The sequence below is a fragment of the Leiobunum rupestre genome, chromosome 10 (genome assembly GCF_980474605.1).
Source record: "Leiobunum rupestre chromosome 10, qqLeiRupe1.1.hap1, whole genome shotgun sequence".
NCBI classification, from domain to species: Eukaryota; Metazoa; Arthropoda; class Arachnida; order Opiliones; family Sclerosomatidae; genus Leiobunum; species Leiobunum rupestre.
The window spans coordinates 48,327,008-48,399,096 of NC_143393.1; the positions used below are offsets into that span (position 1 = coordinate 48,327,008).

General features: G+C 37.8%; 1 protein-coding gene across 2 annotated transcripts; it reads left to right on the plus strand.

The window, feature by feature from the left end:
* The first annotated feature begins 11,717 nt into the window (after nucleotides 1-11,717).
* Nucleotides 11,718-50,576, plus strand: LOC149926093 (solute carrier family 52, riboflavin transporter, member 3-A-like). Of its 2 annotated transcripts, XM_090160254.1 has the most exons (5): nucleotides 11,721-12,122; nucleotides 17,849-18,394; nucleotides 23,703-23,867; nucleotides 28,865-29,095; nucleotides 50,320-50,576. In XM_090160254.1, the coding sequence occupies exons 1-5, from the start codon at nucleotides 11,958-11,960 to the stop codon at nucleotides 50,524-50,526; spliced, it is 1,314 nt and encodes a 437-aa protein (XP_090016380.1). In that variant the 5' UTR covers nucleotides 11,721-11,957; the 3' UTR covers nucleotides 50,527-50,576. The 2 variants fall into 2 exon arrangements, with proteins under 2 accessions (XP_090016381.1, XP_090016380.1); XM_090160255.1 differs by lacking the exon at nucleotides 28,865-29,095 and having other exon boundaries at nucleotides 11,718-12,122.
* The last annotated feature ends 21,513 nt before the right edge of the window (nucleotides 50,577-72,089 follow it).

Below are 72,089 nucleotides of genomic sequence, written 5' to 3' on the forward strand. Positions count from 1 at the left end.
ATGCCATTTTTTGAGTTAATTATTGTCATTGTTTAATTGTAGAATCTTTAATTGTAGTGTTTATTGAGCCTAAGATGCCTGAGTATAAAAGTATTGGCACCGATCCCATGGAAAACCGTAAGATAATTAATAAATTGAAGGTCAAAGAGTGTCTATTTTCGTGTTTTAATTCCCCCTCTTATGTTGAAAAACCTAAAAGAACCATAGTGGAGATGGCCTAACCATCACTATTGTCAAGTCAAAATTATCCCCTCAATCCCCCCGAATTTTGTTAACCATTGTATTTTAGTGTAACCCCCTCTCTCAGATTTAATTAACGCTACGAAAGGCCACTACTCGCATTTGGTCACCATCTTCCCCTGCCTTGGTGAATTAATATCTTTGAGCAAGGGCTAGGAATATTTCTGTCCATCATACGACGATTTTCCTGAAAAGGTTGCACGTTCCGAACATTGCAAAACGTGGTTCAATACCTTGCAAAATCGCCCGCGAAATAGAACTTTTTAAAGTTTAAACTATCAAGGCTGAGTATGAATTGATTCGGAGCGCGCCAAGTGGTGAAACCTTGCGAACTAAAATGTCGTAAAAATAATCGCGGAAAAATAGGCCGCACGGGCCTTGATAATAACGTAGGCAACGAAATATCTTTGGTAGACGTAAATCACGATCCCTCATGGAGCACGTGGCGCCATCTAAGTACGATGACTGTTACATATCGGACATAAAAGCTTGAAAAAAGATCTTTTAACCATGGATTAAAAAAATAAAGGATGTTCCACGGGCTAGCTTCCTAAGGCAAAGTCCTCGTTATCTAGGTGTTATTTTTGGTTTTTCTTCTATCCAGGGGCACCGGATATGAGTTTGTAGTGCCATCTGTTATTTTTTGGAACTTTTATACCGTGATTTTTAAAATTTGTGTGCTATTTTTTCGATACCATTATTTATTTAAAAGCACGTGGTTTTTCGGACTTGCGCCGCTAGGTGGCGACGTGACAGGGCATTTGTGTTTTTTTTTCACCCGTGGAACATCCTTTAGTGTTTAATCCATGTTTTAACTTTAAATTCAGCTTAAAACACTGAACTCGTTAAATTAAAACGTATATTATTAATTTTTCAATTATTATTGATTATTATTATTAATTGAAGACGTAAGAGATGGTAGAAATGACATCGGCGAATATTGAAGTCGGATAGGGTCGAAGCAACCAAGTCACAAATTGATCACCCTTTTTCCCATCACCAACTTAAAAAAGTCGGATTCTGATAAGCCGTTGCCATTTATTTTACCGTCTATTGAATAATATCTACAAAAAAAATCGTAAAATTATTAAAGCAAGTCTCGGCGCTTTCAGAAAAAGAGAAAAAGAAAAAATACGATAAAAAATACGCTCCTAGCATGTGCTTCCATCTATTAGTATACCCAAGGTTGTTAACTAACAAGATACAGGGCCAATAAGTCAAAATATGTTTTAGCATGGTTTTAGCTAAGACCATTTACCCCTGGACTGCAATGAAGATAGGCGTTGTTGTTAGGCTAGTGTCGCCGCTACCCCAACGCCACCATCGTTATTTAGAGGCAACTCTCGTCCACAAGGGAATTCGGACTGTAAAAACGCGTTCACTTCGCGCTCCTTTCGTTCATAGCGTCGCCCTCCGCTCCCGACATTTAACTCGGTCGCACCGCGAGTCAGGACCAATTTTTGCCCGTTATTTACGGCGTCAAGGCTTAAAACACATGGTAAAGTTTATTGAAATTCCACCTAAAACGTTTTGGGAACTTATTGAAGGTATGTTTAATTATGAATTTTCGAATTTTTTAAGGAAATGTTTTTTAATCATTTTTATTATGGTGTTAGATTAGAGCTCGGCGAAACAGATAAATTAACCGCTAAAGTTTTGATTAACCATAAAAATTACGGTTAACTGTTTATCCATGGATATTATCCACGGCTATATAGCAATTTAATAATTAACGATAATTTTCGTTTGTGGATAAAAATAAATAAAGTGATTATTTCTTATCCAAACGCCGAGCTCTGTGTTAGATACTCGACCACCCGCTAGAAATGAAGAGGAGCCCCGTCCCGAGTTCGAGAAAAACAGCGGAAGAGAGCGCGAATCGTGCGCCTCCTAAAGAAGGGGGATAAAAATAAGGGGGGTTGCTGCATGTTTGTGGATTACTTTCGCGGATTTTCTCCACTTGGTGGTGTTTTGTAGCGGACACTCTGAAATCGGAGTTATATCGTTGGCATTGTAGTCCAGGGGTAAATGGTCTTAGGTTTTAGCAAGGTTTTAGCAAGGTTTTAGCTAAGAATTGGAAATTTTCAGGACACAGAACGTATACGGGTCACTTGACAACGAAATTTTCATAACCTTGAACCCTGTCTTCAAGGTCATTGAAATTTAAGTCGAGAAGCAATAGAGATTCAAAGTGGGTTTCAATTAGAAACGTGTTTCCCCCTCACATTTTAGGACTAAATAGCTTTTAGTCGTAAAATTTCTATAAAATGTACTTATACATCCCACGTTAATAGGCCCTTCAATAAAACATCTTTAAGGAAATGGCCAAGAAGTAATATTTCCGAAAGTCAGGACCGTTGCCTACGTTATTATCCGCCAGGACCTAACAGTTACTGTTTATTTGGTACTTGTTACGGTACGGGGGTATATAAATCCTAAGTGCGTGTTGCAATAATTGAAACTTTTCACCTGTAAAGTGTAAACAGAATGTTGTGTTTTTGCTAAGCTTTAATATGTCAAAAAAAGTTACAGGTATAAACACCTGTTGCATACCGTACAGGTGAAACGTTTTCATTATATTAACAAGCAAGCACCAAATAAACAGTAACTTGTAGGTCCTGGCTCCTAGCGATTTCCTTGAAGATGTTTTATTGAAGGGCCTTTTGACGTACAAATTTTGTATTCTCACATTGTGGTAAGTTCTCATGTATATAAATAAATTTAAAATTTGGGCTACGTTACGATGCAGTACGTCGGTAGATCTAGTTAATTGAATTCCAAACGGTTCACTTTTACCGTGTCTACGAGGAGAGAAGCCAGTAAAAATTTCCTGGGCCCGTGCACGCGTGCAGCCTGGGGGCCAGGCCGCCAGGGTTTGAACATACGAGGTATACTTCACCCGGGTTCTCTCCGAAAAAGAGTTGTTGTACTCACGGCTTTCTTGGGGCCCGGAATTTATATTTTACCAAGGCCCGGGCCCGCTCTAGGCGGCCCTGTCTACGACTATGACAAAAATTTGCACATTTTAGTCGCTGATTACGCTTCCTTAGCTTGAATAATTTTATTAGTATAGGGACTTGGCAGCATGACGTCACGCCGTACCTTTGGTCATGGCCGCGATGCTGGTCGTCTTTTTATGAATCGTGTACTTTAGTAAACGAGTCATTATAGGCTGGTGTCGTTCATGTGTGTGTGTGTGATCGGGTATGATTGGGAACGCGAAAAAACGTAGCCAAGCGGGGGAAATTTATCTTAGTTTGCGTTGTGTAGATCATCAAGAGCGCTACACAACGGCAAATTGACGTGGCAACACAGGTTGAAGTATATTCGTTTCACCACTGCACCAGTGCGCGCATGCGTTTTTCGGCTTCCCGCCTAGGAATGAAGTATAAAAAATATGGCCGAACGACGCCACGTCGAGAAAATACGAGCATTCAGGCAAGACGGGTTTAATTTCTAGTCAAATTTAAAGATAATTCATAAATAATACAAAATCTAGTTTCAAATTGAGTTTGTGCAATAAAATAATTAGCGATTTGACCTGTATGTAATTGTAATTTTGTTATTTCTGGCTATTTCGTTCTCAATTAATCCTCAAGACTTGGATCATGGACTAATTAGTCCATACTTGGATGCTTTTATATATATATATATGCGTATTTTCCTTTTTGAACAATGTACTCAGTGAAGAGGTCGGTGTAATGGTTATGGACGCGTTCATTGAAGCTTCCGGCTGTAAGTTCAAATTTCGCTTCCTCATATACCTTTTATTAAATTTTTTCATTTTAATTTTACTTTCAGTTTGAACATTTTCTCTGCTTTTTATATCAAATAATTTATATTACTTAAATTCTTCGAATTCACTATCTTGACATTTTAATTCATTTTGGGCTCCCAACGCCATCTCGTTACAAAAAAATTACTAAGAATTTTGGAATTTAAAATAGTATTTAATTTCAGTAGTATTTCCAAAAATATTGTTAAAAATATTAAATTACACTCTTTAAAAATTTATTTTTGTTTCCTTGTTTTCCAATTGGAAAAAGCATGGGTGACCAGTCGCGGCTCTAGATTATTCGTAGATGGGCCCATACTTCAGGATATAATAGGAGGTGGGGGAGGAAATCTAATTGAAGTTTATATAAACAGGAATCCATACCTCTACTTGGAATGCTTATCCTGCCGTATTGCGTATGGTAAGATCACTCTGACGGCTTTGGCCCCGCCTACGAGATAAAAAATGCCCTCTGCGCGCGCTCCCCTGTCACGTAGTTATTTGTTAAGTTATCATAGTGACGTCAAAAAACCGTCAGTCACATCGAGACGAAAATCTGCCGCGATAAGCATTCCAAGTAGAGGTATGGATTCCTGTCTCAACATATTCATTCTCGCTGAAGGAAGATGATTCGCTTATAGAAGATTCTGCTAAACTTCTCACTGCTTACACTTGGGGGGTAGTATACCGTAGTGCCCAAATTTGACTGAACGTGAAATAGGGATTTGCAATTGAATTTATGTCCTCGCAATTTTTCAAAACACTATATTCACTTTAGCTAAATCTCTTTTCGAATCGAACACCATGTAAAATATTAATAATATTTTGTAAATGTTTAGTACATTTTTCTCTTTCCATTCCCATATTTGAAGTTGTTCATTTTAGCGTTTCTTTCCCCTTTGTATTTTGAAACATTTGCGTTAATCCCCTTTTGTGTGTCAAGGAAAGATTTTTCCCGCTCCTGGGTCTTGTGTCCCTCCATTCCCCTTGCCCCCGCACATTCCCGGGGTTTTTTTCCGAAACCCGTTCGTTGCAAAGAGAGGGCCCAATATTCGGACCCAGGCAGCAAAATTTCCATGATATAGAAGGGGTTTGGCCCATCTCGTCCTTTTGTGTTACGCGCGTTTTTTTTTCTCTTGAGAGAGAGAGGAGCGTTAGTTACTGTAGAAGTTAGAACGAGAGTATGAAAGAAAACAGTTTTTATTCCCGGACCTGATGGTCAAGCAACAGTTTTTGTGATCGCGCGTAAACGCGAAAGAATATCTGAAAAACTACTGCCCTTAACGCGATTTTTTTGTAGTAGTATTTTAAGTCCGAAAATAAAGTCCTTTGCTGTTATTGTTTTAAATCCGTGTTAATTTCTATTCAGTTTATTACAGTTCGGAATTAGTTAGTTGTACTTTTTAACTTTAGTATAATTCCCCGAACCCACGATTATTTTTTCAGTCGGTAGTCGGCGGGTTCTGTCTCCTTATTTGTGCTCTCCCACACACCATTCCAAAAATTAAAGAATTACGTTCCATAATTTCGTATCGGTTTTGTTTATGCCATAAACAACAAGTTGGCAAGCCAAAATATACCTTTCCTCGGAAGAATGGTCCCTAGTGGTATTAATTTCTCGACACGACCCCCAAAGATATCTCCGCAATTCAGAGTTATTTACGAAAAACGTATTCTCGGTTCAAACCCTGCCCGGTATAAAATTTTAATTTTAATTTAAATAATTGAGACGAAACAATCGAGTTTAATTTATTCAGAATATTATAAATTAAGTAGTTACAACAGCGAGTTAGACTTACTAAAACAACGAACAATTGAATTTAACCCTTTTTACAGTACATGTTTATCAGTTGAATATAATACTAAGCAAATTTTAATGAAAGAAATATCTACAGATGGTAATTGTATTTTTCTCGCTTACGAAATACTTGCCGCATCTTTAACGCTCATTTTATTTCAACACTCTTAGACTTCCAGTTGACGTTGTGACACATACCGCATGAAAAAGACCGATGCCGTCCAATTTCCAATATCATATAATGACTCGCACACCCAGGAAATCATTGACTGCGTTAGAAATCGTAGATATCCAAATATCCACACCAAATATATTTACAAGAAGCAAAAACCTTATCATCAACAAAGCACAGAGAGCCACTTGACTAACCGCCAGCTCTTAAAGCAATAAACGTTAAATTATCGTCTTTGAATTAACACAACTATATATAGGTCGTTAATAAAACCCGTAAATAAATAACAAAAAACTAACAAAGTGGACCACCCACAGGGTCTACCCTTTAACCCTCTTATCTCGGCTGACTGCGCTAAAACAAGATTTAACCTTTAAAATTTCATTCGTAAAAAAACCAGATTAGGCCTTCATAAATTCATTAATAAAAAAAGACTTTATTACCTATTATGCTTACGATGCGTGTCTTAATTTCAGTGAACCTAAGCAGCTATCGGCGGTTCTGTGGTAGAGCGCTCGACTGCCAAGCCGAATGGTCTGGGTTCGAAACCTGGGTGGCGCATTTGTTTTTAATCAATAGAGAAACGCTAAATTAGAATTTCTTCGATGCAATAATTGCAATTTCAATTCTATTTCAATTAAACCAAAATTTCGTACTCTATTAAATACGCTTCCGATAAAGCTGAAGATCTAATTTTCAATAAGGCGTAACAAGTGTCGGTGGTTCTGTGGTAGAACGTACGCCTGTCAAGCAGGAGGTCTCGGGTTCAAATCCCGCCCGATGCGATCGCAAATTGATACTAAGACGAATACCGTGTACAACTGGTGGAAACCCTGCCATTGGACGTTGAGAGGTAGCATTACACTCAGCACTCGGTCCGTCCCAAAGTCATTAAGAAGAAGTTGGAGAGAAAACGCCCATATAAACACAACAGACTCAACATGCACAACCATCAGAACACAAACACATCAAATTCATCACTCACAACCTACGCATAAACATTACAAAAACGTAATACACCAAACCGTCACGACGGTTAGCGAAAAAACACCATCCAAACCAAACCGCAAATGAATCCGTTAACGCTCAACGTCACACGGTGGTTTTGCCAACCCTTCGAGAAACTGCGTACGCAGAGATCTCGAGAAACTGCGTACGCAGTGATTACACTTTGCACCGAAAATGCGAACGCAGGCCTGACAGACAGACCCACAGACAGACACGGTGGTTGTATAACCCCTCCTAGGGGACTTTGTCCCCTCGGAGAGGTGAAAAGTTTCCTCCAAGTGACATTACCTTTAAAAGGCTTTGAACTTCGTTTAATACCTACTGAGGATTGAGGACACGCAGCCATGTTTATCAGGCGACGTTGATGGCGATCAATTCCTATGAAAATTTCCTAGCTTCGACCCTGTTTATGGGTACTTTGAAATAACAGCGGCTTCGACGGTCCGATCGCGCTTTTGAATTTATTTTTAGAAGGATAACAATAGGAATTTCATCCACCCAAAAGTAATTTTAAGGGACACGGAATCATTTAAAGAATTCGGTCCGAATATGTGAGTTCGAAAAAGATGGTTTACTTTCTGTCGCATGGTTAAAATATTTGAGCGCGCGCTAATTTTCATTTCAAACGCTCGCGATATCAAGCGATCCACAATCTACTAAAAAGAGCGCGCCAAATTAATTCACTTTTTATACATGTATTTTTCGGCATTATATTTAAGAATCCCATATTTCAGCTAGCTTCTCCATTCCGTACCTCGTGATAGGAAATACAACCAATCAAATTTTGGAATTTTCAAGCTCAATTTCATCAAACGCGCTCCTAGAGGCAAAAACGTGAAATTCCTTGATCCACCGTAGAACGTTCTACTTTATAATCCCTTTAATATCTCAATTGAAAGCCACAAAAGCCTATAATTCTTGATGGAACACCGATATCTAATTAGCTGTCAACGCTTTGAAACTGCGGCACACTTTAACGATTGAGATTGGCTTTTCTGACTAAGACGGATTTATCTTCAAAAGTTGTTTATCTTTGAAAGATTTGCACTTTATAGACGAGTAAAGAAATTGTTGGCCAGTTTTTCTTTAATTTTCACGGGGAAGGTATTTTGAAACAGAGGGAAGAAAATGGGGGTTATCCAGTAATATTTGTGATGGTAGCGGCATCTTACGGCTGATTTTTACAACTATAAACCTATTTTCATTGGTCTATGAACGTCGGCTGCTTATGTTGTTATTTTTGGATTACAATATACATGAAGGATCTCTTATCGTTTTACTATTATTAAATATAATTAGTTTAAATTAGCTTTGCTAAATGAGTTTCCAGGGTGGTTCCAAGTGTTGCCTTAAAGGTTGTAAAAGCTTTCCTTTTGGTAAACTGAAATCTTCATTTAAAATCACTTTCAAAGCAAACCTACATTGAAAGATGCATTAAGCCTTGTCCGAAAAATATTTTTAAATTGAGATTTTAATATTATCATACCATGTTTTTTTTAGTTGTTAAGTTCATCTCCAGAAACTACGTTTTTCTTTTTTCGAAACCTTTTTAATCATTAACACTCAATATTTAAATAAATTAGTTTAAGATGTGGAACACTGAACCGCCACTTCGCCGGAACATTTTGTAAAAGTGTAGAAGTAGTATAATTTACGTTCTGCGCAGAATCCCGTAATAGCCAATCAGGTTCTCCTTTCCTACCCACAATTCCCTCGGAAGTTCGTTAAAAATATTTCAAAAGGAAAGCGGTTTTATTTACTCGTCTATTCATAGGTTTGAGCCCTCGAAACATAAATGTGACGACCCAAGGATTAATCCACTTCAAAAATCACCTTCGTAGTACCTCAAAGGCGGACTTGGCTATCTTTATCTTTCCTTCGCGATTCATTAGAATTGTTGCTTAAACACTATTTGAAAGGCGACTCTAAGATGCAGTGGCGTAGCTAGGGGGGCTTGTGCAGCCCGCACCGGCTGAAACCCGTTTTGGGGCCGTTTTGGGGGTGACACCCGATCGTGAAAAAAATAAAACACTAGATAAATTCGAAAATCTTTTTTACACGTTTTGACTAGTAAGTAGCACACCATGATATCCGCCCCGGCTGCCACCCATGCTAGCTACGCCTCTGCTAAGATGGGATAGGCCTGTTTCAATACATTTGGCGTAGTTGTGAATAACTGATGTATAAGCTTCGAGCTGATTAAAAATAGCGACATCTACTTTAAAACCGGACAGCTAAATGTATGAGGAAATAGTGGACTACTTTTGGATATATATATATATTTTTGTGTGGGCACGGCCCATTGGGCCACCCCTAGAACCGTGGGTGACATATTATACAGGGTCTTTTTTTTTTGCTCGGAAAAGTGTTTTTTTTTCAAAAACTATTTATAGTACCGATTTCAAATTTGGAAGGTCAATTCTCTATACCGGGGGACATCAGTTTGAGAAATTTGAGCGTTTTCGGTAATGTTTTTCACCAATTTTGAAAAATTATTTTTCGACCACTAGGTGCGAGATAAAAAATTTCTATTATAAAGTTGTAGGCCGTCATCGAAAACCCTTAAAAATTGTTCACTCGACGAAAAACAACTTATTTATCAGTGAAAATTCGAGCTTGAAAAATTTACAAGTTGGTGAAGCCAAATTACGATTGTTTGAAACGATAATTGAAAAGGGAACAAGTCTAATACAAACGTAGTAGAGTTTTCACACTTGAAAAAATGTACACGTTTGGTTTTTAAATGCAGATATTTTATTCACATAAATTTTTACAAAACATTTTCAATAATATCACCATTGGCTGCAACACAGGTTTGTGCGCGGACAATTAAGTTCTCAAACGCTTTCTCTACCATTTCTGGTGTGACGTCTCGGCAAGCACTGATTATTCGTCTAATGAGTTCCTCCCTAGTTTCAATGGGCGTGGCGTACACCTTTGCTTTAACGAATCCCCAGAGAAAATAATCCAGCGGTGTTAGGTCAGGTGACCTTGCTGGCCAATGCACTGGACCATTTCTCCCTATCCACCTTTCAGGAAACTCGTTGTTGAGGTGCTCAGTTACTTGCCGGGAAAAATGCGGAGGGGCGCCATCTTGCTGAAACCACAACTGACGTCTTTCAGCCAATGGAAGGTCGTCGATTGCGTCACTCAGTTCGTTCTGTAGAAAATGTAAATACCTTTGGCCGTTGAGGTTCGTCGGCAGGAAAAAGGGACCAATCAAACGGTTTCCAACAAGTCCAACCCAAACATTGACCCGTTCAAATTGAACCTGGTGATGATATTCAAAACCCCAATGTGGGTTGATGTCAGACCAAAGATGGCTGTTTTGATGATTAAAGGGTCAATCTCTAGAAAATGACAAAACATGGCGCAAAAATTGTCTATCTTCTTGGACAGCATTTAGTAACCAGTTGCTAAATTCATAACGTCTTTGATGGTCTCCGTCAATTAGTCCTTGGTGGAGCGTAGCTCTGTATGGGTGATAGCGATTCTTATGAAGAATTTTCCACACACGATTTGCAGAACAACCCAAATCAGCAGCGGCGTTAGCGCAACTGTGACGAGGATATGCCACAAAGTACGCGAGTACATTGTTCTCGAAGTCTAAATCCGGTTGACCCAATCCGCGAAACCTAGGTTGCAAGTTACCAAATTGATTGAAATCGTGAATTGCTCGTCTTACTGTATTTACAGATGGTGCTCCATTTGGATGTCTTTCTGCGAAGATTTCAGTCACTCTTCTAAGGTTTTGCGCTGCTTCTCCATAGTAAATGGCAACTATCTCGGTACGCTCAGCTACTGAATAACGAGGCATAGTTCGAAATATTATCAAACACTGATAATAATCTCCCAAAGTTTTCCTTTAAATACCCAATGCATGTTTAGGATTGACCTATAGCCTCGTGTTTTTTAAATCCGGTCGTTTTTTTAACCAAAGTTTCAACTGGATTAGGTAATTCGGTTTCAATTATCGTTTCAAACAATCGTAATTTGGCTTCACCAACTTGTAAATTTTTCAAGCTCGAATTTTCACTGATAAATAAATTGTTTTTCGTCGAGTGAACAATTTTTAAGGGTTTTCGATGACGGCCTACAACTTTATAATAGAAATTTTTTATCTCGCACCTAGTGGTCGAAAAATAATTTTTCAAAATTGGTGAAAAACATTACCGAAAACGCTCAAATTTCTCAAACTGATGTCCCCCGGTATAGAGAATTGACCTTCCAAATTTGAAATCGGTACTATAAATAGTTTTTGAAAAAAAAACACTTTTCCGAGCAAAAAAAAAGACCCTGTATACGTCATGCTGCCAAATCCCTATAGTTGATTTTATAAAATAAAAAGTGGTCTTGCCCAACTTGTTAAAATTTGGCTCTTACGTCACACGACCCAGCTTTATTAGTATATTAATCGTACGGGCGATTTGTACGCGGGCTAGAAAAAGCTATATTCCTCTGGCGACTGTAGCGCGCGCTCGTAGACTTGTAAAAGTAAGACTGTGACGTAAGAGCTACATTTAAACAAGAAGACCACGTAACTTTATAAAAAGAACTATGGTAGGAACAAAATGTCGAAAAAATTATACATCGTATATTAGTTTTTTTGTACGCGTTTTGGTGCACGTACTTAATTTCGCCTTTGTGTATTTTTTATAAAGATTATTGTTACACGATCTACGAGTCTACTTAATACCGCGTAACGTCTTATCAATTTTCTCAGTCACTTGAAAAGACTAAATAATCTTATCAGTGAGAAAATCTTCGGTCGTTTCTGTTTAGCGGTGTTACTTCATTCAACGTCCGTGTAGAAATATTTTAACACTGATAATTTGCAGCCCTCAATAGCCTCAGACAGAAATCCAAGCTGACTCGTGCAGGATGTCTCGCACTCAACCATTACATTAATTAGTGAATGCGTGAATATTTTACAATTAAAACAACAGTGTGGTTGTTAGGCCAAGATGAAATACAGTAAATACATAGATTGGAGGATTTCTGGCCTCGTCTTCGTCTTCGGATTCGGTTCGTGGGTCGGGATGTCCGGACTGTGGCTGGAAATTCCCCTGCTGGTCTACAGTCTACCCGAAGGCCCCAGTTTGGCGTCCAATTTGTCAGTAGCGTTGCAAGTATGCTCATTTTCGTCATTATTATTAATTTTCTCAGAAGTATATAATATATCTCTTACGATAAAACCTTTTAAAGGTTAGAGGGAATATTGAGTATCGGCATGAAGGGCTTGCCACCACCATCCTACGCTGTATAGCTGGCCATCTGAATCAATGACATTAAAAGTCGCTAGATGACTTGGGCCGAAAGTGAGGCCTTGGTAGTCGACGTAATACGTGCGGTCAATTCGGTGCCGTGATTCGTTGTACAAATCTGTGGTTTGGCGGGAAATTCGTGTCCAAGGGATACCGCGTCGAGCTTAGATGGATATTTCTTAAGTAAGATAAATGTTATAAACTTCTGATTTTTAATTATGGTCTCTGTTAGATTGCTTCCGAAAGTCAGTGGGTGAAAATTCCCTTCCCCTTATATTGCAAAGACAACTAGCATTATTTAGTTGACTTCTCTCGAGTGTTCGAAATTTTTTTCGTGTGTTCCAATAGGCGATATAATAAAGTAACGTGGTCTTCTTGTTTTGATGGGAAAGGCCACCTTCGACTACGCTTCCATTAGCTTTCCCACCAAAGAGCCTATGAATTCATCCGTAGGCTTTAGCTGTATTATTTCGTTATCCCATTTTAACAAGTTGAGCAAGCATATCTGACTTTATAATATCGCCTATTCTGCTCGAAAATAAAGCGCTCGAATTTTCGAAACATATTCACGACCGAATCGATTCTAGATGTCGCTGCATAAGTGCGTATTGCGTAATAATGTAGACTTGTATGAGTACTCGGTGGTATTTGACATGGCTAGAAAAAAATATGTTCGATGGTACAGTCTGTTACAAAAGTCTTCGACAAAGGGAGTTTTTGCATTTATCTTAAATTTTCTCGAAACGTCTAAACGATAGAAAAATTAAACCACAAGCAATTTTTCATACTTTTTTATTTCCTTTCACGTGGAGTTGTCGTATTTTGCAAAGCGATAATAGTTACGGCGGAAACGCCAGATGTCGTTTTTGACAACTTTTTAAATAATGCAGTTACGCCCCTGAAACCGGCATTTTCGGATTCAGGGTGGTCGATTCATATTTAGAAAGGGTCACTGTCATTGCTCTACCACCCACGGTTGAGGAGCTATAGCCGGTTGCAATTTTCGATTCCATTTGGGAAAAACTGAAAGACGCCAAATATCACCTGTGGCATTCCTTCGATAATGCAGAACGTTTCAACAACAATTAATATTGTATAGGATAAGAGAAAAGAATGGAAACAATGAAAGTATAAAATAGGTGAAGAAAACTGTAATCACTGGTGTAGCAAAAGGTTTCCGCCTTTTAACCCCTCAACCGATTCTTCCTAATTCGTTTTTACCACAAGTAAATCAGATTAGTATGACACTTGCCATTGTTTCAATGTTAAGCCTTTTAGTCACTGTGTCTATCAAAATATTGTAAAAAAGCCATTCACTCGAGGAAAGGATGCTAAACCAGTAATTACAGTTTTCAACGCCTATTTTCTACTTTTATTGCTTCCATTCTCGTCTCTTTTCCTATACAATATTAATTGTTGTTGAAACGTTCTGCATTATCGATGGAATGCCACAGGTGATATTTGGCGTCTTTTAGTTTTTCCCAAATGGAATCGAAAATTGCAACCGGCTATAGCTTCTCAACCGTGGGTGGTAGAGCAATGGCAGTGACCCTTTCTAAATATGAATCGACCACCCTGAATCCAAAAATGCCAGTTTCAGGGGCGTAACTACATTATTTAAAAAGTTGTCAAAAACGACATCTGGCGTTTCCGCCGTAACTATTATCGCTTTGCAAAATACGACAACTCCACGTGAAAGGAAATAAAAAAGTATTAAAAATTGCTTGTGGTTTCATTTTTCTATCGTTTACACGTTTCGAGAAAATTTAAGATAAATGCAAAAACTCCCTTGTCGAAGACTTTTGTAACAGACTGTACTTGCATATCTCTAGAATCATCGCTTTAAGGGAATATAACGTCAGGTATTTGGTGTGGAACACCAACGTTTGCAGCTCTGGCCGCTCTTACTTTGCAGGTGAAGTTTGACCGCACGTTTTATTTTGGGTAGTATCATTTTAAAAGGATGTGCTACCTAATTTGGAGAAAAATGGTAAAAGTTGAGTTTAGTTAGAATACGTAGTGAACGCTGATGCTGTCGGAAGGGATACAAAACATCATTATCAGACTGATAATTTCAAATGCTACAACGTAGGTTGCGGATCCCTCGAAATGAAAAATTTAACATTTCCTGTTCTTTTTAAATATAAACAAAGAAATAACCTTAAAGGGAATATAACCTGCAAAGCAATCTTTACGGAAGACCCCTTAAATATTTCCAAATACCCTCTACAGTGGCGCCGAACATTTTTAAAGCCAAAGGCCAGAGCGGCCTGAGCTGCAAACGTTAGTGTTCCACACCAACTACCTGACGTCATATTCCCTTTAAAATAGTGTTAGAAAAGGTTTTTTGAGTATTTACTTTTTTCCCGCCCAAAGGTCAAATTAGGGCCATCTCTAAGGACTTTGCTCTGTTTGTTTTCCTGTAAGCAAATCGAACTTTCCATAAAAGTTGTCATTTTCTATGGCCTTATGAAAGTGAGTATAACAATTGCAGGGATGGTAAAGTTTACATCAATACTCACTCGTGGCGCGACAGTCTCTAACGTAGAAAATTCAAATTCGCCATCTTGCAATAGAAGCACAGTAGCACACCCGGCAGTGTGTCAGAATTTATAGCCCGGTGTACCAAGTAACAGAGACCATACCACCGGAGGCCTATCATCATAGTGCCCTACGCCAGCGTCCACCTAGCCCGGACAGGTGACAAATCCAGCATGGGTAGCAGTACCCTACTACTGATGGTCGCCACTTTGACGCGAGCCACTCAACCCAGCAGAAGGTGCAGCAATGGGTGGAACAATCCCCACTTCGCACACAGCAGTGGGATTAAGAATGGATGCTGTAGCAACTCCAGCCGACACCCCACCTACGTAGGTAAAGAGTCAAACCCTTTGGAGAGAGCTCCTAAAGGGGAACGACGAGCACACAGCAGCCCAAGTAACCCGGCACAGCTGGCACCGGAGATCCCGGTGTTGTTCCAAAAGGCCGGGAAACTGGACCGCCGTGCCATCATACGGAGGCCCACCGCCCCACAGCAGGCTACCCAATCCGCCGAGGCGGCCAGTTTGCACGGACCCTCTCCGTTAGCCTGAGCCGAAGCTCAGTATCCAGCCCAAACCTGACCGAAGTCGGAGGTGGAGATAGGACCATTTGATCAGAGCTAACATCTCCCAGTGCGCCACCGCCCGTATGGGTTACAAGAGCTGGACCCCGACTCCCCGGTAAAGCCACCAGTTATTGCACACTATAACCTATTGAGGACCAGCACACCCGGCAGCAGGATTGTATACTACTGACACGCCATGAATAAATAATGGCGAAAGCTTGACTTTCCCTTCTAGGGTTATATTCGAGGGGGTAGCCACTTGGAAAAAAATTGTACACCTGATTTCCAAATATAATAATAATAATAATCAGCTAGGCTAATACCCAAGGCACCACCTTAGGCCTAAGTCATCATGCGACTTTTGAAGCCATTAATTCAGGTGACCGGGTTACAATGCGTAGGTACTTCCTATATTTCTTGTGGATTTTTAGATTTCCGGAAATAATTATTTGGATTTCTCGCTATTTGTACACCATAATTCTTAAGTGGCTACCCCCGCGGTTATATTCAATTTAATTGAGAAGACGGGTGTTCGCTGGTGCTGACGAACACTTAAAAAAAATTCACATGACCCCTAAGTCCGAAATTACAATCATCAAAATCAGTTTGACGTTAAAATCCCTTCTTCGTAAAGTCGTAGTATAATAATTAATTATAATTAGTATTAGAGCCATTTACACTTATGGTACAATTCCAACCAAATCTAGTGTTTCGTTAAACGTTTACAATTATTGCGAGGAAAATACCTAAGGAACAAATTATCTTACTTCCACATTTTTTGGCGGGAAATTAGAATCGACCATTTTAAGGTGTTTCTCAAAATAATCTGACAACACTGCTATCTTTTTTTTTGGCCGGCAAAGAAGTTTGATTGCCTGGCAACGTTGTTTGCGGCGCCGGTAAATATGTGGCCAAATATAATATTAAAATATGAACCTCTTACCATCGATTCGAAACCACTCCCTTACGCGTAGTTAACAGTGTTTACCCATTTCCTTCCAGGACTCCGGAAAATTTAGCTCCATAGTTACCAACTGTAGCGACCGATGAAAACGGATTTTTTGGAGTTAGCATTATCTGTGATGATACACAGTCTCACTAATTAGGCTGGCTAGAAACAGAAGCTATAATCTGGCGAAAAACCTTAAGGTCGAAATTTACAAGATCTGTAATCCTTCAGGTTCAGCTTCCTCCACTTACCTATTTTTTTATTTTTTGTGTTATTTACTTTTGGTCTTATCTATTTCCCCCGCACTCTTGACTCATAATGAATAAGCCCTCGAGGAGTACAATCGAAGTGGTTTTGACCATTTTGTTGTGTGTATATACGGTACTATTATAGCTATTTATTGATATTTAGCTATTTACTGATAGTTATTCATAAGTATCCCTAAAGTCTTAGAATTCGAATATCTACTAAATAAAAACAATCACACTTGTTAAATAGTAATTAAAATTAACGTTAACTTAAAACTTAAATACTTTTGAATGTCACATAAGAATTGAATATAGTTTATACAGATCACCGAAATGGTTCTACCCTCGCTATAAAATATAAAATGAAGTTAATTAATTAAACAGTGGTCTTAAAATAAATTATAAACTAAATCCCGCTTGTAGCGCCGTAGTGTCAAGCACTTCATAGCCTACGTTAATTAACGTAGGCTACGGTCAAGTATAGGAAAGATTTCTATCCAAATACTAAATGTGTGCCCATTATTAGCTGACGACGTTAGGCCTAGTGATCTTAGCTCGTCACTGTCGTCAAAACCTATACCTTTGTGACCTTTATTGCAATTTTGGGAATGATATAATAAATGTAAGTATTTTTGTTACACCTTCCAAATGCTTTTGGGGACCTGTTGAAGGTAATGTACTTATGTCATTAAGTTTAAAACCTTAGGCATTTTTTAAAATACTTCGTAATAGGCCCTAGTCACTTTGCCGTATGGCAGATAGCCTGATAGAGCCCTGAAAATTAGGTAGTAAGTTGAATAATTGTCAGGGGTACTGATCATTTCTACGACTGGCTCACGCTTGCAATAGAGCTAGAATTATTTTTGTAAAAGTGTGTGTATCTTTATTTTACATTTAAAAACATTGGTGACAAATATCTGAAAAAAACTAGTATTATCTTTATTGGGAACCGTATTAATACTTTGAAATATCTTGTATTCATTGTCAGGCTTCTCTTATTTCTCGCGTTTAGCTGATTCCATTTATTGGCGTTTGGTGCGGAATTCGTATCCAAACACGCTTCCTACTCTAGCGACCATGGAAATTGTAGCGTGAGCCGGAATTTTTTTGCTTTTCAAAAGCAGAGCTTATTTCTGACACAGATTTGAGAAAAAGCGGCAATGACCATATAAAGAGTAGCGTGCACGTCTAGACTTTGTATTGCTCTATCGGTTTTATTGAACCGTATAATTAACAACACTCCTAACCCCTTTTTCCATGAAATTGATAAGTTTAAAATTGATTGCAGGCCGCCAATATATCTTGCGTCGTGTACTGGTTAATATTCAAGAAATGGCCGGCGCAAAAAACGGAAGACTGGGCTATCCATATCATGATGGCCGTCGGCGTGGCCAGTTGCCTTCTCTTGATCTTCTTCTGGTCCGAGACTATCCTGGTCGCCGACTATCCAGTCAGCGTATCTCTGTACATTCTGTCCTTCGGAATCTCGATCGTGGACACGGCGTCCTCGATTACTTTCCTGCCGTACATGTCCCGCTTCCAAAGCTTTTATTTGACGCCTTTCCTGGCCGGCGAGGGTATGGGCGGATTCATTCCCAGTTTGGTTGCCTTGGCCCAAGGTATCGAGGACACCGAGTGCTATCCTGCCAACGCGACTAATACCAGTAACTTCAGTACTTCCAGTGTTTATTGGATTCGCCAACCGCCCATACCCCGTTTTCCCGAAGAAATCTTCATGTTGTCTCTGTTGGTCTTGATGACCTCCAGTTGGGTGGCATTCTTCTTGTTGAACTGCCATTCTTTATCGCATAGAGGGAAAATAACGCCGGCGGCGGTAAGAATCTTTCACCTTTTAGTTGTGGAAATAGTGGAATTATAAGAATGGATTTCTTTCTACCCGGAGAGAGATTATTTTTAGCATATTTTTAACGTTGCTCTTAATCACCCTCATGCTCAAAGAGTAAGTTCCATCCCTACAAAAACCAAATCAGTCTGGTATCTCACAGGTTCCATAAAACGGACGTCTTCCGACATGATTGAAGCACATGCCTGTGATGTTTTCCTTTTCCCCCTCATGTCGGGGGGGGGGGGGGGAGGAATTCGATCATGATGCGCGTGGATCGTCCATTCTCCCTAGGTAGAAATAAATACATTCATTGTAATTCAATTAGAAAACCAGTCAACCAGCATCATAAGTAATGTAATAATAATAATATGACAATTAAAAACCAATATCAACCAAGAGATTATTGCGCAAAACAGATCCCCCTAGAGTCTAAATATGCTCAAGGCGAAATGTATTACTTTCAAGGAAGATAACATTTACTTTTCCAGGGTTGCCACAAAATTTCCAGATTCAAATTCCCTGTTTTCTCTGACCATTTTAAGAGATTTTCCCTGACTTTTTAAGGCCAAATTTTTTTATTTTTTTTAACTTTTATTAGAAATTAATAAATTTTAATGGACTTGTATTTCAGTAAAAAGGTTATTGCAATGTTGAAAAAATTAGCCACACTTTCAAGGAAATAAATGATAATCATAGAATTTGTCATAGATCTAGAGTAAAATTACCTTCAAAAAGTGTCAAAAGAAGATTAAATACCCTGACTTTTCCCTGACCTTTCCCCGACTTTTTAGGCCCATTTTTATATTCCCTGACATTTCCCTGATTTTCCTGTTTTCCCTGACGTGTGCCCTGTATTCAGTTCAGCTCACTTGCAAGACCAAGTCGGGGCTGAGCGAGAGTCTAAGTGTCGAAAAACAATTTAAAAAAAAAACATTAAAACAATAGTGTCATATGAAAAATGCGTGACCAGACCTGTTAAAAATACTTCTAAATAAATTCCAAAGGCTTTCGGGCCTTGGAAGGTTTTTTGAAGTTGGGACAGGAAAAAAGAGCAACATTTTGTGACGGCGTGGCTTCACAACATAATTATTTAATTAATAATTTGATTTTAATTTATCTAGCGCAAAGTTGTAGCTGAATTTATTGTTAAACGAGCATTTTATCAAGCCTTTATTTCCGATGAGACTGTATATAAATAGACTGGCGTGTTCAATGGCTCAACTTGCATACGATAGCAGAGGGTCTCACGCTGGTCAAAATTTTCCCCGCGCTTCAGAGTGTTACTAGTGGTGCCTGTAACGGCTGGTCAAAGGCTTCTTCCGTGTTTCGAAAGTTTTAACAGGTTTTTGTATGGGGACGCATGTCTAGCAAAAATAAATAGATGTCTATTTATTTTTGTGTCTAGTAAGCGAAGCGTATATAATTGTCTTTGGAGAAAACAGCCTTTATAATGCAAACAATTTGCAATTTGCAACGCCATATTTTTTGTTGGTCTCGACCCTTGGAAGTTGAAAGCTTGCTTTGCCCTAGACAACGTAGTACTTCGAGGAGAGAACCTAGTGGTCAGAATTGTCGAACTAAAATGCCAGATATTTAATTAGAAGATATTTCCGTGCACGGCCCTTTATAATAACATAGGCAGTGCCCCCGCCAGCAGTAGGCACAAGTAGGCACGTGCCTATGTTCAAAAATTTTAGGCCTATTTTAGGGGCCTCTAAAAGTTTTAAAAAATTGCCTCTGGGGCCTCCAAATGTTATTTTTAAATTTTATTTATTTTTAAAAATTGGTCATCTAGCCCCCTAAAAAGAACTCCCATTCAATTCCAATTTCCAAGAGTCCTAAATGGCCCTAACAAAACGTTCCCTTTTGAACCACCTATACTGAAAATCAATATTACTTGAGTACACAAACAAAGGCAGCGAACTCTGTGGTTTCTGCTTTTGGTAGTGTACTCTGTTAACATTGATATAGAGTATATGACAAAAGACTGGCCCGGGACGGGGAAGTCCGTCGTGCAAGGAAAGCAGCAAAAAAAAACCACCTGTTCGCCTCAGTGATAACTTAGCTCCAACCATGGACTAATTAACAACAGGGACGGCCCAGATCTATAACATTTCCCTATAAAGACCCCAAAAAAAGTGTTAAAGCGTTCAGCAGCGTTGCCAGGCAAATATTCTTTATCCTGGTGATTCAAACTTCATAAACAGGAAACAGATTTTTAACGGTTTTAGCGGTTGTGATTTGAATTTTCAGATTGTTGTTTAGAAAGGAAACCCCAAACGTCTCTCATAACCATCCATGTTATCACGTTAAATAACTATCATTATAGTTATCATTTAACTATACCGATTATACTAAAATAATATTTTTTCCACCTCCGATTCTAAGATAGATTCGAAATTATCTCGGAAATTATTCATCATCAAAAAAAGGTAAACAACTATTAAGCCTTGGTACAATCATTTATATTTATGAATAATAATATTATATTATGATAATAATAATTACCGTAACAAATTTGGGAATTGCTTTTAGAACGGTAAGCAGTGATATTTTACTATATGTACGATCGGAAAATCTCGACATTCTAAAATTTTACGACGATTAATTTAAAAGACTTAATATATTAGCACCGCATGGTAATCTCGTGGTTCAACTTTTAAATTCCAAGGCCCAAGCATTCCAAGGAAGCTTCTTTCCCTATTCCCCCCCCCCCCGGTTATTTTGAATCACCAGCCTATACTAGCATTTCCTGTTATGCCCGCGAGTACCGCTAGAGTGCGTCGATGCTTGTTCTGTTTACTTTTTTCCCGGGCCGGACCGTCCCTGTTGTTAATTAGTCCATGCTCCAACCAACACAATAAACATAAGCTTAGTTTCTATAATTCCACAAAAGGGGGCATAAAGTGAGAAACTGGATTTCTTTAATACGACTTAAACCGTTGCAACGCTTAAACGAAGGGAAATCCCAGCGGAGCTGAAGTCGAAGCGTAAAGCATCGTACCAGTCACTACTTTGAATAGAGAGCGTCCTGGGGATTAGGGTTTTTTCTTTTTTACTCCTTGTCCCTTTTGCGAAATCACGTGATATCAGTGACCACTGATCGTAGAGAAAGGACCTAGACCTTCGGTGGTCGGACTTGTCCCAGATAACGCGCGTTTCTTCATTTCGTTTTCTGCTCCTGAACAAACAGATAGTTCTCAATTTCGATTCTCTCCCAGTCAAATTTTTTCTAAGTATCTTCCGAGACTAACTTTGCCAATACAGCCTTTTTAAAGGCTATTTATCTGTTTGAAGCTAAATTATTCAAAAAGCCTTTTTCAAGGCTAATTAGCTATTCTAGCTAGACGTGGCATGCAGGGCTTGTCACCACCCTCCTACGCATTGTAACCCGGCCACCTGAATTAATGGCTTCAAAAGTCGCTTGATGACTTAGGCCTTAGGTGGTGCCTTGGGTATTAGCCTAGCTGATTATTCAAAAAGCCTTTTTCAAGGCTAATTAGCTATTCTAGAAAAAAATATTCAAACCGCTTTTTTCAGGGCTTTGATATAGCTGGTATTATTAAAAAGTCTGTTTGAAGACTACATAGCTTTAACTAAGCTTTATTTTCTTAAACCTTTTAAGGTTATTTCGCTATTAGTATATAATAGTAGCATTTTCAAATATGAGTACAAGAAAATTTTTATGTGTCCCAAAAATGAGAAAAATGGAAAAGGGAAGATAGTTTCGTTAGTAATCAGAAAGGTGCAATGGCACGTTTTTTGAAATCGTCGGCGCAAAGCCATAACTATAGTTCTGAGAAAAACCTAGTCAAAGAATTGGGAAAGGGTTTAGAATCCTTGGAGACTGATAACAGTCACTGTTTTAGTAATACTGCTGAAGTTCTTCCAAACGTCAGTACTGATATGGAAATGGAACTGACTCATGAAGGAGAAATTGCAAAAGTAATTGCAAACCCCAACTCTAACCATGCACAAAATACATCAAACAACGTGTCCAATGCAAAATAAATGGGCTTACACGCGTTGAATAACTTGGATATTAGTCTAGATAAAGATTGCCTTCCAGTTCAGCCTAAACTAAATCCTTTTCCTAAAAGATTAATTGGCGGTAAAAATCGAGGTTTCAATTCTTCTTGGTATGAAAAATATCAAATGATTGAATATTCAGTTGCAAACGATGCAGTGTATTGTTTTTGTTGCCATCATTTTTTAGGCAGTAGAAACACTGCATTTCTAAAGGGATTTTCGGATTGGAAAAACATGGGGACACAATTCGAAGAACACTTCACTTCCAACAAATCTTCTCACCAACTAGCCTACAAAATGTACTTAGACTACATGGAATCCAACCATAGACTAGACGTTATTAGAAACAGAGAGGTCCTATCTACACACGTGGAAGTGATTATTTTATGTGCCCAACAAGATTTAGCACTTCAGGGGAACACTTACACATCCGCCGACAATATTGGGAATAGGGGAAACTTTATTGCAATATTAGATATTTAAAAAAAAATGTCATGATTTAAAAGCAAGTTTAGTGGGAAAAATTATTGTTCAAGAGATCAACTACTATAGGGTAGTTTGGGCGCTTGCCCAACGTGTTTAGCTTCGGGGGTCCGAATTAAATTAGATTACTTTGAAATTTAAAATTGTCAAAATTATTTTAAGCACTAAACAAGAGGCTGTTTTACACATCAATATTAATTTAATAAGTTAAAACACAACAATAAAACAGTTCAACTTGAAATAGCGCGAAACTAGACAATGGCCACTGTAGTCTTCCCCCTTAACAATGGGGGAGACAAGCCTAAATAAGTAGTTGATGAATTTGGATAAAGAGGTAATCGTAGGGTGGAATTCTTCGATTAAAAGTAAATTTGGTAATATTTATTTGTAAATAATATACTTATTAATAAAAAATTTATTAATATAATAATAACATTTTTATTAATTTAATAATAATAACATTTTTATTAATTTAATAATAATAACATTTTTATTAATTTAATAATGATAACATTTTTATTAATTTAATAATAATAAATTTTTTATTAATTTAATAATAATAAAAATTTTATTGATTTAATAATAATACATTTTTTAAATAATTATATAGAATTTGGCTAGTTAAAGAACAACAAAAATTACAAAGGAGTTTCTTATGGGGGCCTCTTAATCACGCAGTGCCTACTCGCGAAAAAATCCTGGCGGGGCTACTGAACATAGGCCAAGATCGATGGTTAAAGTCGTTTTTGTATTCATGCTTTAGCTTGATTTATCTGCTTTTTAGGACACCGATGAGGTTGAAATGAACGGCACTTCGATAAATCCCAGCGGCGACGACATATTTCAGAGCGTGAGAATTGTTGAGGCGCCGAAACTAAACTATCTGCTTCTGTTAACTCTTCAATTTTGGTCTTGTCTGTTGACGTTTGGAATCTTTCCCGCTCTACAAGTAAGAAATCTTAAAATATATTTTATACATGTGCCTAAATTACCGGCCTGACGTTTCTGGAAGCGTCTAGAAGAATTTATCCGAAACAACGAGTGTCAACGTTGATTGTTTGTGGAAATCAAACTATAGTATCCAGGCCAGAAATTATTATCGTACGCTTGAAACTTGAAGGAATATAGCCTACGGGAGTAGCGAACGGGTTAGGGGTTTGGTTCCACCGCCTAAGCCCCGCCCTCCAAGTCGGAGTTATTTTCGATGGAGACAACCAAAACAAAATAAGAAGATAGTCGCGTAAGACGCGTAGAGATGGCGCTCGATGTAAATAACCTCAAACTTATAGTCCAAAACTATTCGCTCGCTTTGGGACGAAAAGAGTACACCTTTTACCCCCAAACTACCAACTTCTTCCATACCATAACAGCCAAACTCTATTTTGAAGTTACTAGCTATTTTCTAAAAATTACTCCCAAAACTAGCGAATAGTTTTCGCCTACTATAACGGGGCAGTGTTGGAAATAAGGCGGTGGCGGGCGGTGGCGTCGGTCAAAGACCAGTTTATTTTGGGCTATGACCAGTAAATTAAATGGAATCTGTGGGGTTCACAGGTCATAATGACCAGTTTATTACCGAAAAGAGAAAATGATAAAAGCGTTGCGCTCTCAGCTTATCAGACCCAATGAAATTGCGGATTTTGCCTCCTATATCGAACGTATTTCCTGGCATCTGGCAGTAATGCAATTTGACGTTCTTCCGCTACAATCAGTCAGATTCGTCGAGCTAAATGCGAAACATCTAGATAAATCATTAAGAATATGTTTAAGAAAATAAGCATAGAAGACATTGATGCCTATCCTGCAATTTCTGTATGGCTTTTAGAAACAAAAAGAAAGTCGGAAAGGAGTAAAACTGTTTTTATTCGAAGGACTAGAAGATGTAAAACTGTAAATACGGATAAGTTTTTATTCGAAGAACAAGAAGATGATGAAATATTTTTAAAAGTTCCTTAAGAAATGTAATAAATATCAAAGCTCTTTGGTTTGTGATAAATAAATATCATTATAGTTCCCAATCGCTATTAACAATTCACTTTCAAAAGTAAAATACAAGAGGGAAGGAGATAAGTGGGGTAGAAAAGAGAGGGCATTACCAGTAAATTATTTTTTAAGTAGGGGGTATTGTGGTAATATTGACCAGTACTTTTAAAAAGCTTATTTCCAACACTGTGGCGGGCTGCAGCGGCCCTTCAGCCAGTGGTGAAACCGAAACTGCCCACCCCCATGGCACGAGTGGGGAACGAAAAACGTTACCCGCGTGGCTTTCAATCGCCTCGGAAGACGTTTTAGGAAACCAATGAGATACTTGGCTGGTTGGATTTTTCTTTGGGGAAACGATCTTGTTCTTCGTGCACCAGGGGGATTGGAAACCACGCTAAAAATAGGCTCAATAAAGTAATTACGCCTGATTTTAAATAAATGCACTCTTGGTCAGTGGTGATGGTTATAAGAACCAAAAATTTTGATATTTATAGATTAATGGGAGTATAAAGTAGGAAGTTTTATGGTGTATCAACGAATTTCGTGTCTTGGCCTGTCAGAATGCTGTTGTTTGACGTTTAGGGTGAAAAATCTGTAGGGGCCTCTATTCCTATCATCCAGTTGCAAAATTCGTACGAGTACGCCTTCCCCGCGGGCGTTCCTTCGATATTAGGAGTGGCCAAGATTATTCGGTCTAAGAAGGTTCTACTAAATTTATCGCTGCGTTAGTTTGGGAAAACGTTTATCGTACTTCCCCAACATCTAGCCCATTTTCAAAATATTTTATACTCCATTCTAATTAAATAACCAAATAACTTTCTGAACCATTCGAGCGAACGTGATACCGGGCTGATGGGTTTAGTTTTAGGGGGGAAGGAACTTGCTTATCGAGAGCAACGCTGAAAATAGTCTCCCCGTAGTCATTCGCTTTAAGTATAAATACATACGTTCTTGATTTGGTACAATGGCTCAAAGTTTCAACCTAGAAACATATATATCCAAAAGTAGTCCACTATTTCCTCATACATTTAGCTGCCCGGTTTTAAAGTAGATGTCGCTATTTTTAATCAGCTCGAAGCTTATACATCAGTTATTCACAACTACGCCAAATGTATTGAAACAGGCCTATCCCATCTTAGCAGAGGCGTAGCTAGCATGGGTGGCAGCCGGGGCGGATATCATGGTGTGCTACTTACTAGTCAAAACGTGTAGAAAAGATTTTCGAATTTATCTAGTGTTTTATTTTTTTCACGATCGGGTGTCACCCCCAAAACAGCCCCAAAACGGGTTTCAGCCGGTGCGGGCTGCCCAAGCCCCCCTAGCTACGCCACTGCATATTAGAGTCGCCTTTCAAATAGTGTTTAAAGGGAATATAACCTGCAAAAAAATCTTTATGGAAGACCCCTTCAATTTTTCAAATTTCCCGTACAGTGGCGCCAAACATTTTTAAAGCCAAAGGCAAGAGCGGCCAGAGCTGCAACCGTTGGTGTTCCAAACCAAATACCTGAGGTTATATTCCCTTTAAGCAACAATTCTAATGAATCGCGAAGGAAAGATAAAGATAGCCAAGTCCGCCTTTGAGGTACTACGAAGGTGATTTTTGAAGTGGATTAATCCTTGGGTCGTCACAATTATGTTTCAAGGGCTCAAACCTATGAATAAAGTGCAAATCTTTCAAAGATAAACAACTTTTGAAGATAAATCCGTCTTAGTCAGAAAAGCCAATCTCAATCGTTAAAGTGTGCCGCAGTTTCAAAGCGTTGACAGCTAATTAGATATCGGTGTTCTATCAAGAATTATAGGCTTTTGTGGCTTTCAATTGAGATATTAAAGGGATTATAAAGTAGAACGTTCTACGGTGGATCAACGAATTTCACGTTTTTGCCTCTAGGAGCGCGTTTGATGAAATTGAGCTTGAAAATTCCAAAATTTGATTGGTTGTATTTCCTAACACGAGGTACGGAATGGAGGAGCTAGCTGAAATATGGGATTCTTAAATATAATGCCGAAAAATACATGTATAAAAAGTGAATTAATTTGGCGCGCTCTTTTTAGTAGATTGTGGATCGCTTGATATCGCGAGCGTTTGAAATGAAAATTAGCGCGCGCTCAAATATTTTAACCATGCGACAGAAAGTAAACCATCTTTTTCGAACTCACATATTCGGACCGAATTCTTTAAATGATTCCGTGTCCCTTAAAATTACTTTTGGGTGGATGAAATTCCTATTGTTATCCTTCTAAAAATAAATTGAAAAGCGCGATCGGACCGTCGAAGCCGCTGTTATTTCAAAGTACCCATAAACAGGGTTGAAGCTAGGAAATTTTCATTGGGATTGATCGCAATCAACGTCGCCTGATAAACATGGCTGCGTGTCCTCAATCCTCAGTAGGTATTAAAAGAAGTTCAAAGCCTCTTTAAGGTAATGTCATTTGGATGAAACTTTTTGTTTATGGCATAAACAAAACCGATACGAAATTATGGAACGTAATTCTTTAATTTTTGGAATGGTGTTCGATTCGAAAAGAGATTTAGCTAAAGTGAATATAGTGTTTTGAAAAATTTCGAGGACATAAATTCAATTGCAAATCCCTATTTCACGTTCAGTCAAATTTGGGCACTACGGTATACTACCCCTCAAGTGTAAGCAGTGACAAGTTTAGCAGAATTTTCTATAAGCGAATCATCTTGGCCACTGAGCTTGGAGGGAAAGGTGTACTCCTACGTATGGTAGGAATAGAGGCTCCTACAGACTTTTCGCCCTAAAAGTCAATCAACAGCGATCCACCCTTTAACAAAACAAAAACACGTCCTCTTAATTTGTGACAGAATTGTCAGAAAAACCATGTATTTTCTATCTGGAATATTTCCTTCAGCGAGAATGAATATGTTGAGACAGAAATCCATACCTCTACTTGGAATGCTTATCGCGGCAGATTTTCGTCTCGATGTGACTGACGGTTTTTTGACGTCACTATGATAACTTAACAAATAACTACGTGACAGGGGAGCGCGCGCAGAGGGCATTTTTTATCTCGTAGGCTGGGCCAAAGCCGTCAGAGTGATCTTACCATACGCGATACGGTAGGATAAGCATTCCAAGTAGAGGTATGGATTCCTGGTTGAGATGATCCCTGGCCACAACAGTTTTTCTCCCGTCACGAAATGGGGATATGTTTCTGGGCGCTTCCATGTTTAGTTTCCCCCTTTAACGGCCCAGAGTCTCCCGACCTAAAGCTTTAGCCTAGACTTCCGACAGAGGCTTCCAGGTAAGGGCGCATTAACGGGTAGCGAATAAGGGTTGTAACACGACATTTTTATTGGACTATAATAAGGATTGGGAAAAATTCTAAATGTCGTCTCAACAAATTCCCGAAGTATAAATTAATACATTCTTGCTAATAAAATAGCAAGAGACGTAGAAGAAAAAGAGTCTGCCTCTTGAGCCCTCCCATGCTAGCTTCTGCCATATGTTTCTTCAAAACATCCAACTTCCCCAACCTCCCTCTTAACCCCTACACCAGCGAGCCAATCATATTGTTCAAATTCAAATCGTTTTTTTTTAAATAGTACCCGCGACACTAGCGACCCTAGTAGGAATTCGAACGAGCACATTTTCAAAGTGCTACGCCCGTCAGATGTAATAATGCGCAAGGGTGGAAAGAACATGGCGGAGACGATGGAAATTTTCATGTCACACGGAGGCAGTGTCGAGGCAGACTCTTTTTCTACTATGTCTCTTGCTAATAGATAGATTCCGAAAGTCAGAGAGTGAAAATTTCTTTCCCGCTATCTTGCGAAGACTCGCTTCATAACGTCGTCTTGCCTTCAGCTTGGGAAAGTCAGTCTTGCCTAGAAAGCAAAATTTTCACCCACTGACTTTCGAAGTACACCTATTTAGGGCTGTCTTTACGGTCCTGTGCCTATTTAGTAATTTTGAACCACTTCTCTTTATATTTCAGCCATTTTCTTGTCTTCCGTACGGAAATATCGCTTTCCATTTGTCCGTAACTTTCGCTGGAATGGCCTACCCTTGCGCCTGTCTGCTGGCCTTGTTCGTCGAGGTTCGTTCGCTGAAGACCTTGACCGCGATGACCTTATTCGCCAGCGCCATTTCGGCCTACCTCCTGGTGACGGCAGTCTACAATCCCTTTTCACCACTAAAAGATCTACTCGTTGGGAAAATATTAATCGTAAGTTTACACCATATTGTCTTAATCGGGAGGCCAAGGTTGCCAAATAATTAGGCGGTAAAAGAAATGAAAAAAAGAGAAACATTTCGATCCTCACAGCGACGTCAAAGGGCACTAGGGTCATTTTACCACTTTCCACGTCTATGATTCATTTCAATCAATAATTTTCGATTTAATTTAACGATTTCAAGGTTTAGCTAAATTTATTTCAGCTAATCAGTTAGGCAAATACCCAAGGTATTCATCTAGCGACTTTTAATGTAGCTCAGTTTATTTAGATGAAGCCATGTGATCCATGAGGGATCGTGATTGACGTCCTTAGAATGCCAGCTACCGGTAAAAAAGTCTCTGATCAGCGCCTGGGAAAGACACCGAAACTGCGCCCACTAACATGGTTTAAAAAAAACTTCCCAAAAACCATTTTTAAACAATTATTTATAAATTAGCTCATCAAACACCAAATCAAATACCTAAAAGTAGAAGGAAAGTAAGGTCGACCCGTCAGTCCCGGGTTCGGGTTTGGGTTCGGGATCGGGGTTCGGGATCGGGTACCGGGATTTAAGGGGTGAAATGGGGGTAAAATCGTCGAAAAGTCAATGTATTTATGATATTTTTCGCGACGATTTGTTTTTGCTCATATCAACATATTGTGTTCAGGCCCAACTTGTTTATTTATCTCCGCTTATATCGAAAGACACTTGAACGTATATCTTATCACGTTTTATCGTACGGAATAAGTTGAAATTATGTAAAAAGTGATAACCTGGGCGGCGCGCGTGCGCGGATTACCCGGGGGACGCGGTTAATTTAAATTTAAAGCATGGAGTGTTTTGACGTCATGGAATATTTGTTGTTAAAGTGACGTAGAATGGAAATATTTTTAAACTTAATTTTAATATCATTGTAGTACTTAAATATGCTTGGCATTTGAACCTATATCACGATTATTTCTTAAAACGAATATCTCATCGCGTTTTATCATACTTAATAAGTTGAAATTATGTAAGTTGTATGATACTTGATAACCTAGGCGGGAAGATAGTGTTCGCGCGCGTGCGTGGATTACCTGGGAGGCGCGGATTGCCCAGGGGCGCGGTTAATTTGAATTTAAAAAATACTATAAAAACCACTTACCTATATTTTAATTACGGTAAATTAAAAATACTTAATTAATGTACTAAGTTACGTTTAAAAGAACCTTTTGTAACAATTCCAATATGTAAATATAGGTATAAGGATTGAAAAAATACTTAAGTAAGTCCGCTTAATGTATGTTCCGCGTGAAACAAGGTCTCATTGAATTTTTTCAATGGAAATGTTATACAGAGGCATACTTATGAGTAATAAGGTGGGGTGGCGGAGTGGTTAGCACTTTCGCCTCGCAGCAAGGGGAGCCGGGTTCGATCCCAGATTGTGGCACTGGGTGAAAACTCGGAACAACTCGTTCTGCGTTGAGTTTGCAAGCTCTCTCCCCACTGGTTTAAGGGGTTTTCCCCCGAGTTCTTCGGTTTCCCCTTCCATAAAACTTGTCTAGGTTAACGGTAATAGTTAGTGAAGGGAGCTGTTGGCTCGATCTCGTGGCATGCAGGGCTTGCCACCACCCTCCTACGCATAGTAACCCGGCCACCTGAATTAAGGGCTTCAAAAGTCGCATGATGACTTAGGCCAAAGGTGGTGCCTTGGGTATTCGCCTAGCTGATTATTATTAATTATGTTACATATGATTATTGTTTTTAAGTTAATTCAAGTTCAAAACGTATTAAGAGTCCTTCAAAGCACTATAAAAGGATTTTATTTAAACTAAATTCATATTTTCTTCAAACCTTCAATTCGTTTTAATTTGAATTTAAATGAAAACATCATGGATTATAGATGCGTAATCTACTATTAGACCGAACGGATTAAAAAATACTTAAAGTAAGTGGTTTTACTGATAAACTCTAAAGGAGTTTAACTTTAAAGGGTATCTTAGATTATTGTTTTTAATTTTAGTCAAGTTCAGAACGTATAAAGAGTCCGCGTTTTCCGCATACGGTGGGTGTAAAACAATATACATTTGTATCCGGCTTGTTTATTAAGTAGTGGTGGGTGTTGTATGTTAAAACTTCGTTACGTTTTTTAGTAATAGTAGGTGGAATAGGTTGTGAATGTATTGGAATTTTTGTTGTATCATGTATAAACGCGCGTGTCCAAGATCAAGTTGACTCAAGTGGAATATCTTAAGTTGAGAGGTGGTATAAGATAAAATCTCGAGAACTAATATCCCACGAATTATAATAGATTTCACTACGTTTTGACATTTGTCAATCAAAGAAACCCCAATTGGAAAAGTTTTCAACGATCTCAACTGTTTCACGTTTTTGTGTATAAAAGCCTACTAATTTATGAGAAATGTATCCATTCTCCCCACCATCAGTTGAGATAAGCTCCTGCTGTTACCGTGGAAGTCTACACGAGTGTTACCAATCAAATTATACTGTTTTTTGCAATTGAAAACAAAATGTCTTTTAGAATGTTGGAAGTAGTTCTTCGAAAGTTATAGGAAATCGAGATATTTTGAAAACAAAATAATTTAAATGACTTTTCTAGATATCATTTCAACGCGTTGAAGTGGTACCAATTAACGACTTGATATTTGCGATCAAGAGAGTTTTTCTAATGTCGTTTCTAGATATTATTCCCAGGAGTTGAAGTAATTTAAAGAAAATTATTTTAAACTTCTTAAATATATATTCATTGGAATATATCCCACCTCGAGTGCGTACAGTTTTTGAGGTTTAAAAAAAGCGTCGGATTTTTGGGGGATGTAGTAATTTTGAGGAGTTTGGACTCGAGATTTCCGAGATTACCGTATTTAAAATATAGTCAAGTTGTTTTTATCTTATTTTATACCTATATTTACATATTGGAATTGTTAGATTCACTTTAACAAAACTCTTGTGACGTAGTAGAGAGAAGGGTCTTTCAGACGACCTAAATTTTAGCATTTCTGAACTTTTTATATTAATTATGTTTTCTTACTTATAACCATAGGGATTTCAATACATTTGAAGAAGCTAGTAAAATAGTGGAAGAGTATAATGTGACTTGGTTAGATGTGCAAGACATAAGAAAGCGTTTGGATGAAATGGAAAAGCATATTGAAGAGTGGAAATTTAAGTTAGATGAAGCTAATCAAAGAGAAATTGTACTGAGAAATAAAGTTAAAGATATAAAAACAGATATAATTGGATTGAAAATATTGCAAGATAGTTGGAAGAGAGCAGAAAACTAGAAAGCGTGTTTACAAAAGGTTCTTTTAAACGTAACTTAGTACATTAATTAAGTATTTTTAAATATTTGAATATCGTAATTGTATTTTGTTGTAATTAAGTATTTTTAAATATTTGAATATCGGAATTGTATTTTGTTGTAATTAAGTATTTTTAAATATTTGAATATCGGAATTGTATTTTGTCGCATTAAAAGTAGAGTATAGAATTTACATAAATTATTATTTTTAATATAAAATCGCACAATTTAAAAAAAGGAATAACATTTTTCAAATTATTTCGGATATATTTAATCATAGACTAAAAACTTTGCTCAACGAAAAACTAAATAACGATAACTAATGTACAATTAATTTATTAAATAACGAGAAAATGTCTTAAGGTAATATAAAAATAAAACAAGCGATTAATTAAACATTAAAAATAAATAATTATTATCAATTTGATGATTGTTTAAGGATATCGATTATGATCGATGTTTGTACTACTGCATTCCTATCAGAAATGTAGTTAAATAAAATAATTAAGTAAACAAACATAAATTTTAGTTCGCCTTTCATCCGAAATATTTGTACTTTTCCTTGATTATATGACCGAAAAATTAATTTAATCATAGACTAAAAACTTTCCAATTTTAAAAATTACTAAGAAAAAACTTGATAAAAATGTTTTTAGTCTATGATTAAATATATCCTTAATAATTTGAAAAATAAATAAATATATTTTATTATTGCATAATAAATATAGACCAACTAAACTTAATGATTCTTAACTTATTAAAAAAATTAATACATTATAATGTAATGTACTAATTTAATTTAATAACTGAAATTATTAGTGGTTTAATAGTTTTTTCATAATTTTTAGCTAGCGTTATATTGGTTTTTGTATTTGTGTGTGTATTGACAATATAATCACCAAAACATGCATATAAATGTAACATTTATTTTACATTAAGTATTTATATACTTTAAACGCATTTGAATCTTCTTTAACTAAGAACTCTCTGTATAATTAATTTTTATAAAGTAAAAACAAATAACCTTATTAATAGTTAATTAATACGCTATATAAATAATTATGGTTTATATGCGTTAAGTAAATACCCTTATTGGCTCAAGTACATACCATTAATATATTATAGCAAATATAATTTTAATAACACTTGAAACTTTTAGTATTTTGTATAATAGTTTCCATTGATGGCTATAGATGTCAGCAAAGCATCTATTAAAATAGATTTATCGCTAGTTATAATAATCTATTTTAAAAATCTTTATTTTATGTAGAATTGAGTTTTGCTTTTAAAACATTACTGTAGTTAAGTTAAAAATATAAATATAATGCATCTAATTTAATTATTTTTAACTGATTTGAAAACCTTGATATATTTTTATTTTTAAACATTAGTTTTATGTTATATAATTTCAAATACAGGTCTAATTTTAATACTTATATTTAATTAAATAGGAAAACTGTATTTCTAAAACTCGATTTTGTAACTCCAAAGGAACTTAAAGAAACTGAAAGAGTTTCACATGGAATTGAGACTAGTGTGTAACAAAAAAAGTTACTAGTGTTTAACAAAAAAATGTCTATTTTTTATATTTTATGTAAGATTTACAGGTTTAGCGTTTTACGATTAGAAATTTATTATCAATGATCGTTACCTAGTTATATAATCTCGTTATATGCCATTTCTTATCTTGATAAGTTTACGTTACAATGTGGTTTTGTTATGGAACCAATGACAATAAGCTATAAAATTTGCTTATCTTTGAAAAAAACGTCCCTTATTCCCAAGAACTTGTATATTTATCTAGAATGTACTAGCGCTATTAGATATTTCGGATGAAAGGCGATCTAAAATTTATGTTTGTTTACTTAATTATTTTATTTAACTACATTTCTGATAGGAATGCAGTAGTACAAACATCGATCATAATCGATATCCTTAAACAATCATCAAATTGATAATAATAATTTATTTTTAATGTTTAATTAATCGCTTGTTTTATTTTTATATTACCTTAAGACATTTTCTCGTTATTTAATAAATTAATTGTACATTAGTTATCGTTATTTAGTTTTTCGTTGAGCAAAGTTTTTAGTCTATGATTAAATATATCCGAAATAATTTGAAAAATGTTATTCCTTTTTTTAAATTGTGCGATTTTATATTAAAAATAATAATTTATGTAAATTCTATACTCTACTTTTAATGCGACAAAATACAATTCCGATATTCAAATATTTAAAAATACTTAATTACAACAAAATACAATTACGATATTCAAATATTTAAAAATACTTAATTAATGTACTAAGTTACGTTTAAAAGAACCTTTTGTAAACACGCTTTCTAGTTTTCTGCTCTCTTCCAACTATCTTGCAATATTTTCAATCCAATTATATCTGTTTTTATATCTTTAACTTTATTTCTCAGTACAATTTCTCTTTGATTAGCTTCATCTAACTTAAATTTCCACTCTTCAATATGCTTTTCCATTTCATCCAAACGCTTTCTTATGTCTTGCACATCTAACCAAGTCACATTATACTCTTCCACTATTTTACTAGCTTCTTCAAATGTATTGAAATCCCTATGGTTATAAGTAATAAAACATAATTAATATAGAAAGTTCAGAAATGCTAAAATTTAGGTCGTCTGAAAGACCCTTCTCTCTACTACGTCACAAGAGTTTTGTTAAAGTGAATCTAACAATTCCAATATGTAAATATAGGTATAAAATAAGATAAAAACAACTTGCCTATATTTTAAATACGGTAATCTCGGAAATCTCGAGTCCAAACTCCTCAAAATTACTACATCCCCCAAAAATCCGACGCTTTTTTTAAACCTCAAAAACTGTACGCACTCGAGTGGGGATATATTCCAATGAATATATATTTAAGAAGTTTAAAATAATTTTCTTTAAATTACTTCAACTCCTGGGAATAATATCTAGAAACGACATTAGAAAAACTCTCTTGATCGCAAATATCAAGTCGTTAATTGGTACCACTTCAACGCGTTGAAATGATATCTAGAAAAGTCATTTAAATTATTTTGTTTTCAAAATATCTCGATTTCCTATAACTTTCGAAGAACTACTTCCAACATTCTAAAAGACATTTGGTTTTCAATTACAAAAAACCGTATAATTTGATTGGTAACACTCGTGTAGACTTCCACGGTAACAGCAGGAGCTTATCTCAACTGATGGTGGGGAGAATGGATACATTTCTCATAAATTAGTAGGCTTTTATACACAAAAACGTGAAACAGTTGAGATCGTTGAAAACTTTTCCAATTGGGGTTTCTTTGATTGACAAATGTCAAAACGTAGTGAAATCTATTATAATTCGTGGGATATTAGTTCTCGAGATTTTATCTTATACCACCTCTCAACTTAAGATATTCCACTTGAGTCAACTTGATCTTGGACACGCGCGTTTATACATGATACAACAAAAATTCCAATACATTCACAACCTATTCCACCTACTATTACTAAAAAACGTAACGAAGTTTTAACATACAACACCCACCACTACTTAATAAACAAGCCGGACACAAATGTATATTGTTTTACGCCCACCGTATGCGGAAAACGCGGACTCTTTATACGTTTTGAACTTGACTAAAATTAAAAACAATAATCTAAGATACCCTTTAAAGTTAAATTCCTTTAGAGTTTATCAGTAAAACCACTTACTTTAAGTATTTTTTAATCCGTTCGGTCTAATAGTAGATTACGCATCTATAATCCATGATGTTTTCATTTAAATTCAAATTATAACGAATTGAAAGTTTGAAGAAAATATGAATTTAGTTTGTAAATAAAATCCTTTTATAGTGCTTTGAAGGACTCTTAATACGTTTTGAACTTGAATTAAATTAAAAACAATAATCATATGTAACATAATTAATAATAATCAGCTAGGCGAATACCCAAGGCACCACCTTTGGCCCAAGTTATCATGCGACTTTTGAAGCCCTTAATTCAGGTGGCCGGGTTACAATGCGTAGGAGGGTGGTTCACAAGCGCTGCATGCCACGAGATCGAGCCAACAGCTCCCTTCACTAACTATTACCGTTAACCTAGACAAGTTTTTATGGAAGGGGAAACCGAAGAACTCGGGGGAAAACCCCTTAAACCAGTGGGGAGAGAGCTTGCAAACTCAACGCAGAACGAGTTGTTCCGAGTTTTCACCCAGTGCCACAATCTGGGATCGAACCCGGCTCCCCTTGCTGCGAGGCGAAAGTGCTAACCACTCCGCCACCCCACCTTATTACTCATAAGTATGCCTCTGTATAACATTTCCATTGAAAAAATTCAATGAGACCTTGTTTCACGCGGAACATACATTAAGCGGACTTACTTAAGTATTTTTTCAATCCTTATACCTATATTTACATATTGGAATTGTTACAAAAGGTTCTTTTAAACGTAACTTAGTACATTAATTAAGTATTTTTAATTTACCGTAATTAAAATATAGGAAAGTGGTTTTTATAGTATTTTTTTGGGGATGGGTGGAAAAAAAAATTAAGGCTCTTCGTTTTTCCAACTACTTTTCTGATGTACCCAAAAATGGACTAAAATAGACCAAAAGTACCCTAAAAACGACCAAAGTCACCATTTTCGGCCCTATGTACCCCATTTCGGACCAAAAGTACCCCAAACTGGACCTATTAGCTTTATTGTAATATTAAACTCCCATAGAGATTCCCCTATTTTGGGTACATGAATTATTTCGGAGAGGGAATCCATGTTTTAAATTCAAATTAACCGCGCCCCCGGACAATCCACGCACGCGTGCGCGAACACTATCTTCCCGCCTAGGTTATCAAGTATCATACAACGTACATAATTTCAACTTATTAAGTATGATAAAACGCGATGAGATATTCGTTTTTAAGAAATAATCGTGATATAGGTTCAAATGCCAAGCATATTTAAGTACTACAATGATATTTAAATTAAGTTTAAAAATATTTCCATTCTACGTCACTTTAACAACAAATATTCCATGACGTCAAAGCACTCCATGTTTTAAATTTAAATTAACAGCGTCCCCCGGGTAATCCGCGCACGCGCGCCGCCCAGGTTATTACTTTTTACATCATTTCAACTTATTCCGTACGATAAAACGTGATAAGATATACGTTCAAGTGTCTTTCGATATAAGCGGAGATAAATAAACAAGTTGGGTCTGAACACAATATGTTGATATGAGCAAAAACAAATCGTCGCGAAAAATATCATAAATACATCGACTTTTCGACGATTTTACCCCCATTTCACCCCTTAAATTCCGGAACCCGATCCGGAACCCAATCCCGAACCCGGCACTGACGGGTCGACCTTACTTTCCTTCTACTCCTAAAACATCGAATAATTTGACTAATTCCTTGAAGGGTTAAATTCTGGGACGGTTATTTGATAAAATACCAAATTGTTAGTTAAATATAAAATTTTCAATCAAATATCAAAGGGTTTGAAACATTTGGATTTCAGATAAAGGTTGAAAAAGCTTTAAAACTTTAATAAATAATTAATTTAAAATTTTAAAAATTAACCTAAAAATTAAAATTTGGCTTTTGGTTTTACTTCTATTTCAAGTTAGTTCTATAAATTCTGGACGTCAATGACTATCCCCGTAATATAAACAATAAGAGACTTCAGAGTATAGTTAAACCATGTTAAATTTAATGTGTAGCTTGGAAACCTCCGATTTTAAATAAAAAGATTTCCCAGATATTTAGATATAAAGTATTTGATATTTTACAAATTATTTGATATTTGGCGAGTTGTCAAATACCGGATTATTAGATTAAAAAATCGACTATTCGCGAATATTATGTTTTCATATTTGGTCACATTATTTGGTGTCAACAAATAATTTACCCACCACTACGTTAGAGGCTTTCAGTTTGTGTTAGTAAAACAGGGTACGCGAATTTATGATCGCTCGTCTATTGGTGAGCAACGATGTACAGCTATTGACGGTATTGGGATTTGAAATAGTGTTGTCTTAAGTTATATTTTGTTAGTCACGATTTCTTCTTTAGTTAAAAGTATTTTGTTTTAGCTAGAATAGGTAACTTTTTTGACTTGTTCAATTGCAATTATCAATAGAAAGATTTTAATAAGGGTATGATTGTAAGAAGTACTAAGAACCTTTTTTGGCCGTTTAATGGTTTCAGATTCTGCATTTGGAATGTTGTCTAAACTAATCGATGTTTAACTATATGTTTGACGTTAATAATTTCAAGGAATCAACAGGAAAATTTTAGCTAAACATATTTCGAATCACAGATTTTGCGACCCTAATTTTTTTCTGGCTTGCCAGGTCCTAGCTACGGCAGTGTCTCCCATTTCTAATTCTATGGTGTCCCCATCAGCATTACCAGATTTTTCTGACCGAATTACAAAGGGTAAAAAATTATAGTACAACAATATAGAAATTATGGTACCAATATAAAATAGTTCTAATTACTTTTAATTTAAAGTGTTTGTGGCAAAACATGAAGATAACGGTTCTCGTCTGTCGTTTCTTTATGTAGAGTGGATGTAGTCAGTATCTGGCAGCACTTGAACGTGGGCTTAGTAGTAGTTAATAAGAAATTCTCAAAAATAGTTAATTTTATTAAGTTTTCAGCTTAAGGTTTATTTACACTTATACAACATTTTATAGCGATAATTGAGAAGTTGGCAAATATAAAACTTTTATTTGTAACTACATATTTACACTTTAAATTATGAGATCACTTTTTAATATATCACAGAAGATATATGTACATTGTTTACCCTATAATCAATTTATAGGACAAACTATATCACTTTTTATATGCAAATTGCTTACGCTTTAAACAATCTATAGGATGACTTGAAATTATCACAGGCCGTCTGAAATTGAATGTTATTCCCCAAAGTCACGACTTCAGTAATTTCATCTGCGCATGCGCAGATGATCGACTCGCCATCTACTTTCACAAAAGAGAAGCTGTTAGTATTTATTTCTTTTCCCCCTCCGTCCGGTACTTTAAAAATGGCGACCATTGTAGATACAACGAAATGGAAACAGTTGGATGATAATTTAAAAAAAAAATAAAAATTGGACAAAGAGTTCAATTGGTTTTCCTGGAACTTCAGAAGAGGGTTTCACTAATCATTTCGAAACAAACAACAAAACCAAGGGTTTAAGATTTTATCAAGAAGGTTATGTTCAGAAGCTTTACTTCAATACTCGGCCTTTTCCGGATTTGGAAAGCGATGCATGGTGTTCCATTCGAGGAAATTGTTTTCCATCAATGAAGAAGGGGAACTATGCAGTTGTTTTAGGCTTTAGTAAAGTAACTGGAAATCTAGTCTACAGCTATTGCGAGTGTCCTGCAGGGTGAGTGTTACTCTGGCAAATGTTTATAAATGAATGCATCGCAATTAAATTTAACTTGCTTTTCTAGTTTACCAGGTAAATGTCACCATGCAGCAGCTACGTACTACTCTGTACTCGAATACCAGAAAAGGAAGAAGCTACCAGAAGACGTAACGTGCACCGGGACGTTATGCAAATGGATTAATCCGGGTGGTAGCAGTGTGTCTTATCCCAAGGCCATAAGTGATATGCAAATCATAAAACGTGTACCAGGCAAGGTAACGAGAGAGAAAAACGTCTCCAGAATTAGGTTTGATCACCGACCTATCAATATGCGAGATCTAGTTTTGGAAGACAAATTAAATTTGTTCAAAAAGCTTCAATCTACGGGCCGATCCTCAGCTTTCACAAAGCACTTTGAAACTAGTATTAATCCTAGTCATATATACCCAAGTAGTTCAAATTTGAACATTCCAATGCAGAAAAGTACTCCTTCCGTTGAAGTACCAGAACCATCTCTTCGCATTGAGTGTACGTTACCTACGTATCTAACTAATAGTCCACGAAAAACATTAGGAAATTTGACCCCCTCTATTAGTCCACGAAAGACATTAGGAAATCTTCATAATCAAGTCGAAATTCAACCTATCTCGATGTTCTCCGCTGAGTTCCATCAAACTATGATAACTTTTATTAAAGAAAACTATCCTATATTAACGGAAAATGAGAGAAACCTTATTGAAGAAAAAACAAGAAAGCAATCTGGCAGTCCGGAGTGGTTAGTGGAAAGATCTAACAGACTGTCGTCATCAGTTTTTGGACTCCTAGCGAAATGCAACACCGACCCGGACAAACGATTGTCGTCTCTTGGTGTCGTCTCTTGGGTTTTCAAATAATGGACATAAAAACAAAACTGGACAATCTGCCTGCAATTAGACATGGTAAAGAAAACGAGAGTTTGGCATTGCTAAACTACATTAAATACCAGTCGGATCAAAATAACCCAGTAAAAGTATCACAAAGCGGGTTAATCATTCACAAGAAATACCCATTTTTAGCCACCTCTCCTGATGGGCTGGTATGCGAAACTAAAACTGGTAATTTAGGTCTCATTGAAATAAAATGCCCATTTTCTAAGAAGAATTCGTCGGTCGAAGATGCTTTAAAATCAAAATCTTTCTATCTTCATTACGTAAGTGATCAAATTTGTCTTAAAAAAAGTTGCAACTACTTCAATCAAGTTCAAGGACAAATGCTCGTAAGCGAACGTGGGTGGTGTGATTTTTTTGTGTATATGGGCAACGAACCGCAACAAGTTTGTACGCGTATTGTAAGGGATGAAACCTTTATTGACCACATGTTCCGAAGTTTGTGCTATTTTTTTCTATTCGCTTATGTACCTGAAAGAATTTTGAACAGAGTTTAAAATGGTAAGTCCTTATACGGAGTTGAAAAATATATTCAATTTAAAAAAAAACACTAAACCAAATGTATTAGATGGTCTTTTAAATCTTTATTCTTAAAGATGCAATAAAATTAAAATAGTTTTCATTCTGTTCACCAGCGTCTTAATAACCAAAAATAATATATTCGTGAGGGGTCGGACACAAAAATACCAAATGTCTCACCCCTTTGATATCCGCTAACAAAATCCTATTTAAGACTACAAAAAATTTAAAAATCATAGAGCTCCATGGAGGTGGTGTTCTCCTTACTCAAATCGGGGAAAAAGTTGTTCAGAAGTGAGCACACCAATACGATTTTATCAGCTACATCGCACACAGAGAGAGGAATAGCGCCATCAAATATGTGAAATGTTTTAATGCGCCTGATAGCTCGCTCCACATGCACCCGAACCTTGGCAATGTTATCGGTTTTCAATACGTCTGCGGCTGGCATTTGTGGAGCTTTACTTTAACGAAAGAACGGAGGAATATTTAGTTACTCCTTCAGGCATGATGTCATCTATCTCGAAGCCTTTGTCTGATATAACGTCATCTCCTCGTTCCATGAGATCAAGTACTTTCGAGTCTTACACGATGTACTTATCGGAAGTGGCACCGCCATAAAGTTTTGAAACAAAAGTGATTGCCACACCAAGAGAAATGCCTATTAGGCACTTGTACGTGTTATAGTTCTTATCTGAAGAGAAGGTCGCTCGTTGTGCAGATATTGATGATGGTTTCTCGACCTTAAATTCGGTGCAGTCCAGAATTAATCTCGTATTAGGATATGCGTGAAAGGATAGAGGACAAGCAAGGTCAGTGGCAGCTTTTGAGGGAAATGTGCAAAGCAACTGCAACTCGTAATATAATAAATGTATCCAAGTTGTACTTATATGGGAAATCGAGGCTTCCGATAGTGAAAAGACTCTGGAAAGTTCCTTCAGTGGCATTCCTAGTCTTAAGCGTAATAAAATTAAGAAAAATTCGTCCTCCGGAGTAAGTTGTCGTTTGCATCCTCTTTTGACATTCTTCGTTGTGTAATTTTCTTTAGTTTTTTGGCCATTCCAGTATTGCATTACCGATGCTTTTTTATTTAAGTATTGCAGTAATCCCTCAAAGGTGTTGTAGTCTGGCAATCCCGTGTAAAATGTGCAGTTCTCTTGGCTTTTCTTAATAATGTCAACATTTAATAATCTCTCTTTCCGCTCCTTAGCTTTGAATTTCCAGTTTTCTTTATCTTCAGTTAAGTGGTTAATCTCCATATTTTTCTGTTTGAGCTCTAATTTTAGTTTCGATATTTTATCTTCTAAATCGGAAATTTGTTTTGCCATACGTGTAGTTTTTCACACCAATGTTCTCGGTTAGTCATGTCTAGTTGGTTGAGACTCGGGGAAGTCTGCCCTTCTACTTTATCAGTCACCTATAAAATTGAACGGTATGAGATAAAATACTGAATAGTATTAAATATAATAAGCTTAAAAGCCCACTCTAAAAATGCAAGTATTCTTAACCTTAATAAGTTAGAAAGAAAATACTTACACTGACAGTGGTAGTCGCGGTAGCGTTTAAACGTGTATTCCCGCTACTAGTCAGTAAAAAGCTCGGTGTTTCTTCTTCACTAATATTTATAGAGGAGATATCCATGACCACATTCAGCTGTAAATCGTTTTCCTGATTTAAGATTAGTAATTATTATGAATGTCATATTTAACATTTCAACCAGTTGGGATACATACATATATTGCAGTACTGTTTAAATTATGCAGTTCATCAACTGATATGTTAATTGTAGCTTGTTCCTCGGAAACTGTACTCGCACTTATAACTTGTAGATTGTTATTTGATCTTTCACTATTAGAAAGACTAATTATTTGGATTAACGCTGAGCTTGTTGTTTCCGGCTGATCAATACATTCGTGTTCCCGTGTAGTACCCTTCTAAATGATAAAAGTTATTTAAAACCACTATAAACTAAAATACTAACAGACCAAAAAATCAACTTACATTACATGCAAATATAGTTGGCACAACTTAATTTTCACATTCTATACGTTTCAAAACAGTGAAAGGCCTGAAGTCAGCCTTGGTAAAATGATCTGAACATAACTTGCTGTACTTTGTTACTATCAAATTAACACTACTTTCCCTTTTGATTGCACTAATCCAAATCTTTTTTAATTTTGGATCTTTTGGAAATCTATGCCAAGATAAACCGATATTTTTCATAGAACGATTTTTACACGAAGGAAAGAAACACGAGTAACCTCCAGGAGCGGCCATTATCTTAATAAGCCTTAGTCGAAAAATGTAAACAAACCCCTGCAGTTAACTTCCTACCAATACCACTTTAATACTATTAGCTTTCAACCGATCACGGAAGATGGCGCTGCAATCAATACTGAAGTCGTGAATTCTGTCGACAAATACGTGTTACCAGGAGACATGACTAGGAGTTGACAGCGGTTGCCGCGGTGAATGGACCCCGGCGTCGTGAACATAAAAACCCGTTTTTCCCAAAAATTCCCGCTTTCTACCCACCCCTCGAATTTTCTCTCTGGCGTTTTCTTATTTTCTCGGCCGTCGCGTAGATACTATATTATCCACATTGCGCCCTCTGGGAGAAAAAAAACCCTTCTGGCGGGCTCACGCTGAGGCGGCTCTACAACCCAGTCAGAACTGGTTTTTTCTTCAGCGGTAGTTCCCACAATCCTCGCTAGAGAGCGTCACTAAAATATTTCATCTCGGGTCTGTCTCCGAGACTAGAGATACCACGGTTTGGGGGGTAAAAGTTTGAGAAGGGAAAGACACGTTTTTCGTTAACAGCGCGTTGGGAAAAGCGCCCGGCTGTGAACTCCTAGTCATGTCTCCTGGTGTTACTAGATGTCAGATCTAACATTTCTCTTGATGCTTCAAAATGTGAAAAATTTTCTTTTATCACTTGACTCTTGAGTAATGCACCATTGATAGTAGTTTCGGTTACAAGCAAATTTGTTTTAAATTTTGTTGACTTTATTCGCGACCGAAATGAGTCTAGATGGCGTAACGGCACTAGCTTCTTCGAGCAAAATTTATATTAAAATGCGAGTATCATTATTTATAAAGTCAAATTTACGAATAGCGTCTGCTTAACCGCTACCTATCTGGGTTTCAATGGCGAACCAAAGGGGGCGTAGCGATAGTTCTTAGCAAAGATAATATAGACTACGTACCCTAGATTGGAAATGCGGCGAGATTCCTACGGGCTCCAGTCTAATCACGCGATTCCCTAGTTGCGGGGGGGGGCAATGTAATAGCGTGGGGGTAAAAAGTCTGAAAAATTCAGTTCGGTTCAGTTTTAAATCTCGTATCCGCGGTCGGTGCTGACTGCTGGCAGTCTAAACAAAAAAAATCGGGACTGGAGGACAAGGCCCGAGCCCCGAGGGTTCGAGCAAGTTTGATTTGAAGCGTAAATTTCCTTTATTTTACTGATTGGATTTCAAAGGTATTTGTTTTAAGTTACATTTACCAGATATAATATTAAACTAAGGTTTATTTTATTTTACCAAGGTGTAAACTAAATATGGGAAAATCTTGCCTATTCAAGAGTTGTAAGAACTATAACAAATTCTCTTTAATCATAAGTTGGGTTAAATTGAAATTGTAGCGAAGTTTATTAATACGTTGGTGCCTTAAATTGTAAATATGGACAAGTAATGGAATGCTTCATTTGTCATCATTTTTATTGGATTTGCCTTAATTAGAGATCGGCGTTTGAATAAGAAATTATCTAATTATTTATTTTTATTCATAACCGCAAATTATCGAAAAATATACGAAAAAACCGATTATTTTTGTTTATTCGTATAAAATGTTCATAAAAAAACAGTTAACCAAACCTTTATGGTTAATCGATATTTGGCCGGTTAATTTATTCGTCCCGCCGACCTCTAGCCTTAATTTTTTTCTGAGCAAAGCTGTTTAAAAAAGAATAAAAATATAGAAAAACATTTGAAATTAAGCATTTAAAACTTATTTTTACAAAAGATAAATCAGGAGATTCAATCTCTTCATTGGGCAAAGATATTAATTTTGAAGCGTTTTTTAAAGTCTACCCCTGAAATTATATTTAAAACAAACAATTTATGACTACATCGATGATAATGAAAATTGTAATACTAAGCATTCGGCTTTTTAGATTTGGGTTGTTTCTTTTGACAATAAGCGTGATCCCTTTTTAGCCCGAGGTACGAACGAGGTCCAGTTACCGAAGCAGACGAACCCGCTGAAACTTTTCAGACTAAACTTCCACCCCCACCTCTCCCACTAGGGAATCGCATGAGACAACGCATTTCGCGTACGTTTCTACCCCTGTTTTTAGTCTCGAATTGACGGCTTTTAAAATTCATTTTGCGCGTGAAAAATACCTCTACATGTTATGGTCAAAAAAGAACCCAAAGAAGGCTGTTACAGTGTGCCCAAGACATGTACCTGTAGTGTCACGCGCTAAAACGTCATTTCAAAATCCGTCACGTTGCAAATCGTCAATTACCTCACACAATTTCTCACTCTTTTTAGCTAATTTTAACCGTCTGCTTCATTTAAAAAATCGTCGCACATTTAATCAGTCCGGCACTCGTGCTATATTTGACGAACCATGAACCGGTATTATATCATGTTACTTATTATTATAATAATAATCAATAATGAATCATATTATTGTTGATTATTGTAGATATCCCGTAATTTTAGTAATTCTTCGGCACAAAAGTTTTTTTTGAAAGTCGTTATCAAGTAATGACATTGTCAGCTCGGAAAGAAGTTTAATAACATTATCTGTAGCTTGTAAAGCTTGTTTTCCACTAGCGCGCGTCATAATGTTATTTTCTTTACGCGCGTAAAAACGTTTGAACGTTTCAAAGCTGAGAAACGCATCGTTGCGCGCGCCAGTGGAAAACAAGCTTTAGAAAATTTTAATAGCTAAAAATTCATCAATAAACAGTAAGAATTCGGCAAGCCGCAATGGTATAAGAGGAAGTTTTGGTTATATCATTGTATCAGGCTAAAATAATGTTGAAATTTTAAACTTCTAGGTGTAGTTGATTTCGTGATTGCAAACACATCGTCCTGAGTTGGATTTAACGTTAACAAAAAGCCTTATCACACTGAAATACGTTATCACACATGGAAATTTCAATAAATTTATCCTTTTTTATTAAATTTCAAAGCTTTATAACTTTTGAAATTATTCAGTTTTAGTGAAACATTTTTTTTTATAAATGACAAAATTACGTCTGAAATAATAAAATAGTAATGTGAATTTCATCTTATATCTTACTTTGTTTGGCAATAGGTATGTAAATTATTTTCCCGGGTGACTAAAGGTACTTTTTCCCCATCAAACATATCACTAAGCAGCTACTTTTCAGCATATAGGGCACTCTGAATGTTTATTACTTTTCATTTAAATTGGGCTTATTCGGAAATGTTTTGGATTAGGACCCTTTTTTGTTCTAAAAAATATTATCTTTAATTGGCTTTATTTTCTGATTCGCTCAAAGGTTCAGTTCTTCAAATGCTTTCAGATTCCTATCTTTAAGTTTTGAACTCTCCTTCAGAGCCGTTGCTACTGAAGTAGTGTTCTTCAGTGAATCCAAACTTTTCGCTTTTTCGTTGGTGTTAAACCAATCACTAATCCAATTATTTCATTGCACCCAGAGCGAACTTCGGTGTCGGTACACTCGCTTTTGGATGGTTTTCTAATGGATTTAAAGTGTAGCTCTAATTCATAGAAGTTATCAACTTGTTAAATATCAGATTATTTCGTGGTTTGCTGGTTTTATTTTTTGAAGCAACGTAGTGCACATGCTTGCAAATAATAGCGTGAATTAAGTATTCTGGACAGGAGCAAGTGTTATGATAAATACAAATTTTGCATGGCTGGCATACAAGGAGACATTTGCAAGAAATATTTGAACTTTTCTCAACGATGTATTCTGCGAATTTTTGATGTTTCAGACACTACTTTGTAGCAGTCCTCATTGAGTTTTACTATCTGGGATTTAAGGTTAAAACTTTGATGATAGCGTTGTTTTATAGATGCAAATTTGGAGGTGTTTTTCAATTTTTCCAACACGCAGAAGTACGTGGACACTTCCGTCGATTCGTTTTACTTTCCGTCCTCTTAAATAAACATGCTTTAAGACTTTAGGTAAACTTCAGAGTTAATTCATGTTTGATCGAGAACTTTATCAGTAGATATTCCTTGGGTAAAATGTCTGACTAAAAGAGCTCTTTCATGTTAAGATAGTGTGAAACATTTCAGCTCATATTCATGCTGATAATGAGTCAAAAATATTTTGCTGTACATTGGCTATCAGTTTCTTTCAATACAATTTTTGCAGTACACGTACCGGTATTTTTTTTGAATCCTTGTGACTTTAAGGCTCTTTTACGCAGCTGCAATTCTGTAAAAAGGTCACTACATGAACATTCATAATAAAGTGTGTTCGAATGTTGACATTTTTAGTGCGACGACACGCGTAGTAGGACCTGGTTTCCTTTTCAATATTTTCCAATTCTTAAATTCTATTGAAAAATGTAACGATGAATTTATAGTAAATTAGGTTTGTGTTCTGAAAGCTCGGTCTTACCATTCTTATCTGAAAATAATTTAGTTTTCGTTTTAAAAGTTGGATAATTATGGTTACTATTAAGTAGATATGCATGTAGATCTGCTATCGATCTCATAACACTTTCGAGTCTTTTAAAGCATTGTGCAATAAGTGTTTGCCCCTTAATTTGCGGCTGAAAGATTTCTACAAGAAAACACGCTAATCTTGATTTCGCTGTTTCGGAAAATATGCTTCAACTTATTTAGACTAGAAATATCATTTGAAAAAACTAAATTGCTTAATTTGTTATTGCTACACAATAAACGAATGCAGTCGTGCATTGGAGTGTTTAATGAATACTTATCTTTATGTTCCTGTGTACCTCTTTCTCCTAGACAGCTCGCGAGAATTAACCTGATTTTTCCTTGTTAATGACGAACCCGGTACTCGGGAAGGTTCTGCCAGCGCCCCCCCCCCCCCTTTATATCAAAATAGGAGAAGCTACGCCTACACTCCCTATACTCAAGTAAGCCAGCACATAATTTATAACCAATACACTAATGTGCAAATATAATAAAATCGACCCGCTACACGACACAAACATTTGTGCGAGGGTTTTAACTATTTGCCCCTCCTAAAAAAATGTTCTACCTCGAAGACGTGCCTACGGCCCTGGGGTGAAATGTTTCTCTAACATTTTGTGTCGTTTTTCAACAATGTGAACAATCATAAATCACAAAATAATTTAATTAAAGTAAATAATGCAATTTGAAAAGGATGCAAACCTTAAGTTTGTTAACTTTATCACCAAGCTCGACGAGACACCATAAATATCTTAACTGTACAAAACACTTAACTGAAACGAGACAGCCAATAAAAAGTGAAATAAATTACACGAAAATGTAGAAAAGTTCATAATTAAAAGGGGGCAAAAAAACTAAACACTAACAAATTTCTAGTAATAATAAAATTTACGAAAAACTCGGACCAATAGGTCTTCGAGAATAAAATGAAAACGCGAAACTCGGACCAAATAGTCAAAGACAAATGAAAATGGAATTAAAATAGCCAGAATTTCCAGCGACAGACCGGTTTCGACCTAGTTGGAGTTCATCATTTATTCAGTACCGCGCAGGGAATCCTTTTCGCGTAATTTAACTACATTATACAGGGTGTTTCAAAAAGTTATGCAAAAATTTAAGGAGTTGTAGGGGTGAGTTGAGAAGTATGCCTGTTTTTTCCCTACGATGAGTTAAGAGCGCCAGAGAGCTTCAAAGTGTGCCCTACTAGCCCCTGGAAGTAGGGTGCAACAAGCACAAAACCAACTGAACATTTCGTTCATGTTCCGTAAATCGAACAATACGTTTGTAACGAACCAGTCGCAGAGAAGTTTGAGTAAAAAATTAAGTAACGTACCCAGAATGTGCCTGTCTCACGTAATCGACGATGGACATTGGTAAAAGTCCGTGAGACGCGGATGTGCCGGTTCGGGTACCTATCCTGGTAGAGACGTTGAGCAGCCAAAGCATTGCCATCCGCTAGTCCATACACGAAATGAATATCCGCCAATTCTTCCGAAGTGAACTCCATTGTTGCAGTTTGAAAGTGGTTACCTCGATTTGTTTACAAAGTCCTTTTTCACCTATCACACGAACCCAAAGCTTAATGTTCGCATTTCCCTGCTGCTTCGTTTTGCGCTTGTTGCAGCCTACTTCCACACTTTGAAGCTCTCTGGCGCTCTTTTAACTCATCGTAGGAAAATGGGGGAAAAACAGGCATACTTCTCAACTCACCCACTACAACTCCTTAAAAATTTTGCATAACCTTTTGAAACACCTTGTATAATAGTCCATAGGTTGTTTTCATTAACAACAAAAAGTGAAACAGGGTGTGCGGTGTAGACTCTCGTTTTCTTACAGCCTATTTAGACACCGAAGCTCATTGTTTTAAAGCACACCGACAACTGAAACATGGCTAATGTTTTTCAAATATTTTCAAATGTTGCTTATAATTAATATTTAGATTATAAGTAAAAAACTCAAAACGTTTGAAATCTCAAAATCGAAAAGTCATAGCAAAACCCTACGGGAATTTCTCGAGCTAGTTATTTTCTGAAATTTGAGTGAAGCTGAACCACTCTCTCGCTCTCATGGGTCATGGACCAACTGGCTTCAGTCCCCGCCATTGACGGAAGCTAAGTTTCTGCATTCTAGTTACATTTGTTATTTCTGTGTAAAATTCTTAAATGAAGTGTAAACAGTAATAGCCGGATATTTCGCGAACGCTGCCGCCGCTAAAAAAAAAGGCGTACGCCAATCAGTGGGGTAGCTAAGAAACCCTAGCCCCCCCGCGAAACACTAGTCGGGTTTTTAGTCGGTATTATTTGATAGGATTTTAGGGGTCTCATTTGACCAAGCTTTCGTATTTTCCAGAAATTAGGTTACTTCAGACTTCTGAAGACATTGAAAAACTCATAGTATCTTTCTTTGATACGCTTTATCTATTTATTGTTTTGTAAATTCTATTTATAGGTTCTTTGCTGGATCTTGTTTTCTGGGCTGTTTTCGTACGTAAAAACCATGATAACTGTCATTCTTAGCGACATGGGTCATAGCGCTCTGTTCAACGTTGGTGTCATCACTCAAGGCGGAGGCTTCTTGGGAGCCATCCTTATGGTGGTTATCATTAACTATACTGACTTTTTTAATGACCAAATTTGTTTGGAGGTGCTTTCTTAATTTAATCTAACAGTAAATTAAAAATATAGACTTGAAATGTCTAAACAATATCGTGGTGGTCCTGGTGATTCCCGTACAAAGGACGCGACTGCCGCCATGCTACTCTAAGCTCGCCGTCGATTTGACATAAAGCCTTGGCTCGTTCACTTTCTGTGAAAAAGACCAGTTTTGTGATGAAAATGATGAATTGGAAAGAAGCTCGGTTTGAAAACAAATAGGCGCTTAAATAACACATCTTCAAGGAAATCGCCAATAAGTAATATTTCCGAGAGCCAGAACCCGCAAGGACGGTTTATATAGTGCTTGTTGAAATAATGGAAACTTTTCACCAGTAAACAAAACGCCCTGTTTTGGTTAAGTTTTATTATGTGCAAAAAGGAAAAACTTGTACAGCCTATTACAGGTTAAAAGGAAACACTTTTACAACCTATTACAGGTTAAAAGGAAACACTTTTACAGCCTATTACAGGTTAAAAGGAAACACTTTTACAGCCTATTACAGGTTAAAAGGAAACACTTTTACAGCCTATTACAGGTTAAAAGGAAACACTTTTACAGCCTATTACAGGTTAAAAGGGAACACTTTTACAGCCTATTACAGGTTAAAAGGAAACACTTTTACAGCCTATTACAGGTTAAAAGGAAACACTTTTACAGCCTATTACAGGTTAAAAGGAAACACTTTTACAGCCTATTACAGGTTAAAAGGAAACACTTTTACAGCCTATTACAGGTTAAAAGGAAACATTTTTACAGCCTATTACAGGTTAAAAGGAAACACTTTTACAGCCTAAAACCTTTTAAAAGTTTCCAATATTTCACAAGACATCCCAAGTTTGTTCACGCCAACGTTATATTATAATATGAAGTAGTAGCACTCCATAGCTTTAGCCATGGCCGCTATTTTGGTCGCTAATTTTTTAATTATTATCTTTTTTATATACGTTTTTATGAGATGAGACTATTAATTTAAATTTATTAATCAAATTTAATAGCCTAAAGTTCATGTTTAAATTTAAATTGAAAGGCCATAACGTTATTTCAAACTAGTCCAAGTCCATATCTTGAACTAATTAGCCTTTTCAGTTGTCATAGAGCCACGTAGCGGCCAATGCAAGAAGCAAAAAAACTGCTGGATTTTCGTCTGCTAAGCAAAAGATGAATCTCAAAGCGTCTGTTTAGCAGACGAAAATCCAGCAGTTTATGAGCCTCTCACATTGGCCGATATGTGGCTCTATGTAAACTGAAAAGGCTAATTATAGCAGGGACGTTTCAGTGCCACAGAATTTCTATAGCGAGCATTCATATTAAAGTAAACCGATAGGTTTACTGTTTATTCTTACCCTCGACTCTTGCCTTCTACAAGCCCCCCCCCCCCCGTTCTACAACGCAATCTGTTCCGGATCGCCTGGCTTTGGTCTATGCTGAAACCGTAAGCCCCGAAATTTCGACTGAGATCCTCTTCTAACACGCATTGCTTGTTATTTTTATATCTCTAAAACTATTTGTCTTAGGCGAAATCTAATACCACCACTGGATTCCTGACGTCGGAAACATGTGCCTTTGAAATGTTTCGATTTAATTGGGTTTTTATGAAGTGCTTAATCATTAGTTTAAGAAATTCGATTTTTTGGAGACGCTCTTCGCAAATACTCCCTTTCGACAAAAAATTGGGGGGGGGGGGGTAGAAAGGGTAAATCTAGCGCATGCACAGATCTACTTTTTGGATCTTTCGACGGAATTAGTCGTTTTTATACCATGATAAGTCTATGCGCGAGTAAGTAAGGTAAATAAATTTCAAACTTATTTTAACATATTTTAAGATGGTTTGCTGCAGTTTTGTTGCGTGTAATAGCAAGAGCGGAAATCCAAATATAAAATTCCATTGAATTCCGAAAGCCAGACTTAAGCTATGGGGTAAAAATATAAATAGAGTAAATTTCAACCCCACGGGGGAGACGGTCGATTCTCAGAGAAGGGAGAGAGGGAATACGAGACGGGAAAGGCGGTGGGGGCCGAGGCACAGCGGAGTGAATAAATACAAAAATTCCAAAATTCTTAGTAATTTTTTTGTAACGAGATGGCGTTGGGAGCCCAATAAATTAAAATGACAAGATAATGAATTCCAGGAATTTAAGTAATATAAATTATTTGGGCTATTTGGAACAATAGCCCCGCCACATGTTTTCCACATTTTAGTTGCACCTTACTAACGTACTTATTAAGGGGAACCTAATGGTGCAAAAATTATTAGCCATAATTAATTAATTTTAAAGAATAAAGATGTACGAACCGAACGGTTCGTTGCGTAGAATTCACTCCGCGGCGAAGAGGGACCGACTGAATAACGTGGAAACTGAATAACGTGCATCCGGATTAACGTGGAAACTGAATAACCTGGAAACTGAATAGCGTGGAAACTGAATAGCGTGGAAATTGAATAGCGTGGAAATTGAATAACGTGGAAACTGAATAACGTGGAAACTGAATAGCGTGGAAACTGAATAGCGTGGAAACTGAATAGCGTGGAAACTGAATAGCGTGGAAACTGAATAGCGTGGAAACTGAATAGCGTGGAAACTGAATAACGTGGAAACTGAATAACGTGTAAACTGAATATCGTGGAAAAGATTCCTTTTGGCGTTGCTAGAAGTCGCCACTAACTGAATTTTGAAGGCGTCGTTCTCCATATAAACAAGTTGGTCGAATCGTACCCATAATTTCACTCGCTGATATCTTTAGTGTAACATTAAATATTTATTCCTCTCTTTTCTCGGCTTTTTTAGAGGCTGTTATTTTCTAAGATGATGTTCGCGGTGGTGGTGATCACTTCACGCCGCTATTGACGGTTTTAAAACGTGCCGCGAAAGGGAAATATCTCATCAACGGTGTATAAAGAAATTTCAATTGATACTTCGTTAGATAGGTATTGATCAACTCTATATTATGGGTAATTCCATGAGAGATTGACTTGTTCACCCTACCAAATTTTGTGAAAACTTGTATTTCACTTGTCCTAACGTAGCCAAATTTGGAATTTTTGGAGCGTATCTCATGTCTGCAACTCTGTTTCTCAGAAACTACCCCCCCCCCCCTTATGCGGTTGACTTTCAAATAGTCGTAAGCCACTTCCGGTCACTAGCAGATAAAAACTTTAGTCGTGGATGGACGGGAACGGCTGCCGACAGAGAATTGCTGCCCTACGTATAACTTGTGTTTATTGGACTGTCTCGAGCGATGCGCTAAGGGTCCTTGCTGGTATACAAACGTTAGACCTGCTGGTGAGTCAGGAAGCTGCTGTATTCAGGTCCTTCTGTTTCAGAGAAGACAGCAAGATGGAGTTACAAGGTGGTAACTACCTCTACCCAGGTGACCCACGGGAGGACCACCCAGCGGTCAAGGGAATTATAAACATCAAAGAGCAACTACCAATAGGGTAGAGGTGTTTAATGACGGTTCGTTGTCCAGAAGGGGTGCCAGCGTGGCTTTTGTTGTGTAAAAGAACGGTGTAGAGGTCTATAACGTGGTCAGTTTCATTAATGAAAAGATAGATGCGTTTTATATGGAGTTCTTAGCAATACATGAAAGTATTTGCTGGTTAAGGACGCAAGGTCAACGTCCAGGTGATGTTGCAACGGTTTTTACGGATTGTATTTTTGCTATTAACGCAATAAGCAATCATAAAAACAATCATGGCTTATGCCATAAAATGCGTAAGATGTTGCAAAGGATGGTGACGCCAGTCACGTTTATTTGGATAAAGTCACACACTGGGTATGTAGGGAATGAGAGGGCTAACGGAGAGGGTCCGTGCAAACTGGCCGCCTCGGCGGATTGGTTAGCCTGCTGTGGGGCGGCGGGCCTTCATATGCGGGCACGGCGGTCCTGTTTCCCGGCCTTTTGGAACAACACCGGGATCTCCGGTGCCGGCTGTGCCGGGTTACTTGAACTGCTGTGTGCTCGTCGTTCCCCTTTAGGAGCTCTCTCCAAAGGGTTTGACTCCTTACCTGTGTAGGTAGGGTGTCGGCTGGAGTTGCTACAGCATCCATTCTTAATCCCACTGCTGTGTGCGAAGTGGGGATTGGTCCACCCATTGCTGCACCTTCTGCTGGGTTGAGTGGCTTGCGTCAAAGGTGCGACAATCAGTAGTAGGGTTCTGCTACCCATGCTGGATTTATCACCTGTTCGGGCTAGGTGGACGCTGGCGTAGGGCACTATGATGATAGGCCTCCGGTGGTATGGTCTCTGTTACTAGGTACACCGGGCTATAAATTCTGACACACTGTATTGGCTATTCTGTCACCTGTCCAGGCTGTGGACGCTGGCGTAAGGTATTAGGATGATAGACTTCCAGCGGCTGCGGTTTGACGGAACGGTTTTCTGCGGCAGCGGCTGGATGGAACGGCTGGCAGCGGCTGCGGCTGGATGAAACGGCTATCTGCAGCTGCAGCGGTTGGGAGCACCTGTATATAAATTCTGATCACATGGCTGCGGCTGGACGGAACGGCTGGCGGGGGCTTGGAGCACCGGTATATAAATTCTAACCACATGGCTGCAGCTGGACGGCAACGGCTGGCTGTGACTGCGGATGGACGGAACGGCTGGCTGCGGCTGCATCTTAACGGAACGGCTGGCGGCGGCTGGACGGCAACGGCTGGCGGCGGCTGGACGGCAACGGCTGGCGGCAGCTGTGACTAAACGGAACGGCTGGCTGTGGCTGCGGCTGGACGGGAAGGGCTGACGGCGGCAGAACTCGTTGTAGAAGCGGCTTATTAGACTCTTAGTCGGACTCATTCTCCCTCCAAAATAATATTTATTTTATAAATCTAATCAGGAATTTGAGAAATTACGAGGTCGGAAGTTATAGCGTCGTGGCTGGACGGGAACGGTTTAAGGCGGTGGCGGCTGGCTACGGCTGTGGCTGGACGGGAACGGCTGATTGAGGCTGCGGCTGGACGGAACGGCTGGCGGCGGCTTGGAGCACAGGTCTATAAATTCTGACCACTTGCCTGCAGCTGGACGGCAACGGTTGGCTGTGACTGCGGCTGGACGGAACGGCTGGACGGGAACGGCTGACGGCGTCAGAACTCGTTGTAGAAGCGGCTTCCCATGTAGCACGGCGACGGCTTACCGACGATGTCGGCCCATGGTTGGCCCGTGGTCCCGACCATTGTAATTGGCGTTGCGGACATTTGAGGGTAGAAATGTCCGCGTAAAATATCGTTGGCCCAACGGATATTTCTTAACGGCTCTCCGACTTTAAAACTTGGTACCTGCCAACTCTAAAACAGCATGACGGCGGTTTATTTACGGTATCGGCCCATGGTTTGGCCGTGGTCCCGACCATTGTAGTTGGTGCTGCGGACATTTGAGGGACGATATGTCCGCCTAAAATATCGGCGGCCCAACAGATATTCCTTGACGGTTCTTCGACTTTAAAACTTAGTACTTGCCAACTCTAAAACTATTGAAGAATCGAAGCAAAATAAGGTCGGGTCGACGTCGACGCATGATTAAAATCTGTATTTTCGACTCTACTAGATTTAATTTTGTTTTCTCATTTAAACCGATAGACATGTGTGTTATACTAATGGGGCATTCAAATTACCGATAGACCAACACTTAAATCTATAGTGGAAAATATCCCATAATTCAAACTTCTATATCAGAAGTGAATGAAATTTGGGATCTTTGTGAACTATACTTGATTCAAATAAATTCATCTACACCCATGTGACCTATGCCAGAGGGGACTTATTATCAAATAATAGATTTTTCGACTTACTATTTGAACGTAGTAGTAGAAGTCATACCAGAAGATAATTAAAAAATATTTACGTTTTTGTTTTATTATAGCGGAATATTTCCTAGTTTTGTGCGACGTAAGGGCAAATATAACGTCGTACATCAGTTGGCAATTGGTCGGCTAGTATACAAAAGATAGTTCATATTTCGACCTCTTAAAGTACATTCAACCAACTGTTATTTAAAGATGCTCAGTAAATTTCCATTAAAATTCTAGGCAGATTAGATACAGTACGAAGTCGCGATTTAAAGGCCAGTCGACGTCCTGCCAAAAAAATGCACTAGGACATTTCAACTGTAAAAAAATATTGTGGGCCGATCATGGGCCGACCGTACTTTATAATTAACTTGAAATATTAACATTAAATATTTTTTTATGCCGACGCAAATTGAAATCTGTATTCTTGGCGACGTGTTACCGACTTCATGCAATACATTTTGACGGCATGGCAGAGTCGGCATTCATATTGAAAATAGGGTAGGCAACGTGAAAAAGTACAGACGGATTTGCCAACCTATAAACTTCCTAATTTTCGTAATATTTGATTTCAAAATCCTAAGTGTCGGCATAGCCAACCTAAAAAAAGCATAGGCGCCGTGCCCAAAACAAAGATGGTTTGACCAACCATAAAACATCCTACTTTTCGACGAAATAGTGATAGTCGTTTTGGCCAACATTAAAACGTCACTAAATTATATGTTCGTTAATAAGTTAAAAAGGTCAACCCCCAAAATTCCAGGTTGGCTCTTAGTCGGATAAAATGGCCATACTATTTTTCCGGTGTCCGACCATTGGCCAACTGTAAATTGGATGATTTGTGCTACATGGGTTATTAGACTTGAAGTCAGACTCGTTCTCCCTCCCAAATAATATTTTATTTTATAAATCTTATCAGGAATTTGAGACGATTCGAGGTCGGAAGTTAGAGCGTCGTGGCTGGACGGGAACGGTTTACGGCGGTGGCGGCTGGACGGGAACGGCTGGCTACGGTTGCGGCTGGGCGGAACGGCTGGCGGCGGCTACGGCTGGACGGGAGCGGCTGGATGGAACGGCTAGCTGCAGCTGCGGCGGTTTAGAGCACCGGTATATAAATTCTGACCACCTGGCTGTTTCTGGACGGGAACGGCTGATTGCGGCTGCGGCTGGACGGAACGGCTGGCGGCGGCTTGGAGCACCGGTCTATAAATTCTGACCACATGCCTGCAGCTGGACGATACGGCTGGCGGTGGCTGCGACTGGATAGAACGGCGGGCTGCGGTTGCGGATGGATGGGAATGGCTGGCGGCGTCAGAACTCGTTGTAGAAGCGGCTTATTAGACTCGAAGTCGGACTCATTATCCCTCCCAAATAATATTTATTTTATAAATCTGATCAGGAATTTGAGAAAAGTTCGGGGTCGGAAGTTATAGCGTCGTGGCTGGACGGGAACGGTTTACGGCGGTGGCGGCTAGACGGAACGGCTGGCGCTGTCAAGACAGGAACGTACTAATTTTGTTTTCTTGTATACTTTTGCCATTAGTGTTAATATTATATACTCTTGACCTACACCAACGATTATAATATATAAATTCCCCTGACTTATAGAAAATACTGCTCTTGACCATCTTGTTGTCGCGTATAAGGAGTAATGTTTAGCACATTAGTAATAATTAATTGCATGTAATTCGAATGTTCAATACGTCAGACTTGAAATTTCAACCCCTAATAGATAAAAACTAGCCCTTGTGGTTTAAGAGTAATAAAAATTTAAATTAATCTTTAATCCCATATAAATTTCGAGCGATACATAATAATTTTTTTATACAGATCATAGAAACAATTAAAAACAGAATCTAAATATTTAGATATGAAAAATTTTAATAAGTGTTTATAGTGTTATTTCATAAAATTGAAATATTTATTCTTCTGGTAAACAGTATTTGTAGAAATACTTCGGCACTTCATTAGGTAATTATTCACAGTTTCCTTCACTTGGTTTCAAACTAGTGAAACAAATCCAGTCTTAACAATTCTTGCACTTTAATCCTTCATCGTTCTTTTTCCTCATACTCTGAAGTTAATAACATGTAGCTCCTCTTTTTCCACGCTTAAACGAGGGGCAGGTCACTTCCATTTTGGGTGCGTCTTAATCATAGTAAAATGATTAAATCAGGGTAATCGTGATTAAATCAGGATAATCAAGATTAGAAAATCTAATCATAATTTAAACAAGATTTCATCATTCTAATCAGGATATGATTTTTAATTCGGATTAAATCATTTAACCAGATCGAATCGAGATTTTATAATTAAAATCAACACTAAAGTACGATAATTTAATATTAATTATTGATGGTTCTTTCGTAAATGTATTTGATTGAAATGATAAAAAAATAACTTATCGCATTTTATTTAAAACATCCGAAAACATCACAGCTTTGTAACAAGTTGTCACAGCTTAGTTACACGAGTTATCACCGCTTAGTAATTAAGGTAACATTGTAATAGGAATGACTTTTTTCATGTAACATAATACTGATCCGCTCGGACTAATCACGCACAATTGTAATCATTCCATTCACCAATATAATCATTCTGATTCTCCTTCAAATTTCTAATCGCGATTTAATCATACTAATCATTATTAAATCGTTTCAATCGGGATTTAATTATTTTAATCAGATTTTTCATTTAATCATGATTAAATCAGATTTTTTCATTTAATCGTGATTAAATCAGATTTTTTCATTTAATCGTGATTAAATCAGATTTTTTCATTTAATCATGATTAAATAAGATTTAATCATTCTAATCGTGATTAAACGTGATTTAATCAACAGAATCGTGATTAAATTGAATTTCATCAAAATAATCACGATTAAATCGGATTTAATCTTTCGAGGGGTGCGTCGTTAATCAAGGAAGTGACCTGCCCCTCAGATTTAACAGTTTTCTTCAAAATTTTCTCTCGGTTTCTCCGGCCTTAATTTTTTAACACTTCCTTTTCTCGGGCAAACGTTTCTATTTGAAGTCTTGCTTCTTCAAAATACTTCATACATTCAGCACTTTTTAGATGTTGTAGAGTTTCTTGACTTTACGTGCCGTAGTTTTATTTAATTCAATTCGTTTTGGATATGTTATAAAATGGAATATAAATTACCAATACATATTCTTAAAGAATTAATGAATACTAAGATAATTATATAACTGACTTCATCTAAATCAGTGGGAATCTTAATTTTTCAACAGCCCCTTTCCGGGCCGCAACCCAGGCTGAAACGAAGAAAAGATCCAAATACTTGGTGCTTGAGTAACACTATATGTTTAAAGCAGTGGCCATCGAAACTCTTGGCTCCTTCGGTTTGGAACTGACCAACGCTATAGGTCGTAGGATTCGATCCGTCACTAATAGCGTTTTCCATTGGGAACCTCCGAGCACTCCCGGAATGCTCCAAAATCAAAATCGTATTCCATTGGGAAAAAAGGGGCAACTCCGAGAGGCAGGATCGTCTTCCATTGACCAAAGTACTCCCTCCCGGAGTGCTCCCAGGTGCCTCATTGGGAGCTACCAGGGCACCTCCTACAGAGAGCAGTGACGTCATTCAACAAATCCAGATCACACTCTGAGGTTCCCAATGGAAAACGCTATCAGTTTCCTACTTAATCCAGCGCTTCGCCATCGTAGTTCAACGAGGTAATGCCTCTTCGACACTGCACACCCTCCCACCGGGAACTTCCCTGGATGACTATTAGTTCATTATAAATAAATTACACCAAGTGACAATTAAAACTCTCAAAATAATTACTACTTGGACTTAAAAAGCTAGGGAAGCACTGATTCTATGATCTGTATAAATTATATTTCATTCTTATGTATCGCTCGAAATTTATTTAGAATAAAAGTTAATTTTAATTTTAAATACTTTAGCTAGTATTTATCTATGATATAAACACTATTACCAAAAGTATACGTCCCTGTCTTAACGCCGCCAGCCGGTCCCGTCCAGCCGCAACCGCCGCCAGCAGTTCCGTCCAGTCACAGTTGCCGCCAGCCGTTGCCGTACAGCCGCCACCACCGCCAACTGTTCCCGTCCAGCCTGCTCCGCCGCCAACCATTTCCGTCCATCGAAAGCGCCGCCAACCGTTCCCGTCCAGCCGCCGCCAGCTATTTCCGTCCTGCAGCCTCCTCCGCCAACCGTTCCGTCCAGCCACGACGCTATAACTTCCGACCCCGAACTTTTCTCAAATTCCTGATCAGATTTATATAATAAAATATTTTTTGGGAGGGAGCACGAGTCCGACTCCGAGTCTAATAAGCCGCTTCTACAACGAGTTCTGACGCCGCCAGCCGCTCCCGTCTAGCCGCAACCGCCGCCAACCGTTCCCGTCCAGCCACTGCCAGCTATTTCCATCCAGCCCCCACCACCGCCAACCGTTCCCGTCCAGCCACCGCCAGCTATTTCTGTCCAGCCGCCACCACCGCCAACCGTTCCCGTCCAGCCACCGCCAGCTATTTCTGTCCAGCCGCCACCACCGCCAACCGTTCCCGTCCACCCACCGCCAGCTATTTCCGTCCAGCCGCCACCACCGCCAACCGTTCCCGTCCACCCACCGCCAGCTATTTCCGTCCAGCCGCCACCACCGCCAACCGTTCCCGTCCAGCCACGACGCTATAACTTCCGACCTTGAACTTTTCTCAAATTCCTGATCAGATTTATAAAATATAATATTATTTTAATGATTGTGAGACTGTTTTTTTATTTCAGTAATTTAGTATCTGTTTTTTAAAAATTATATATTGTCTAGAGAAAGACCATAATTATTTGGTAAAACAGTGAGGTTATCTTACGATTGAGTTTTGGTAAGATGCAAAATGATTTTCCAAACACATGCAGATCTCTTCGCTCATTCGCTGACCACTCCCGCTCACCTGCAGACCATAGCTCAAGTCATGGATTTTCCAAGTCCAACTTCACTTTAATTCTTTAAATTTCATTAAAAAAATCTGCGACTACATAAATTTTACCTCGTATAGTGAATTTTTAAACCTAATTGGCTATAACGCAATTTCCTTCGATAAATATTGTTCCACCAGTTCACTCATAAACTTCATTTCTAGTCTAAAATTTAGTGTCACTCGTTCTTAGATAATTATTATAATAATAATATTTAATTTATATTAATTTGTTAATTAACCTTTTTTTTAGAAATTTTCGTTTTATAAAATCTTACTATTTTATCAGAAATACATGAACCGAAATTATCAGCGACCTATCCCGCTTATACTAAAGGCGTTTTCCCCGTCTCCCCCTCTCTTTACTCGGTTGTAGTCCCTCCCTCCGCGGAATGCAATCCTCTACAGACTACGGGTCCGTGGTACAGATTTGAATACTCACCCTGGTGGCCGCCGTGAGAAACTTTAAAAAAACACGGACTAAAAAAATACTTAAAAAGTACCTTTTTCAGTCAGTGTAAAGAATTACAGCTACCATTATATCAGATATCAATTTAGTTCAAATTAAAACGTCAAAATGTCAATTAAGGAGGTTTTTACCCAGTGCAATATGTTTCTAATTAACAAGCCTAAAGTGAAGGATAAATCGGTGGTTTGTAATTTGATTAAAAGTAATATAAATTCAAAATAATTTACAACATCACAAACTAAGACTGTTAAGCCTTTGACCATAATACGTTCGATAATTTGACCTTCGTTCAACTGGAACTATTTCATTTTTCCCTCACTAGATGGCATAATACTCTACCCGGCATGCACTCAAAAATATACCTTGGCCGCGGGTGGGTTGAAATATTTGAATGCTTCCTTGTCACCCTCCCCTAGCGCTGTGGGAAAACGCCTCAGAATAAAAAAGCAGTCGCTGATAATTTCGGTTCATGCATTTCTGATTTTATAAAATTTATTTATTTTGGCTTTAAAACTATAGTCAGGGCCAACTTTATACTTTTGCCGCCAAAAAATGCATAAATAGGCCATATAATTATCGAATAAAAATAATTTTGAGAAAAGAGAAGAAACAACAATACATTTTTCACTAAATAATTCAGCAAGTGAAACAATTTGTATGATTTTGCCCAACTTGTTTAAATGGAAAACGACGCCTTTAAAATTTAGTCAGTGGCGACTTTTAGCAACGACAAGGGGAATCATTTCCACGTTATTCAGTTTCCACGCTATTCAGTTTCCACGTTATTCAGTTTCCACGTTATTCAGTTTCCACGTTATTCAGTTTCCACGTTATTCAGTTTCCACGCTATTCAGTTTCCACGCTATTCAGTTTCCACGCTATTCAGTTTCCACGTTATTCAGTTTCCACGTTATTCAAGTCGCTGTCATTTTCCACGTAAATCAGGATGCACTTTATTCAGCGTCTCCGCGAAGAGAGCTCGCCGTCGCGCCCATTGAGTTGGGAATAAATAGAGGAACAACTAAATTTGGCTGGCGCGGGACCAATTTCGTTCAATAAGGAGACCTATTCAACTTTATCGTTCTACCGTGGCGGCATCTGTCTCTAGTGGTGGAAACTATATTGCAATTGAATTTTTTCACGAATCTGATGCGAAATTGAAATGTATGATTTCTCGTAACAAACAAACCTTTGAAGTTGTTTCAAAATAAATTTTATTCTGTCAACACGATCCTTTGTAACTCAAGTTACGGTGAGTTAGCTAATAATTATTTATTTTTAGCCATGTAACTTTACAAAATATAGATGGCGCTACCGCCTAATTATAAAGATGAATTTCGTACAGTCTTATCAGAACAAGTCCCGCGTAACCATGGCAACCGAAATCGTAATTGGAATACTAGCAGTATTATTCCCAATTCAATGGTCGCGCCGTTTTTGCCCTTTCGGAAATCGTTCTTTCTTTATTTGTTGGGAGTGGTAATGGCGCCAGTAGGACCACAATATACGCGAAATATGCTTCTGTAGTAGACGTGGGGTCTAGGGATTAAAATGACGGTCGGCTACTATACAGATAGATGATAAAATACGCGAAAAGGTAGAATTGTCCATAATTAAAAGGGATAATACAGCTAAATCCGGCAAACAGAAAAATCCATAAAGTTACTTACTTCAACTTTCCTCCCGGTTTTTAGTTTGGTTTGGGACTTGGTTTACGTTTTAGACTCAATTTTAGTTTTACTTTGCTATTCTAGAAAATTCCATAACAAAAGAGAACACGCGAGTAATCTAGCCAATAGGCGGTAGAATACACAGCTTCTGCCTTTCGCTAAGAAGTTTTAATACAAACGGTATGGTTAACGGACGTGCAAGCTACTCTTAATATGGTCCTTCGCGCTGCGGCCTAAAAAGAGGTGCTAAAAATAAGGACTAGTTCGGAAATTTCACTACGCTCTCCTGGGATGGCCTTGAACTTCAACAAACTAGAAAAAGACCCGCGGTTATTCGACCAGTTTGCAAACTATTTGAAAATACCAAATACTCTTTCCCTATCTTTTCGAATATTTGATCAAAAAATTCGATTATTCGCGAACTTTTCCAAGCGCTATTCGATTCGACGAATCGAATATTCGATTTGGTATTCAATCGAATTATTTGGTCTGACCAAATATTTTGCACACCCTTATTGAGCTGTATAAATTAAATTTATTATGTATCGCTCGAAATTTATATGATGGTTAAAGGTTAATTTTTATTTTACTATTCTTAAACCACAAGGGCTAGTTTCCATCTATTAGGGGTTGAAATTTCAAGTCTGACGTATTGAACATTCGAATTACATGTAATTAATTATTACTAATGTGCTAAACATTACTCCTTATACGCGACAACAAGATGGTCAAGAGCAGTATTTTCTATAAGTCAGGGGAATTTATATATTATAATCGTTGGTGTAGGCATAGAGGAATAGCCCTGGAGTGGTATTGATAGTTCTGATTGGGCTAAGCACTGACATTCCTCTTCAGAAATCGCGTAAAGGGGGATGTAGAAACGGGGGGTATGTCGAGGTAGATTTTTATCTATTCATATATTCCAACGAAGGCAGCGCGATCTACCGGTTAGGGTTTGAATTCTTTAAAAAGTCTACCTCGACTTTCCCCCTTTTTTTCTCCCCACCTCGAACTGGCACTACGCTGTCGGATTTAGCGCCTTCTTTAATTTCCTCTCCTCTACTATTCCTCCATGGTGTAGGTCAAGAGTATATGAAATTAACACTAATGGCAAAAGTATACAAGAAAAAGATATTAGTGCGTTCCTGTCTTGACAGCGCCAGCCAGTCCAAACGTCCAACCGCAGTCGTAGCCAGCCGTTCCGTCCAGCCACTGCCAGCTATTTCCATCCAGCCCCCACCACCGCCAACCGTTCCCGTCCAGCCACCGCCAGCTATTTCTGTCCAGCCGCCACCACCGCCAACCGTTCCCGTCCAGCCACCGCCAGCTATTTCTGTCCAGCCGCCACCACCGCCAACCGTTCCCGTCCACCCACCGCCAGCTATTTCCGTCCAGCCGCCACCACCGCCAACCGTTCCCGTCCACCCACCGCCAGCTATTTCCGTCCAGCCGCCACCACCGCCAACCGTTCCCGTCCAGCCACGACGCTATAACTTCCGACCTTGAACTTTTCTCAAATTCCTGATCAGATTTATAAAATATAATATTATTTTAATGATTGTGAGACTGTTTTTTTATTTCAGTAATTTAGTATCTGTTTTTTAAAAATTATATATTGTCTAGAGAAAGACCATAATTATTTGGTAAAACAGTGAGGTTATCTTACGATTGAGTTTTGGTAAGATGCAAAATGATTTTCCAAACACATGCAGATCTCTTCGCTCATTCGCTGACCACTCCCGCTCACCTGCAGACCATAGCTCAAGTCATGGATTTTCCAAGTCCAACTTCACTTTAATTCTTTAAATTTCATTAAAAAAATCTGCGACTACATAAATTTTACCTCGTATAGTGAATTTTTAAACCTAATTGGCTATAACGCAATTTCCTTCGATAAATATTGTTCCACCAGTTCACTCATAAACTTCATTTCTAGTCTAAAATTTAGTGTCACTCGTTCTTAGATAATTATTATAATAATAATATTTAATTTATATTAATTTGTTAATTAACCTTTTTTTTAGAAATTTTCGTTTTATAAAATCTTACTATTTTATCAGAAATACATGAACCGAAATTATCAGCGACCTATCCCGCTTATACTAAAGGCGTTTTCCCCGTCTCCCCCTCTCTTTACTCGGTTGTAGTCCCTCCCTCCGCGGAATGCAATCCTCTACAGACTACGGGTCCGTGGTACAGATTTGAATACTCACCCTGGTGGCCGCCGTGAGAAACTTTAAAAAAACACGGACTAAAAAAATACTTAAAAAGTACCTTTTTCAGTCAGTGTAAAGAATTACAGCTACCATTATATCAGATATCAATTTAGTTCAAATTAAAACGTCAAAATGTCAATTAAGGAGGTTTTTACCCAGTGCAATATGTTTCTAATTAACAAGCCTAAAGTGAAGGATAAATCGGTGGTTTGTAATTTGATTAAAAGTAATATAAATTCAAAATAATTTACAACATCACAAACTAAGACTGTTAAGCCTTTGACCATAATACGTTCGATAATTTGACCTTCGTTCAACTGGAACTATTTCATTTTTCCCTCACTAGATGGCATAATACTCTACCCGGCATGCACTCAAAAATATACCTTGGCCGCGGGTGGGTTGAAATATTTGAATGCTTCCTTGTCACCCTCCCCTAGCGCTGTGGGAAAACGCCTCAGAATAAAAAAGCAGTCGCTGATAATTTCGGTTCATGCATTTCTGATTTTATAAAATTTATTTATTTTGGCTTTAAAACTATAGTCAGGGCCAACTTTATACTTTTGCCGCCAAAAAATGCATAAATAGGCCATATAATTATCGAATAAAAATAATTTTGAGAAAAGAGAAGAAACAACAATACATTTTTCACTAAATAATTCAGCAAGTGAAACAATTTGTATGATTTTGCCCAACTTGTTTAAATGGAAAACGACGCCTTTAAAATTTAGTCAGTGGCGACTTTTAGCAACGACAAGGGGAATCATTTCCACGTTATTCAGTTTCCACGCTATTCAGTTTCCACGTTATTCAGTTTCCACGTTATTCAGTTTCCACGTTATTCAGTTTCCACGTTATTCAGTTTCCACGCTATTCAGTTTCCACGCTATTCAGTTTCCACGCTATTCAGTTTCCACGTTATTCAGTTTCCACGTTATTCAAGTCGCTGTCATTTTCCACGTAAATCAGGATGCACTTTATTCAGCGTCTCCGCGAAGAGAGCTCGCCGTCGCGCCCATTGAGTTGGGAATAAATAGAGGAACAACTAAATTTGGCTGGCGCGGGACCAATTTCGTTCAATAAGGAGACCTATTCAACTTTATCGTTCTACCGTGGCGGCATCTGTCTCTAGTGGTGGAAACTATATTGCAATTGAATTTTTTCACGAATCTGATGCGAAATTGAAATGTATGATTTCTCGTAACAAACAAACCTTTGAAGTTGTTTCAAAATAAATTTTATTCTGTCAACACGATCCTTTGTAACTCAAGTTACGGTGAGTTAGCTAATAATTATTTATTTTTAGCCATGTAACTTTACAAAATATAGATGGCGCTACCGCCTAATTATAAAGATGAATTTCGTACAGTCTTATCAGAACAAGTCCCGCGTAACCATGGCAACCGAAATCGTAATTGGAATACTAGCAGTATTATTCCCAATTCAATGGTCGCGCCGTTTTTGCCCTTTCGGAAATCGTTCTTTCTTTATTTGTTGGGAGTGGTAATGGCGCCAGTAGGACCACAATATACGCGAAATATGCTTCTGTAGTAGACGTGGGGTCTAGGGATTAAAATGACGGTCGGCTACTATACAGATAGATGATAAAATACGCGAAAAGGTAGAATTGTCCATAATTAAAAGGGATAATACAGCTAAATCCGGCAAACAGAAAAATCCATAAAGTTACTTACTTCAACTTTCCTCCCGGTTTTTAGTTTGGTTTGGGACTTGGTTTACGTTTTAGACTCAATTTTAGTTTTACTTTGCTATTCTAGAAAATTCCATAACAAAAGAGAACACGCGAGTAATCTAGCCAATAGGCGGTAGAATACACAGCTTCTGCCTTTCGCTAAGAAGTTTTAATACAAACGGTATGGTTAACGGACGTGCAAGCTACTCTTAATATGGTCCTTCGCGCTGCGGCCTAAAAAGAGGTGCTAAAAATAAGGACTAGTTCGGAAATTTCACTACGCTCTCCTGGGATGGCCTTGAACTTCAACAAACTAGAAAAAGACCCGCGGTTATTCGACCAGTTTGCAAACTATTTGAAAATACCAAATACTCTTTCCCTATCTTTTCGAATATTTGATCAAAAAATTCGATTATTCGCGAACTTTTCCAAGCGCTATTCGATTCGACGAATCGAATATTCGATTTGGTATTCAATCGAATTATTTGGTCTGACCAAATATTTTGCACACCCTTATTGAGCTGTATAAATTAAATTTATTATGTATCGCTCGAAATTTATATGATAGTTAAAGGTTAATTTTTATTTTACTATTCTTAAACCACAAGGGCTAGTTTCCATCTATTAGGGGTTGAAATTTCAAGTCTGACGTATTGAACATTCGAATTACATGTAATTAATTATTACTAATGTGCTAAACATTACTCCTTATACGCGACAACAAGATGGTCAAGAGCAGTATTTTCTATAAGTCAGGGGAATTTATATATTATAATCGTTGGTGTAGGCATAGAGGAATAGCCCTGGAGTGGTATTGATAGTTCTGATTGGGCTAAGCACTGACATTCCTCTTCAGAAATCGCGTAAAGGGGGATGTAGAAACGGGGGGTATGTCGAGGTAGATTTTTATCTATTCATATATTCCAACGAAGGCAGCGCGATCTACCGGTTAGGGTTTGAATTCTTTAAAAAGTCTACCTCGACTTTCCCCCTTTTTTTCTCCCCACCTCGAACTGGCACTACGCTGTCGGATTTAGCGCCTTCTTTAATTTCCTCTCCTCTACTATTCCTCCATGGTGTAGGTCAAGAGTATATGAAATTAACACTAATGGCAAAAGTATACAAGAAAAAGATATTAGTGCGTTCCTGTCTTGACAGCGCCAGCCAGTCCAAACGTCCAACCGCAGTCGTAGCCAGCCGTTCCGTCCAGCCACTGCCAGCTATTTCCATCCAGCCCCCACCACCGCCAACCGTTCCCGTCCAGCCACCGCCAGCTATTTCTGTCCAGCCGCCACCACCGCCAACCGTTCCCGTCCAGCCACCGCCAGCTATTTCTGTCCAGCCGCCACCACCGCCAACCGTTCCCGTCCACCCACCGCCAGCTATTTCCGTCCAGCCGCCACCACCGCCAACCGTTCCCGTCCACCCACCGCCAGCTATTTCCGTCCAGCCGCCACCACCGCCAACCGTTCCCGTCCAGCCACGACGCTATAACTTCCGACCTTGAACTTTTCTCAAATTCCTGATCAGATTTATAAAATATAATATTATTTTAATGATTGTGAGACTGTTTTTTTATTTCAGTAATTTAGTATCTGTTTTTTAAAAATTATATATTGTCTAGAGAAAGACCATAATTATTTGGTAAAACAGTGAGGTTATCTTACGATTGAGTTTTGGTAAGATGCAAAATGATTTTCCAAACACATGCAGATCTCTTCGCTCATTCGCTGACCACTCCCGCTCACCTGCAGACCATAGCTCAAGTCATGGATTTTCCAAGTCCAACTTCACTTTAATTCTTTAAATTTCATTAAAAAAATCTGCGACTACATAAATTTTACCTCGTATAGTGAATTTTTAAACCTAATTGGCTATAACGCAATTTCCTTCGATAAATATTGTTCCACCAGTTCACTCATAAACTTCATTTCTAGTCTAAAATTTAGTGTCACTCGTTCTTAGATAATTATTATAATAATAATATTTAATTTATATTAATTTGTTAATTAACCTTTTTTTTAGAAATTTTCGTTTTATAAAATCTTACTATTTTATCAGAAATACATGAACCGAAATTATCAGCGACCTATCCCGCTTATACTAAAGGCGTTTTCCCCGTCTCCCCCTCTCTTTACTCGGTTGTAGTCCCTCCCTCCGCGGAATGCAATCCTCTACAGACTACGGGTCCGTGGTACAGATTTGAATACTCACCCTGGTGGCCGCCGTGAGAAACTTTAAAAAAACACGGACTAAAAAAATACTTAAAAAGTACCTTTTTCAGTCAGTGTAAAGAATTACAGCTACCATTATATCAGATATCAATTTAGTTCAAATTAAAACGTCAAAATGTCAATTAAGGAGGTTTTTACCCAGTGCAATATGTTTCTAATTAACAAGCCTAAAGTGAAGGATAAATCGGTGGTTTGTAATTTGATTAAAAGTAATATAAATTCAAAATAATTTACAACATCACAAACTAAGACTGTTAAGCCTTTGACCATAATACGTTCGATAATTTGACCTTCGTTCAACTGGAACTATTTCATTTTTCCCTCACTAGATGGCATAATACTCTACCCGGCATGCACTCAAAAATATACCTTGGCCGCGGGTGGGTTGAAATATTTGAATGCTTCCTTGTCACCCTCCCCTAGCGCTGTGGGAAAACGCCTCAGAATAAAAAAGCAGTCGCTGATAATTTCGGTTCATGCATTTCTGATTTTATAAAATTTATTTATTTTGGCTTTAAAACTATAGTCAGGGCCATCTTTATACTTTTGCCGCCAAAAAATGCATAAATAGGCCATATAATTATCGAATAAAAATAATTTTGAGAAAAGAGAAGAAACAACAATACATTTTTCACTAAATAATTCAGCAAGTGAAACAATTTGTATGATTTTGCCCAACTTGTTTAAATGGAAAACGACGCCTTTAAAATTTAGTCAGTGGCGACTTTTAGCAACGACAAGGGGAATCATTTCCACGTTATTCAGTTTCCACGCTATTCAGTTTCCACGTTATTCAGTTTCCACGCTATTCAGTTTCCACGTTATTCAGTTTCCACGTTATTCAAGTCGCTGTCATTTTCCACGTAAATCAGGATGCACTTTATTCAGCGTCTCCGCGAAGAGAGCTCGCCGTCGCGCCCATTGAGTTGGGAATAAATAGAGGAACAACTAAATTTGGCTGGCGCGGGACCAATTTCGTTCAATAAGGAGACTTATTCAACTTTATCGTTCTACCGTGGCGGCATCTGTCTCTAGTGGTGGAAACTATATTGCAATTGAATTTTTTCACGAATCTGATGCGAAATTGAAATGTATGATTTCTCGTAACAAACAAACCTTTGAAGTTGTTTCAAAATAAATTTTATTCTGTCAACACGATCCTTTGTAACTCAAGTTACGGTGAGTTAGCTAATAATTATTTATTTTTAGCCATGTAACTTTACAAAATATAGATGGCGCTACCGCCTAATTATAAAGATGAATTTCGTACAGTCTTATCAGAACAAGTCCCGCGTAACCATGGCAACCGAAATCGTAATTGGAATACTAGCAGTATTATTCCCAATTCAATGGTCGCGCCGTTTTTGCCCTTTCGGAAATCGTTCTTTCTTTATTTGTTGGGAGTGGTAATGGCGCCAGTAGGACCACAATATACGCGAAATATGCTTCTGTAGTAGACGTGGGGTCTAGGGATTAAAATGACGGTCGGCTACTATACAGATAGATGATAAAATACGCGAAAAGGTAGAATTGTCCATAATTAAAAGGGATAATACAGCTAAATCCGGCAAACAGAAAAATCCATAAAGTTACTTACTTCAACTTTCCTCCCGGTTTTTAGTTTTGTTTGGGACTTGGTTTACGTTTTAGACTCAATTTTAGTTTTACTTTGCTATTCTAGAAAATTCCATAACAAAAGAGAACACGCCAATAGGCGGTAGAATACACAGCTTCTGCCTTTCGCTAAGAAGTTTTAATACAAACGGTATGGTTAACGGACGTGCAAGCTACTCTTAATATGGTCCTTCGCGCTGCGGCCTAAAAAGAGGTGCTAAAAATAAGGACTAGTTCGGAAATTTCACTACGCTCTCCTGGGATGGCCTTGAACTTCAACAAACTAGAAAAAGACCCGCGGTTATTCGACCAGTTTGCAAACTATTTGAAAATACCAAATACTCTTTCCCTATCTTTTCGAATATTTGATCAAAAAATTCGATTATTCGCGAACTTTTCCAAGCGCTATTCGATTCGACGAATCGAATATTCGATTTGGTATTCAATCGAATTATTTGGTCTGACCAAATATTTTGCACACCCTTATTGAGCTGTATAAATTAAATTTATTATGTATCGCTCGAAATTTATATGATGGTTAAAGGTTAATTTTTATTTTACTATTCTTAAACCACAAGGGCTAGTTTCCATCTATTAGGGGTTGAAATTTCAAGTCTGACGTATTGAACATTCGAATTACATGTAATTAATTATTACTAATGTGCTAAACATTACTCCTTATACGCGACAACAAGATGGTCAAGAGCAGTATTTTCTATAAGTCAGGGGAATTTATATATTATAATCGTTGGTGTAGGCATAGAGGAATAGCCCTGGAGTGGTATTGATAGTTCTGATTGGGCTAAGCACTGACATTCCTCTTCAGAAATCGCGTAAAGGGGGATGTAGAAACGGGGGGTATGTCGAGGTAGATTTTTATCTATTCATATATTCCAACGAAGGCAGCGCGATCTACCGGTTAGGGTTT

Bases quoted from the DNA above. Each gene is read 5' to 3' on its own strand.
- LOC149926093 (XM_090160254.1), top strand. From the start codon at position 11,958: ATGAAATACAGTAAATACATAGATTGGAGGATTTCTGGCCTCGTCTTC. The intron at 23,868-28,864 runs GTAAGAAATCTT...TTTATATTTCAG, and splicing joins GAATCTTTCCCGCTCTACAA to CCATTTTCTTGTCTTCCGTA. The intron at 29,096-50,319 runs GTAAGTTTACAC...TTCTATTTATAG, and splicing joins TCGTTGGGAAAATATTAATC to GTTCTTTGCTGGATCTTGTT.